Raw genomic sequence first — 72,089 nt, forward strand, 5'->3', positions numbered from 1 at the left:
GAATAAGAAATATAAAACTAGAATACATAGGAAGAGAAAGAAGAACTTTGAAGTAAGAAATTATAGATTCTTCAAAGTTTTTGTGTGGAAAAGATGGCTAAAGTAAGGTGTGGGGTATTTATAGGAGTAGAATAGATAGTACTTAATTTTCAAAATTAAAGAGTTTGTAACCTTCACCATAAATTAGGAGATTAAACCAAGATTTGTAACCTTCATCATAAATTTGGAAAAAAAAACTCCCCCATTTACTTCACAATCCCGTCAAAAATAATGGCCTAAAAAAAAAATTTTTTTTTTTTTTTTTTTTTTTTTGGTTTTTTGAATAATTTTGACTAGGATTTAAAACCAAAAGTTTAACAAATCCAATTTTGGCGCCATATTCCCGCCAAAATAATTTAAAACCAATAAATATACTAAAATATCCTTTGCTTAAAATATTTATTTTAGAACATAAATATAAAATATATATTTATTTATTTAAATAAATACTAAAAATACGGGGTATTACATAGTGTGTGTGAGAGTAGAGAGAAAGTCGAGAAAATGAAAGAGTGAACGGAAAAAAATACCCGTGTTTTTTTTAGATATGGACAAACATATTGTTTCGGTTTCTGGCAAGAACCGCAGCAATATATTAATATAATATTTTAAACTACAGTAATATGTTTGGTCAAATAGTCAAACTTCTCAAAAAATATCCGTAGAAACCATATTGTTGCGGTTTTTAGCCGAAATCGCAGCAATATGTTTATTTTCATATTTTTCCTTTTCTTTTTACGTGATATATTGTTATATATGGGTAAAACCGCAACAATAAGCAATTATTCTACTAGAGTATTGTTCATGTAATATTATATAACAGAACTTGTAGAGATTCACATAAACATTAGTACCTTTTTTATTCCTGCTGCAATTGTAGCATCTTGGTCACTGAATATAGTTATTGGAGATTTACCTCTCTTTCACTTTTTTAATGTTTGAAAAACTCATTCAAATGATGGTTTTATCTCATCTGCAAGAAACGCACGTGCAAACATTGTGTTTTTCCAATGGTTATTAATTCCTACAAATGGTGCACAAAAGAAATTATACTTGTTTTTCCTATATATAGTATCAAAAACCATAACATCTCCAAAGATTGTGTAGTCCTCAAGCATCATGGAGTCTCTCACAAACAAGTAGCAAACCTTTCCCTCATCATTCAACCTTACTCTAAAGAACAAGTTATTATATATGTTTGCATCTGCTCATGAAGGTTATCAATAATATTTTCTGAGTCCTTACCCTCAATTGGTTTTATTTTGAGTCTATAGCAGCAGGTGAAGCGATCCTTTATGGAATACCCCAATATGTCTTCACCATCGACTTTTGTACTCATGTATCTGAATGAATCTATTGGTCTCAATTCACACTCTTGCATAGCTTGTATAGTTTGTTGTATTAGATCACTTTTTTGATGCTCATATCTATGAAGGTAATTTATTGGCTCTCTTGTAACACTAGTGGAAAAAAGGCCATCTGATGCGGTCAAAATCCAGCTTACGGATGCAGTTTTGGTCCGCATCAGATGGGATCGCGGCAGATCTAAATTATTTACTGATGCGGTCCGACCGCATCAGTAAAGCATTTACTCACGCGGTTCTTAAGGATCCGCATCAGTTAATGTAATAAAACTGATGCGGTTTTCTATAATAACCGTATCAGTTTGTTGAGATGTATGTCAAAAAAAAATTCAGTTGTAGACCTGCAGGCCTACAAGTCTGTCGCGTAATAATGTATACCCACTACCAAAAGGTCTCCATAATTGAATAATGTATACCCACTACCAAAACAAACAACTCAATTACTCACTACCAAAACAAAATATCCACACTGCCAATACTTTTTACCCACTCTAATTTAATTAACAAAATACCCATTATGATTGAATGAAAATCCTACCAAATCATATATATTTTCTATCAAAAGTAAGACAAAAGAAAAGAAACAACAACCCTACTTAATTATCTGATTTAGTTAATTATATATTACACATACACATTAATTAAATCAATAAACACATACACAACTAAAAATTCAGTGAAATACATCCACATTAATTCCAAACAAAAAAAAAATACAATCTACATTTAAAAATTGCAAAATTTGGAATTAACGAAAAAAAAAGAAAAAAAACTGAAATGAAAATTAAACAAACCTAGATCTTAAAAATAAATAAGAAGGAAAAAAAATTGAAATCAAAATTAACGAATAAACCTAGATCTAAAAAAACGAAAAAAAAGGGAAAAAGAACTAAAATGAAAATTAACAAAAACAAACCTAGATCTAAAAAAAACTCAAAATTTACTCGTCGCCTGAACCCATGGAAGAGATTAACAAAAGAAAGACTGCTTAACTCGTCGCCTCCTTGAACGATTCTTCCGATTGCATTTGCGAAGGAGGAGATGTATCAATGACTCAAGGAAATGAAGGATCTAAAAATTAGCTTGTCAGCAAAATCTCAAATGGGGACTTAAAATCATGAGGAGTTGGAGAGATTTAGAGGGTTAGGAGAAAAAAAAGGGCGAGTGAGAGGGTGAGAAATGAAGGATTAGTTTTGGGTTAGGGTTTTGTGGGTTAGGGGCGAGTGTGTTAGGGTTAGAGAGAGGCATGAAACGGAGATGAAGGAGGGAAATGGGCAAGTTTTAGTTTGGGGGATTTTTATATTTGACAAGAAATGGGTTGTGCAATGAAGGGAAATGGGAAAAAATGGTGCTAGAGTCAGCACAAGGAATGGGTTTAAAGCTTATTGTGTAGTGAATTGTGATGGATACCCTTCTTAGGAATTTCTAAGTTCAAAGGGTCAAACAAAATCACAAAACAACTCAAGATATTGTGTATTACTACCATTCCTATTAATAAAAGTGAGGTAGTATTTTGTTGAAGGGGGGAAATGGGCTAGCTGAGGACGCGCATTTTGTTTTAGAAAAAAAAAAAGGAAAAATCTAATGCGATCCTAGAAACCGCATCAGATTTTCAAAAAAAAAATGCATCGTTTTTAATCTGATGCGCTCCACAAGAGGACCGCATCAGATTTTCCTTCCAGCGGCCTTCTCATTTTTTTAAATTGATTTTCTGATGCGGTTTAGTAAAAAGCGCATCTGTTACTAAATGACAGATGAGGTTTTTTGCACTAGTGTAAGTGGATGATTGTGTTTTATAACATGTTGTATCTCATATTGTCCTTCAGGGTTTATCCTTGCTCTAATTTGAGCGGGACATTCAGCTCTTGTGATCATAACTCTTCTTGTCCTTTGCTTTTTTAGGGTTTTGTTGTTTTGAAGTGCTCTCATGTATCATTGTATCTGTGTTATTCTCTCCCTCTTTTTCTTTGTTTCTAGTGTTCCTTTTCCCTTGAGCAGAGCAAACATAGTACTTCTGATGTAGCATGTATTATAGACGACTTAAATCAGAGCATTGAAGCATTCGACGACGAACAACATCACAATTCAATCCAAATTGAACATCAGGATCCAATAGTAATAGATTTCAATAATAAACCAAGTTTTGAAGGTAACATCGAACTCAAGAATTACATCCGTTTGATTAAGCAAAGCAGTAACACTATTATTTTCTGTAGAAAATATAGAGTTATTTCATGATGAGCTCGAAAATCAAGTTGGCGAGCAATATGCTATAGTATCAACTGATGAATCTAATTCAGTTGTCATTCCAGGTAAGTTTAAAAAACACAATATATCATTCATATGTTATCCATATCATACAAAATATTTCACAGAAACACATTATATGCCACACAAAAATACTATATTACAAATACATACACTATATGCCACACAAAACACTATATTTTATCACATCCACACTATATCAGACGGAAACACACTATAGCATATAAAAAATATTACTTACACTATACAACATATATCATAAATGAATACACTATATGATAAATGAATACACTATATCATAAATAGATACACTATATCACACAGAAAGACACTATAGAATATAAAAAATATATTACGTACACTATATTACACAAAAATGGACTATAATACACAAATAAACTATATCACAAATCCAAACACTATATCTTAAATAAATACACTATATCATACAGAAGTACATTATAGCATATATAGAAAACATTACGTACAAAATGCACTATAGTACACAAATACATATACTATATCACACATACATTCACTGTCATAAATAGATACACTATTGCAAAAGTGACAAAAATGATCTTAATCTTTTACAACCTGTTCAACCGAACACTCATTGAATAAATATGAAGTTGGAGGAGTTTTACTTGGTCAAGTAAGACCAACATTCCAGACATTTTCACCTAAAAAAGAAATCGCAAACATTTTGAACCGATCATCAACTCAACAAACTCAATAATAAATGAAAAATTAAAAATCAATCTTATTTTGGCCCTTTGCGATGTAGTACACGAGTAAAATGAAAATTTGAGGTAAGTAATACATATTTGGTTACAAAACCAAATTACTCATGAAAACTAAAGATTACAACAAAACTAAAAATTAAAGAAGAGAGAGATTATAAGACTACGGTGGTGTACCGAGAGGCCGACTCATCAATGTTGTGTTAATTTTGGAACTTTAGTTATAAATGCCTTTGAATTATAAAGTAAAAGGAGTTTGAAAATACAAGGAGAATACTAGAGGATAAAAAATTAATAATAAGATATCTTATAGCTTATAGTTACTTGAAACATTTTTCAAAACTTGATAAAAATGTGTGGCAAATATATAAAATAATTGCATATAATGGGTGAGTCTATCTCAATCTGTATTACTAGTCCTAATTTTAATCAATTTACGTGCAACATATATTATAAAGCTTTATAACTAACTTAATATCCCCTTTTCAAATTTCATAAACAAAATTTGTTGACGACTAGAACTCCATAACTATGTATCCAGTCCGAAAAAAATAAAAAAAGACAATCATGCAATAACATGTGTAGTCGTTTAGACCACTATATGTAAGCGTGTGAAAAGATAATGTATATTATGCTTCAAATGGCGCAACAGAATCATACAAATATCACAAAGTACACGCTTTTACATGAAATGAATAAGTTTTGTGCGCAAAGGTATAGTTAAATGCAATGATACAATTATATGATCAAATGTTTTTAAAAAAAATATCTTTAAACCTTTTAAAAACATGGGGTGAATATTAAACATGGAATAAAACGTTAGAGGTCAATTTATTATAACTGAAATTTATGGGTTTAAATTGCACAATTGGTGATCAAAGTGGGAGAATTGAATTTGCTACATAAACATGACCATGTATTTTGTTGGGTGAAAGTTAATATTAGGCCAAAGAAAAAAAAATGAAAAAGTATATCATATACTTTAAACGTATAATTTCTTTTAAGAGTAAATGCATAGTTAGACAAAGGAACAGTCAATGTCTTTAGTAAATCAATCACTTTATAAATTTACATAACACAAACTAAGAGGAAATAACATCAAATATACGAGTCATTATCTTATAATTTATCAACTTTTGACGCAAACATGAAATATATGCACGTATTCAGTCTGATTGGAATGTAAATATTCTTACAAAATAAAAAATTCCCGTGCATTTTGCACGGGCCAAAAGCTAGTATCACTATAAAAGGACATTTTTGGCATAATGTGAGTTAATAGGCGAATTAGGTTGAGGTGCAAGTGATTTCAGGTCATTTAAGTTAACAGAATCAACATCAATTAATTCTTGAGGGTGTCTGATACATTATATGCAAAATTAAGAGATGCCCGATAAATGTTTTAAACCGCACAAGCATTTCATGAATTTTATAAAACCTCATGGATACTTGGTCCATATTAATAACCTTAAGATACAATAATTGTCCCATAAATGGGTTGACCTATCGTCAACTAACGGATACTGAAGTACTTTTTTTCGTTGTTGTTTCAAGACAGCCTGGAGCATCTGATTGTTGATTATAATTTGCAAGTTCCAAGAAGAATAACCACGAACAAACCAAAAAAACGGATACAGAGTATTATATTCTCTCCCCAAGAAAGTCTCTTTTTGGCAATTACTCATAAGAAAAGAAATTACCCAATTTTTTTTAAATCACATTTTCATCACGGCTCACTAAATCCAAATTAAGAGTACAAGTGTACAACCTTATCGATTTTTATACAGTTGTTTCACTTTAATTTCTATACTATTTGTATTACTTATCTTGACCTTATTTTTCTACTATGTAAGACTTGTGATTTTGAAGCTTAAGGTTATGGGATAAGATTCTGACAAATTTTGAGAAGTGAGATTTCCTTAACATCTAATTATAGTAACATACTCCTTCCGTCTCAAAATATAGTTCCCATTTTCTTTTTTTCACGGTAATTTATACAAGTAGAATCTAAGAGGGATAGTAAAGATTTTTTGTTTATTTCAATAAATTGTTGTATGGGAAAAGTAGGGATGGCAATTGGGCAGGGCGGGTGCGGAGGATGGTACCTCCACACCCGCACCCGCACCCGCATAAAATTCTAATCCCCATCCCCGCTCAACCACCTATTGCGGGGGAAAATTTCAGACCCATCCCCGCCCCACCACCCGCATGGGTACCCGCACCTACTTCATATCCGCGTCGTACCCACTTCATCCCCATCCTCACCACCCACATGGGTATCCGCACCCGCTTCGTACCTGCGTCACACCCATATATTTATATTTTGCAAGATAACATAATTAATAATATAAGTATATCAATAGAATTTTGATCATATATATGTGGAGCGGGCGGGGTGGGGATAGCATAAAATCCATACCCGCTCCACCACCCGTTGCGGGTAAAATTTTAATCCCCATTCCCGCCCCGTCCCCACCAAACCTAGACCCATCCCCGCCCCATTTGGGCGGGGATGGGGCGTGTCTCCTACTTGACCCGCCCCACTGCCATGAAAAGATGATTTTAGTAGAGAGAATGGAGAGTAATTGGTGAAAAAACATTAATTGTAACATTTTGGTTGAATAAGCAAAGGAAAAAACAAAATTCAAGAAACAAATAAATGATGGGACACGATTTTTCTAGACAAATTACGGAAAAATGTGGAACTAAATATGAAAATGAGAACTATATTTTGGGACACCCAAAATGGAAATGGGAACTATATTTTGGGACGGAGGGAGTAGTATAAAACTATTTTTAGTACTCTAATCATCGACTAAAATTTATGGTTGAGTTAGTCATTTGATATGGTACCAGAGCCAGCATAACATAAAGGTCACGGGTGTTCAAGTGTGGGAATAATTGTGTGTTACCCTGCTATAGGTTAACCTGGCATTCAATATATATAGTGTTTACATTACAGACCTATGACAATGAAAGTACCATTCTACCCTTTACAATATAATATTGTCCCTTTACATACAATATTATCTAATACATCCCCTCAATCTTTACGGGGTGAAACAACGGATAGATTGATACGATGTTTAGTAAACAAGTCAGTAGATAGGCCTTTAGTAAAAATATCGGCAACCTGAGACTGACACTAGTGGAAAAATGAAGAAGGGCTGCGCTGAAAAAGGCCTGTAGGGCGCAGCCCTTTCAATAGCATCCCTTCACATTTTTAGTAGGGCTGCGCTAGAAAAGTGCAGCCCTTCACTATGAAGGGTTGCGCTTTTTAGGTAAAAGCGCAGCCCTTCCTACCAAAAAAATAAATAAATTTTTTTTTTTTTGACATTTTTTACTCATAATCTCACATTTTCTGAAATTATACAGAAGAGAAGAGAAACGAAACGAAAATAAACCCAAAACAAAAAAAAAAAGAACGAAACGAAAATGAAAAAAAGGAACAAAAACTAATATACAGAAGAGAAGAAATTATAGATCTGAAAATACAAGAACATTAATCAAAACGAATATGAAAATACAAGAACATTAATCAAAACAAAGAGAAGTATACAAGAACATTAAATCAAAACAAAAAGAAGTATACAAGAACATTAATCAAAACAAAAGAGAAGTATACAAGAACATTAATCAAAACAAAGAGAAGTACGTATACAAGAACATTATAGATCTGAAAATACAAGAACTACCTCCAAACATTAACCTAATAATGTTTAAATACATAAAACAAAACCCTAATAAATAATTAAGGAAAAAAATTTTGAAAATACTTAAAATGCCTATTTGGAGGCTTAAACGAACTCATTGGCCCGTTCCGCTTCCGAAAAGGTATCACAATAGGCAATCGGACTCCGTCGACATGATTCGTGCAAATCATTTCAGGCTTTTTGTCGCGTTTGTCGAATTTTCTGGGAGTTTTTGAGAGAGAAGAGAGGATGAGAGAGAAGGAGGAAAGGGAGGAGGGTCGTGAGAGAGGAGAAAGAAGGAGGAAAATGGATGAGGGACGTGAGAGAGGAGAGAGAATGAGGGATAATATATCTGAAGCCCGCTCAATATTTCAAAGCCCGCAATTTTTTTATTACAAATTTTTTAAAAAAGGACTGCGCTTTTCTTCAAAAGCGCAGCCCTTCTGTTATGTAGGGCTGCGCTTTTGTACAAAAGCGCAGCCCTTCACTAGTAGGGCTGCGCTTTTATCAAAAGTGCAGCCCTTCCTTTTTTTTCCCCTAGTGTGAGTTGGAACATGTCGAACAATAAGACCCCCCTTGGCAACCATTTCTCGAACAAAGTGATAGTCAACATCGATATGCTTGCTACGATCATGATGAACTGGATTAGCAATAAGATAAGTAGTAGAGACATTGTCGCAATAGACAATCACAGGTTGATGGAGTAAATGACCAATATCAGCAAGAAGTTGCTTGAGCCAAATAGTTTCTGCAGCTGTGTAGGCAACGACCCTGTATTCAACTTCAGTGGAGGACATAGAGACAGTAGTTTGCTTTTTCGAACGCCAAGAAATTAAATTCTTCCCAAGAAAAACAGCATATCCAGTAGTAGAATGTCGTGTGTCAGGACATCCCGCCCAATCTGCATCAGAATAGGCAATAATAATATAAATACAACCCATAATCCAAAGTGCCATGCAGATATCTAAAAATTCTTTTCACAGCATGAAGGTGAGTAGTACGAGAAGCATGCATAAACTGAGACACCATATTAACAGCATAAGCAATATCAGGACGAGTCATAGTTAAGTACTGCAATGCACCGACCATACTACGATAATCTGTGGGATCAGCAAGAAGTTCTCCATCAAGTAGAGACAATGTTACTCTAGAGACAACAGAGTGGTAACTGGTTTAACCGTATGAAGATGGAATTTACGAAGTAAATTAGAGACATACTTATGTTGAGACAAAAATAAACCAGAGGGAGTACGCACAACCTGCACACCTAAGAAATAATGAAGATCCCCTAAATCCTTCATACCAAATTGAGAAGAAAGAACAGAGATGAATTTGGCAACAAGAGGAGGATACCCAGTAAGGACAATGTCATCAACATATAAGAGAAGAATAATGAGATGACCATGATATTTCAGAGTGAACATAGAAGTGTCACAACTGCTGCACTTGAAACCAATAGATAAAAGAAAATTGCTAAACCTGGAAAACCAAGCCCTAGGAGCTTGTTTCAAACCATAAATGGACTTACGAAGACGACAAATATGAGTAGGCTTAGATGGATGAATAAAACCCGGAGGTTGACGCATATAAACCTCTTCATTGAGAAAACCATGAAGAAACGCATTTTTGACAACTAACTGACGAATAGACCATTTAAGAGAAACATCAATAGTAAGAACCAAGCGAACAGTAGTAGGTTTAACAACAGGACTAAAGGTTTCCAAGTAATCAATAATGTCTGTTGATGATTGCCAAAAATAACAAGTCTGGCCTTGAACCGCTCCACAGAACCATCAGAATGATATTTAATCCTGTAAACCCACTTACAACCAAGCAAATTCTTATCATAGTTGCGAGGTACCAACTCCCATGTGTCATTTTTAATTGAAAGCTTTATATTCATCTAACATAGCTTGACACCAACGTGAGTCTTTAGACGCTTGTTTAAAATTAGTAGGTTCAGACTCAGTTATATCAGTTTTTAAGTTCATTAGAATTTTAGGCTTAGACACACCTACTTTAAGGCGAGAAACCATAGGATGTCGAGGTGGGACAACCATGGGGGACGATGACACACTAGGAGGGGGACTCGGGTTAGCGAGTGCAAGGGAAATGAGAGTGGCGGGGGAGCGGGGGGGGGGGGCGAGGACGCGACAGCAGATGCTGCTGGGCCAGCGATGGCTGGGGAGCCAACAAGCTGGGCAGCAGGGGCTGCTGGGCCAGCGAGAGCTGGGGAGCCAGCAAGTTGGGCAGCAGGGGCTGCTGGGCCAGCGAGTGCTGGGGATCCAGCAAGCTGAGCAGTAGGCCTCGAAGGGGTGCGAGGCAGCCCAGGCGACGAGGGAGTAGAGCTGAGATCAACAGGCGATGCGGGGGAGGTTGGCTAGCCTGCCAGCACATTGCGGGCTAGCCCGACAGCAGGCAACGTGCGTTGCGTAGAGGAAGGAGGCGCTGAACTCGGTGGAGCAAGCGAGGCAAAACGCAACTGAGGAGACACATTTGTGGGGGACCAGTCCGAAGTCAAAGCTAAGGGTGAGGTATAGGGGACAACAGAGACAGGACCAACTAAAGCACGATACGAAAATTTATGTTCATGAAAAAGAACATGACAACTAGTGTAGACTTTCTATGTAGTAGGATCAAAACATAAATACCCTTTATATTCCAATGCATATCCAATAAAAACACAGGTTTTAGATTTAGGTTGCAGTTTGTGATTTGTAGAGTTTAGAAACAAAGGAAAGCATTCACAACCAAATGTTTTAAAAAATTGATAGGAAAGAGGACGATGAAATAATTTTTCAAAAGGAGAAACACCCCCTAAAACTGAGCTGGGTAATCGATTGATAGTATAAGTGGCAGTATATGAGGCATCAACCCAAAATTCTACAGGGAAGTCAGAATAAATAATCATAGTACGAGCCATTTCAATGATATGACGATGTTTGCATTCTGCAACACCGTTTTGAGCTGGATTATGGGGGCAAGATTTTGTTAAAAATAATACCATTGTCAGAAAAATGATGTAGAAAAGGAGAATTGTCAAATTCCCTTCCTCCATTATTTTGAAATATTTTAATTTTGCAATTAAAAAGATTTTCAACCATCATTTGAAACATAAGAAATTTAGAATAAGCTTCCGATTTTCGACGTAAAGGATAAATCCAGGAATAGCGCGAAAAATCATCAACAAACACAACATAATAACGAAATAACTGATTTGACAAAACATGAGATTGCCAGAGATCACTATGAATTTTATATAATGGATATGTAGAAATATGTTCAACTGAATCAAAAGGTAAACGATGTATTTTCCCTAGCTTACAGCCAACACAATCATTATGAAACTTAGAGGTACATGTAATATATTTATTTGAACCTAAGTTTCCTATAATGCTAGAAGATGTATGACCCAGACAAGCATGCCACACGTCACCCGACTTCTTAATGGCTAGGAAAGCAGGAACTGAAGGCTCAGGAGGGACAATGCTGGGTTGAAGAGGGTAGACACCTTGCTTACTGGTTCCCTGAAGCAGAACTTCCCCCGTTATCTGGTCCTTAACATAAACAGAATTTTTATCAAAACTCACAACACAATCATTTTCATGACACAACTTGTTAACTGATAATAAATTATGTTTTAAATTAGGGACAGGACAGACAGATGATAAACGGAGGGGACGACTTGCAGTTTTTAAAGTTAAATTTCCAGTACTTTTAATTGGGAGTAAGGTACCATTACTAACTACAACAGAACTAGATCCAGTATAAGGAGTTTTAATAGAGAACGTACCATCCTGAGGAGTCATGTGAGATGCAGCTCCCGAATCCGGGTACCAGATCGAGTCATTAGCTTCACCACCAACAGACAGTGCAGTTAAGGCTCGAGCGACACTTTCTGAGGAGGAGGGAACAAAGTTGGAATTGAAACGCTGCGGACAATAGGCAGCTTGGTGACCTGGAAACCAACACAAACCACATGTATCGGAAGTAGGGGTAGAGGTAACATTGTTACTATTTGATGATTTACTCCCTGCAGACGACAAATTATTAGTAATATAATCTAGGCAAGCACTAGTAGAAAAAGGATGATTTGCGTCCCCGGATTTGCGTCGCACAGACACGGAAGTGACGCAAATTACCTTTGTGCGTCGCATGACAAAGAGCACTCGACGCAAAACATCAATATTCATATCAGCATACGAGCAATATGCGTCGCACCGTATGTAAGTGCGACGCAAATTACCTTTGTGCGTCGCACCTATTTCCGCGTGCGACGCATACTAAGCTTCTCAGTTTGGGGGATTGAGCCTAATGTACGTCGCACCTAGGCCACCATCCGACGCACATTGGGCCCAAACCCTAAAAACGCGTCCAACCGTTTTTTAATTCCCTCACTTAACCTAATTAGTAATTCACTCCAGCCGTTTCATCTCTCTCTCCCTCCCTCCCTCCCTCCTTCTCTCTCTCTCTCCCTCACTCCAGCCGTTTCATCTCTCTCTCCCTCACTCCAGCCGTTTCATCTCTCTCTCCCTCACTCACTGTAACTCTCAAATCTTCTTCTTCTTGTCATCAACTCTCAGCATCTCTAGATAAACCAACGAGTTCGAAAAAAACACATAATTTCCTTATAATGAAGGAAAACACTACATGTTAGGACTCTTCCATTTGAAATACCTATGAAACAAGAACCCAATTAATACTCCTACACCATATCTAAAGTTTTAGTTTCGATTTTCAATTTTGTTTCAATTTTCGCACTCGATCTTCCTTGTTTGTGATTCCGGCGACGCGACAAGCTTTGAATCATCAACTCTCAGCATCGAAGACCCGACAAGCACTCGATCTTCATCGTTTAATTCCGGCGAGCGAGCGAATCTTCAGCATCCTTTTTTCGCCGACGAGTCCTGGCTACTGTTTTCTCAAATTCAAGAACGAAAATTCAAGAAGAACGAGATCTGAAGAAAGAACGAAAATTCCTCGCTCTGATTTTGGGGATTTAGGTTTTTTTTTTAAATATATTTAGTGCAATTTCATTCTTGTATGTTAGATCTGATTTTTTTTTTAGGTTTATTCTTTTAATTTCGTTTTTTTGTATGTTAGATCTGAATATTTTTTTAATTTCGTTTTCAGATTTAGGATTTTCTTTTAAATTTTCTCTTCTGATTTTGTTTTTTTTAAGTTTATTGTTCTCTAATTAGTTTATAATATTTTTGATAGTAACAGTAAGAAATTATGTGCAGAATTAAAACAATATTGTTGTGGAGTGTAATTTATCTCTTTTTCTTTATTTTCTGCAATTTATTATTACAAATCTACGATTGCGTTTGCACAGAGCCTCATTCTGTTAATAAAATCAATTTTTTTTCCCAAAAAAAAAATAATTTTTTTTAAAAAAAAATTGAAATTTGCGTCGCACGTAGCCCAAGGTGCGACGCAAATCACTTTTCTGCGTCGCACCTCTGGTAATGTGCGACGCACAATACTGCTCTATGTTGGGCAAGGGAGAACCACTTGCGTCGTACCGTATAAAGGTGCGACGCAAATAGCTGAACCACCTGCGTCGTATGCGGCACGACGCACATCGTTTCTGAGTCATTTGCGTCGAGGGCTTTGGCGTCGCACCACAGTCCGACGCAAATAAGCGCCTCACATCCGACGCAAATTGCCTTTTCTGTACTAGTGAAGGCATACCATAGGATGACAAGTTAGAAAATTTACTTATACCATTTGAGCGTCCCCGATTACCAGTGTTGTTGTTGTTTCCTCCAGAGCCACGATTATTATTGTTTCCTCCATTCACACCATTATTACCCCGAGCATTCTGATTATTGTTGTTCCCACGATTATTATTACCACCTCTTGTTGTAGCCTAAAAATCAAGGGCTACCAAGATGACACGTGGCTTCATCCTAGCCTTACATGTGGCGCAAGCTTATGAAGGTAAAGTACATGGGTCAGAAGATTATGTGGGCTAAAGTACACTTTTCTGAGGAAAAAGATGTACTAAAACCACTCTTATGGCCCAAACTTGTACTTAGGCCCAGCTAAAGCATCTTATATTCCTGAATAACGGTGAGGTGTGCTGACCAATCAACACCTGCCATGTGTCACCATTTTATTGCTTAGCCAATCAGATGCTCTCAAATTAGGGTGACATCAAGGTACAGCAGTCATTTCAAACAGTATAAATAGTCCTTGAAATCAGGGGAAATGAACGTTTTTCAGAGCATAGTACTGTTATTCTGCCATAAATTCTCTCTCTCTCTCTACTTTTTTTCTCTAAAAGTTCCTTCATATCCCTGATATCTGACTTAAGCATCAGAGGGGGAAATACCACCCAAACCTCCAGCGTGGTCCCTTTTTTGCAGGTGGCTAGTCGGAGCTCAGTATCGGGATTCGAGTCCAATCATTGTTGCACGAGTCTCCAAATTAAGAACCTGAAGTTGGGAGTTGTTGTATTAAATTACTAGTTTCATACTACGTAACATTTGGCGCCGTCTGTGGGGAGACGCAACAATGACTAATTGTCACTCATCAAACATTGCTAGGAATAGAAGTTTCAGAATTCAAGTAGAGGATACAGTGGATGACGAGAGGCCACCCTGAGGACAGGACAGGCACCCTGCTGCCGTTCATCTTGAGGGAAGAAGTGGGACCCCTTTCATCCAGGAGAATCTTGATCGTCCAGTGACGGCTGGTCATCTGGAGACTGTCTTAAATGACTTTCAGACCAGGATGGCCGCTGTTCTGGAAGAGCAAATTAAGAACAACATGCAGTTCTTTCAGATAAGCCCCGGAAGAGAGGCTGCTGAGCCGCTCAAGGGAAAGTCTCAAGAAGGTCGTCCAGGGACCAGCCGGCCACCACGGCTAGAGCTGTGCAGGCCACCTTCTAAGGGGAAAGCAGCCAGCTGTCAGTGAGCCAAGGAGGAAGATGGACTGGAAGCTGGTGGTCCGTCCAGGAGATAACATTCCTCCCACTGGTCGCATGATGGAGACAGATGCTAGGGAGTATCTGGAGGCCAAGAGGGTTGCCGCGTTTCAGCGTTCAGCCTTAGGTTCTACTCCTTACATCAAGGACCCGTCTTTGAGAGTTCCATCTAAGACAGCAGGAAGAAGTCATGGACCTTCGGCTATTCAGCCAAGGAAAAAAAAAACAGTGGTACAGCTAGAGATGGCAATGGGTAGGATCTGGATAGGGTCCTCTAGGATCCAGATCCAGATCCGTTTTTTGGGCAAGGATCCAGATCCTATCCGGATCCACAGGGTAATAAAAATGAAGATCCAGATCCAGATCCGTATGGATCCTACGGATCCGGGTCCTAAACGGATCCAAAACGGATCCTTGCCTATTATTTTCAAACTACCTTAATTTTCACAATAATTAAAGATTTTAAATAATAAAGTCATTTAATATCAACCAAAAAATACATTTAATTTTTTAAAAATAACCATTGCAACTACTTACAACTATTCAATTATCCAAACAGTAGATAGTTATCGACCTAATTTTCGAACTTAATTATCTAGTAAATTCACACAAAAATCATACATTGATTAGAACAATAATCCGAAATTCAAGCGAAAATTCGTTTTACCTGTAACAACTAATATCATAATAATATAATATTATAAAAACGGGTAAACGGATCTGGATCTGGGTAATAATTTAGGACCCGGTCCAGATCCTTTTTTGCCAAAGAGGATCCAGATCCTACCCGGACCCATAGGGTCCAAAATTTGAGGATCCAGATCCGTCAAAAATGGATCTGGATCCACGGATCCGTGTAGGGTCCATTACCCATTGCCATCTCTAGGTACAACCTATGGTGTACAGGCGTCAGGCCGTCGCCAATACCTCTTCAAACCCAGTATTGAATGAGTATCGCCTGGAGAACATACCCACTGAGGGACATGTGGGGGCACTCCAGATTGATTGGCCGACCCCCTTTTCGATCATGGAGTCTCCTCCTTTCCCAAAGGTTAAGCTCCCGACGATCGAGCCTTTTGATGGTACAACAGATCCAGACGATCATTTGTCAGCATACAAACACCAGATGTATGTCTATGGTGTTGATGACGCTACATGGTGTAAGAACTTTCCGGCCACATTGAAGGGAGTGGCACAGAAGTGGTTCAACAATTTACCTCCTAACTCGGTGAACGATTTCACTAAGCTTAGTATGTTGTTCACCAGCCATTTTGTGGCAAACCGTCAAGAACACAAGACAAGTATGCATTTAGGAAAGGTAGTTCAAGGGCCTAAAGAAGCCTTAAGGAGTTATGTGAAGCGGTTCAATTTGGAAGCATTGCAGATCCAGGATCTGAATGTTGGAGTGGCGTTTGACGCCTTCATCCGAGGTCTAAGACCTGGCAGCTTTAAGTTTGATTTAGTGAAGAAGAAGATAACAACCTTAACAGAGGCTCTAAAGGAAGCCGAAACATTCATCCATGCCACGGAAGTTTGTGTGGAAGCCAAACAGTCGGAGGCGAAGAAAACTGAAGAGGCAATTCAGCCAAAAAAGAGTCTCCCCAAGAAAGCTGAAACTTGGGCGATGACTACAATGACCACCTCGTCCAAAAGGAGCAGGAGATCTGAGCCGATGACCTCAGTTGTGCCCATAGAGTTCATACAAGATCAATATTCCATTCTCATGGAAATCAAAGATCAGCATGAATTGAAGGCGCCGGCAGAGATGAAAACACCCTACAGAAATAGGGACAAAAGTAAGTACTGCCATTTCCACAAAGATTGTGGTCATGAGATGAATGAGAGCAAGCATCTCAAGAGAGCATTGGAGGATTTGGCCCGAAAGGGAAAAATGAACTCTTATATACCCTCGTCAGGAAGGAAATTCCAGAAAAAAGATAATCGTCAAGGAAGAAGGAAAGATGACGAAAGTAGTGATGAAGACGTGGTAATGGTAATTTCGGGGGGATTCGTAGCCGGAGGTCCTACAACTCACGGCCATAAAAATTATCTAAGGGAACTCAGCCAGGTGATGCTCACCAATCAGGCTGAGGCTGATCCTTTCCCCAAGATAGTGGTCAGTGAGCAGGATCGAGGAAAAATAAGAATACCTCATGACGACCCGTTGGTGGTAGAGATGAAGATTGCTAATCTCAGGGTAAGACGGATCCTGATTAATACAGGAAGTTCTACCGACATCATCCGTGCGGATTGTCTTTCAAGATTAAAGTTTGATGAAAATGATTTGGTTCCTGTTAATCATCCTATCATTGGTTTCGGCGGAGGGGTAATTCATCCTATGGGGACGGTTACCCTACCCGTAAGAGTTGGAGACAAAGAAGCTGCAAGAACACTCTTCGTGAAGTTCCTGGTAGTACGAGATCTGACAGCATATAATGTCATCCTCGGACGACCTACCTTAAATCATATCAAAGCCGTCATTGTGACTCATCTGATGCTCATGAAATTTGAGTGTGATAGTGGGAAAATTGGGTCGTTGTATGGAGACCAGCAGGCGGCAAGAGAATGCTATCTTACTACTTTGAGACCATCATCATAGAAGGAGAGATGAGAGCGGCCAAAGGCCATGGAGGATGAGCCGACCGAGAAACTGAAAGGCTATATAAGTGAGTTGAAGCAGGAGGTAGAGAAGGCACAGGCAAAGCCCCTCCAAGAGGGCAAGCCGTCCATGCTCTTACCTAGCAAGAAAAGGAGATGCTTAGCTATCAAAGAAGAGAAGAATTCATCCGATGAAGTTATGGCTATTATGAGCTTCCGGAGCCAGTAGAGAGCCAGGTTAAAATCTGTTTAAACCCAGAGCGTCCGGAGAGGACATTGAAGATTGGGTCCGTCCTAGGTTCTTAAACTAGGGACGCCTTGGTTGCGTTGCTGCGAGAGTTTGAAGATGTTTTTGCTTATACTGTGGAAGAAATGCCGGGAATAGATCCCGAAGTGGAAGTACATAAGTTAAACATTGAGCCGGGGCAGAAGCCAGTTCGGCAAAAGAAAAGGCATCTGGGGCCGGCCAGAAACCAAGCAGTTGATAAGGAGGTTCAGAAGTTGCTCCAATCCAAATTCATCAGCGAAACCTATTACCTGGATTGGGTGGCCAATGTAGTAATGGTTCCCAAGCCGAATGGTACTTGGAGGATGTGTGTTGATTACACAGATTTGAACAAGTCTTGTCCTAAGGACAGCTTCCCGCTGCCCAAGATTGACCGGCTGGTTGATTCCACAGCAGGGCATGCACTGCTTAGTTTCATGGACGCCTACTCAGGCTTTCACCAAATTCCTATGTGGCCGGATGATTAGGATAAAACCTCTTTCATTACTGAAAAAGGGCTATATGGCTGGCTTCGGATGCCCTTCGGCCTGAGGAATGCGCCAACCACATTTCAAAGGCTCATCAATACTGTCTTCCAGCCGCAGCTAGGGAAAAATATGGAGGCTTATATTGACGATATGATCGTCAAAAGCCGAGAGGAGAAGGATCACTTGGAAGATTTAAGAGAAACCTTCATCACCTTGAGAAAGTACAACTTAAAGCTCAATCCGCAGAAATGCGTATTCGGCGTGGTAGCCGGGAAGTTTCTAGAGTTTTTGGTCGATCAACGAGGGATTGAGGCCAACCCTGACAAAATTCAAGCAATTCTGAATATGACCTCTCCGTCCAAGATCAAGGAGGTCCAGCGTTTGACGGGATGTCTGGCCGCTCTTGGACGATTTTTATCAAAGTCGGGCGATAAGTGTCATCACTTCTTTGCAACAATAAAAAAGAATGCAAAGTTTGAATGGACAAAGGAAGCTGAGAAAGCGCTTCAGCAGGTTAAAGACCATCTTCGGCAATTACCTAGGTTAATCATCCCGCCCGAAGGAGAAAAGCTGTATGTTTACCTGGTCGTGTCCCCATTTGCGGTAAGTGTTGTTCTCCTAGCAGAGAGAGATTCAGTACAAATACCCGTTTATTTTGTTAGCCATATGCTCAAGGACGCAGAAGGCAGGTATTCGTCAATAGAGAAGTTCGGCCTAGCGCTGCTAATGGCCAGCCGAAAGTTGAGACCCTATTTTCTTGCTCACAATATTCTAGTCTACACTGACCAGCCGTTAAGGCAAGTGTTGCGTAAGATGGACGCATCCGGACGAATGTTGAAGTGGGTCGTAGAGCTCAATATGTTTGATCTGACGTTCCAGCCCAGAAAAGCAGTTAAGAGGCAAGCTTTGGCGGACTTTATTGTAGAGCTCACTCGGCCTACAATAGAGAACGTCTAGGACCCAGCAGAGGGAAAGAGGCATTGGACCCTAATGGTGGACGGATCATCCGCTGCTAATGGATGTGGAGCCGGGATCATCTTTTAGTCACTAGAAGGGGACAAGTTTGAGTATGCTATGAAGTTCCAATTCCAAGCTTCAAACAATGAAGCAGACAATGAAGCTCTCTTAGTCGGCATCAGAATGTGCAAAGCGGCAGGAGCTCGAGAAATTGAAGCAAAAATTGATTCCCTGCTGATGGTCAGCCAAGTGAATGGAGACTTTGAATGCAAGGAGGCGTCTATGAGTAAGTATGTGAGCCTGATAAAAGAGGAGGTTAAGTCTTTGAAACGATTCGTCCTTGATCAAGTACCAAGGTCTGAAAATCATCAAGCTGATGCTCTCTCCAAACTAGCCAGTTCGGCTGAGGGAGATGTGCCTAGAACAGTGTTCTGGGAGGTCAAGGCGGCCAAGAGCATTGATGCCAAGGAAGTCCTGTTTCTTAGCCGAGAAGATAAATGGATTAGCCCCATTATTGAGTATAAGAAAACAGGTCGGCTGCCCCTTGATCCTCTAGAAGCTAAGTATGTGAAGGCTAGAGACAAGTGGTTCGAGTTATGGAATGAAACTTTGTACAAGAAATCCTTCAACCGGCCTCTTCTTAAGTGCATCAGTAGGAAGGACGGATTGGACGTTTTGAAAGAATTGCATGAAGGAGCCTGTGCTTCCCACATTAGGGGGAGGGCGTTAGGAGAAAAAGCTTTAAGGACAGGCTATTTTTGGCCGACCTTGAAGGAGGACGCCTTGCTTTGCGCGAAAAAATGTGATAGTTGTCAAAAGCATGGCAACATCTATCAGAAGCCGTCCAATTATTTAACTCCAATTCTTTTTCCTCTTCCCTTTGCTAAATGGGGAATGGACATTCTTGGCCCTTTTCCTATTGCTGCCGGTCAGAAGAAGTTCGTAATCGTAGCCGTCGACTACTTCACCAAATGGGTGGAGGCTGAAGCACTAAGAGGCATTACCACCAACGACGTCAAAGGGTTCATCTGGAAGAATCTCATCACAAGGTTTGGTATGCCCCAGTCCATTGTCTTTGACAACGGACCGCAATTTGAAACACCCAAGCTTCGTCAATGGCTGGCCGATCAAGGAATCAAGGCTCACTTTGCTGCAGTAGCTCATCCACAGGCTAATCGGCAGGTCGAAGCTTTTAATAAGATCTTGTCGGCCGTAATAAAAAAGAAGCTAGATAATGCAAGGGGATTATGGGTTGAAGAGTTACAATTGGTCTTGTGGTCCATAAGAACAACGGCCAAAAACTCAACGGGTGAAACTCCATTCATGCTCGTCTATGGATCAGAGGTTGTTCTCCCTATTGAGGTTGAGGAACCAACTCTGCGAGTGATGATGTACTCAGAAGATGCCAATTAGGCTGCTCTTCGGACGGTCTTGGATCTGGTTCCTGAAGTCAAGCGCAATGCGCTGCTAAGGATGCAACTCTATAAGTTAAGAATGGCTAGAGAATTTAACAAAAGAGTAGCAAGGTGGCCACTGAAGCAGGGAGATCTCGTCCTGAGGAAGATGGAAGCAGTAGGCCGAGCTAAGGAGCTAGGAAAGCTCACTCCAAATTGGGAAGGCCCCTACAAGAAGTTCAGAATGGCACCTTTCGTCTGGAAGGCATGGACGGTCGTTCTATTCCTAGGACGTGGAACTCTGATACTTTGAAAAAATACTTTGTTTAAGATATCTCAAGAGAGTGTCATCTTTTCTTAGTAGCCAACAATGAAAAAGTAGAAATGTATACATGTATCTTGGCTTCCAGCCAAGCAAAATTCATATAATACAACTCTACTTCTATCTTATGACTGTCTCTCTGTTTGATTTATTTGCTTTAGCTAAAAATGCATACTATCGTCCAAACTGACTAATAAAACAGAGCAGCAAGTAAAAACACCTTCTATTAGGAGATCGGCCAACATGTTATCATCCTTATAAGGATAAGTACATGGGATCGGCCAGCAGTTTGTTTACTTAAAGAGTTAAACATCTCCTAAACAAGGTCGGCTGGAATTAGGACGCCTTAGTAAAGGTATCCTACTTTCCGTCCAAAAGCCATACCTAGAAATAACAAACTTAGTAAAGGAACTAGTTATTTCACAATTTAACAAAGATTGACGGGTTACAATAACCTTCATAAAACGTCCAAGTTACTTAGCAAATTATGGTCGTTCTCCTTCTTGAAACAAAGAAAGGTCACTAAGACCTCTTCGTCCAAGAAGGGGGGCATATAAGGACCTAAATTATTGCAAATAACTAAGTCTTTGTCCAATGACGAATGATAGCCAAAATTCAGACCGAACAAGTTATTAACTTGATGTTTTTTAAAACTTAAGTATTAAACTTAGCCGTCTGATAAACGTCTTGAAATATATTTTGAACTATGCGGCCAATGAGAGCCATTGGATCAGATTAAATGTGTTAGGATGAGTTGCTTTCGTACTTAGGCATAAATATTTGATCAACAACAAGGCGTCCATTGCATAAAAGTATAAAGCATTGGAAATGGGAAAAGATAACTCTTTTATAGATAAAAGAAAAATTACAAACTAATCTAAAAATTACAAAAAAAAGGTAAGAAATTGAAAAAACTACAAAATACAATTGGCCTGCGGCCAAGATTGGGGAAGGAGAATAGCAAGGAAATTAAGTTCCTGGAGTTTCATCGTCGGCCTGGGCTTCAGGGTCAACCTCCTCCTCTTCCTCGTCATCAGAGGATTCTTGGAAGACAGGAAGTTCTTCCCCAGCCACGGTAGCTTTATGAAGGCTCTCTTGAAAGTTAAGCCATCTGACGTATCTGGGAGTATCATCCTCCTCGGCCAGCATTTCGAAAGCCTTCACTGCCCAGTCCTTGGTCGTGTCAATTACTCCGTTTAGAGCCTCTTTGGCCGACTTAAAAGTTGTCGTGACCTCTTCCTTTAGCACGCTGTTCTTAGCTCGAAGATAACGATTCTCTCTTCGAAGCTCTGCGGCAGCAAGAAGGGTCATATCTCTTTCGGCCTTCAGTGAGCTTTCCAAAGCGGCTCGCTCGTCCAGAAGCTCCGTCAGCTGGAGCAGGTAGGTCTGGTTTCGGGCCTCCATTTCGGCCGATCTTTTTTCCCAGGCCTCCTTGCACTGACGGTGCAGCACTTCCTCTTCAGCCATTGAATACTGAGCCAGGTCAGCCGCCTTTGTAGCCTCCTGGACGAGTTGCTTGTTCTCTTTCGTAAGCAATCTTGCCTAGTCCTTGGTCATCATGCTGCGAGCAAAGAGCTGGAAAAAGAAAGACGAAGATATGTTAGGACGGTTGTATAAACAAATGAAAATCTAACAAGTATAAAACATAAGCGTCCAAAGAAGAAGAAGGGTATACCTCGGCAGCAAGTTGAGACATGTAGCCTACATGCCCTGACGATGCCCCCCTCAACCCTTTGATGTAAGGTTCAGGGAAGCACATGAAAAGCTCCAGCTTGAGCTTCTCACGATCAGCCGATGTCATCTTCGCAAAGGCAGCAGAAGATTCATCGTCTGAAAAGATGGGAGAGCCGTCAGGAGCCTGCCATTTTCCTTTATCTGAAAGAGGAGACTCATCAATATTTCGGACAAGGATAACCACGGCTTGTTTGTTTGACGGACTCATCGGACGCCCGCCAACCCGCAGTGTTCTAACTATATTTGAGTAATAAGACTCACCAGAAGAACGGGAGGCCGTCCTATAAGCCTCCGGCATCTGGCCAACCAGTTTGGCGACTGGTCCAGTGTAGGCTGACCCGTCCAAAGCCGTGTCCGGCTGAGCAGGCTTATCCTCTGACATGTCCACTTGAGCAACTGCTTCTGGTTGCTCAGATTGGTCGATGGGGTCGGCATAAGGAATCATGGCCCTCTCCTCTGTAGCCAGAGACTCATCCTCAACCGGGATAGAAATCACCACCTTAGGTGCCGGCCGGAAGGGTTTCTTCTTCTTGGTCATAAAGCCTTTGGATTTCTTGGGTGGTGGTGCCTCACCAGTTGTCGCCGGTCTTTTCTTGGAGGCCGCCTTCTCCGCCAACGCCTTGGACGTTGGGGCATTTTTCTGAAAAAGTTAGAAAAATATTAGAGGAAAAGCAAAAATAGGAGAAAAAGGAAGGCGTCCAAATCAACCCTGGACGTCCTGTCCTTCGAATGAAGAAGGAAGGCGTCCAAATCAACCCTGGACGTTCTGTCCTTCAAAGAAGGAAGTCGTCCGGAAAAAGCTATGGACGCTCTGTCCTTCAACGAAGGAGCTCGTCCAGCATAATCCTGGACGCTCTGCCTGCCGGAAGGATGAAACCGTTCAAAATCAGCTCTGGACGTGCTGCTCCAGAAAGAGGGAGCCCGTCCAGCTGTTTCCGGACATATTGCTCTTCTAAGAGGGAGCCCGTCCAGCTGTTTCCGGACATATTGCTCTTCGAAGAGGGAGCCCGTCCAGCTGTTTCCGGACATATTGCTCTTCGAAGAGGGAGCCCGTCCAGCTATTTTCGGACGTATTGCTCTTCGAAGAAGGAGTCCGTCCATACATATGTTTGGATGATCTGCCCCCTGAAGAAGGAGCTCGTTAAAAAAAAAAGAATTTTTTTTTTTGAAGTATACCAGTGTATCCGTCCTCTTTTCAGCACCGGATTTGCTGAACTCCTTCCAAAGGGAGTCTGAGAATCTGGACGAGCTCATGTCTCCTATCCAAGACTTCTTCAGTTTAACTCTGGCCGAATCTGCAAAAAATAAGGAAGGAAGAGGCTAAGTTAGACGAATGATAATTAGGACGAAAGTTCCACTTGGAAAAAATAAGTATATTATACCTCTGTCCTCGGCCAGCAGCAACCAGGAAGTTATCATGGTAGAACATTTCTTTAAAAGGGATCCAATTGGACGGACCCTTAAAAGAAATATTATCGATGGAATACTCCGAAATTCTTAAGTATTCCATCATCTCTTCAGCCGAGTTACTCTCTAGCTCTAAGTAGGAAGCCATCCGTCCAGTGTTGGTGGTGCTTCGGCTGAAATAGCGAAGTCGTCTAGCAACCACTTCATTAGGCGCCTGGACGAATAGGAATTCAGCCTTCCAGGAGTGCATCTTGGACGTTTTATCCCAAGACGTCAGGAAGCCCTGACGGTTGCACACGCTGAACCAGCTTCCTTCAACCGTTTTAGGAACTTTGGAAACATAGTGGATTCGAGAGAAGGCGGCCAAAGAGGGATCCACCCCCTTTAGCTCGCAAACGGCCAAGAAAGTCAGGATGTTTTGCCATGAGTTTGGGGCAAGCTGATTGTGCCCTATGTTGTAATAATGGAGGAGTTGGCTGATAAAAGGATGAAGAGGAAAGCGCAAGCTGGCATCTAAGGCAAGCCGATAAACGGCGAAATGGCCTGAAGGGGCACTAAGTATGGTATCCTCTCGGCCAGGGAGGACGAAACGGTAACCCGGCATAGGCATGGCCGCAAAAAAAGGCCTAAGGTCGGAACCTACTCGTCCTAGCCAAGTGTTATCGGCCAGGATGAATCTAGGGTCAAAAAGAGGTCCTAGCCGGCGCCTTATTTCGGATGAAGTTGTAGACGGCTCTTCTGAGTCGCTAGCCGGATTAGAAGAATCAGCCTCATTCGACTCATCTGAAGCCGACCTTGGTTTGGACGGGCTGGGGTCTAGAGAGCCTCGAACATTAGATTCCTCCTGGACGATTTCAGGAGAAGGATGTGGGTTTGCAGGACGAGCGCTCTGGACTTCTCGCTCTCCATCAGCAGGAATCCGTCCGGTTGATGCCTCCATTTCCGAACTGGAGGCCGGCAGGTTAACTCCTCGTCTGATACGAGCCGTTTGCTTGACTCGTGCCAGATTACTCTGCACGGGTAAAGACTGGGTCGTCTGACTTTGCCGTCTATGACTAAAGAAAAGGAATGCATGTCCAGCCGAGATAGGTCCAACTCTAGAAGATGCGGAGGAAGACAGGCCCTCTGTTCTAGGGTTAGTACCAACCCTTGAGCGGCCGGGATTGTTCGATGAAGAGGACAAATCCATTTTCTTAAAATATGCGTGAAAATACAAGGAAAATAAATGAAGAAATACCTGTAGAGAAAGTTCGGACGAATGTCAAGGACGAATTGGAACCTCGGACGAACGAAGGAGCAGTTTGCAAGAGCTTGGACGGGAGTAATTTCTCTCTCTAAAAAAGCTCAGTAAAAATTGCAGAGTCTCTCTCTCTAGAAAATTTCTCAGCGATATTTATAGAGGGGTGAAAGTAAACCCCTCATCCGATAAAAGTAATCGTTGCTCTTTAGCGTTGACCTGTGGAGACCGGCAAAATGGCGCCTCTTTCTTGAAAAAGAGAAGGACAGTTCCTGGTCGGTTAAAAGAGGAAATCAACCGTCTTGGCGCCAAAATGGTAACTTCCTCTTTTAAGGGGCAAATGTTGTAGCCTAAAATCAAGGGCTACAAGATGACACGTGGCTTCATCCTAGCCTTACATGTGGCGCAAGCTTATGAAGGTAAAGTAATGGGTCAGAAGATTATGTGGGCTAAAGTACACTTTTCTGAGGAAAAAGATGTACTAAAACCACTCTTATGGCCCAAACCTGTACTTAGGCCCAGCTAAAGCATCTTATATTCCTGCATAAAGGTGAGGTGTGCTGACCAATCAACACCTGCCACGTGTCACCATTTTATTGCTTAGTCAATCAGATGCTCTCAAATTAGGGTGACATCAAGGTACAACAATCATTTCAAACAGTATAAATAGTCCTTGAAATCAGGGAAAAGAGACGTTTTTCAGAGCATAGTACTGTTATTCTGCCATAAATTCTCTCTCTCTACTTTCTCTCTCTAAAAATTCCTTCATATCCCTGATATCTGACTTAAGCATCGGAGGGGGAAATACCACCCAAACCTCAAGCGTGGTCCCTTTTTTGCAGGTGGCTAGTCGGAGCTCAGTATCGGGATTCGAGTCCAATCATTGTTGCACGAGTCTCCAAATTAAGAACCTGAAGTTGGGAGTTATTGTATTAAATTACTAGTTTCATACTACGTAACACCTCTGTTTCTGTTATTCCTTCCCCGATTTCTCCCTCCAGAATTAGTCTGGGAGGAGGAACTTGAACCAGTACCAGTAGATCTAACGGCAAGTAAGGCATGGTGGGATGAGGGATCAGATGCATCCTTAGAATTTATCAATCTTTGTTCATGCAGTAACAACTTGGGAGGTAAATCATCAAAACTAATTGGGAATGGATAATGCAGGAGGGTAGTAACGATATGATCGTACTCAAAATCACGATCTAGACCAACGAGAGTATACTGCACTAAATCCTGGTTCGACACAGGACACTGAATAGCAGCAAGGGAATCCGCAGTCACCTTAATTTCCCGTAAATACCCATCCATAGTTTGGGAAGCAGTCTTTTTAATACGAGTTAATCGTCCCTTTAATTCCATTGATCTGGCCATACTAGCATGCATAAATCTAGATTGTAATCTAGTCCAAATTTCCAGAGAGGTAGATAAGTTATGAACATCTACAAAAACATCCCTAGATAAGGTGGCAGAAATCCATGATTAACTTGTTGATCCAAACGTAAATATTCATAAAAGTGAGGATTAGGAACAGTCATGCCATGATCATCAATAACAGTAGCAGGAGGAATAGAGATAGTGCCTTCAACCATACCAAGTAATTGATGCAAAAGAAGCAAAAAAGTAATCTAGGTTTTCCACAACAAATAATCTTCAGGAGAAGAGAGAGTAACTGTTACCAAATTGCTTAGATTAGGGGCAGATATTTGCGGGAGAGCAAATAAAGAGGACGAGTGCGCCGGGGAATACATCGGAGGTACGCTGGAAAACAGAGGCGTGACGCCGGCAGGTGGTGTGCTAGTGGCGGCAGAGAATGGCGGAATATGCGGCGAGGTGTGCGATGTTGATGGCGAGTGGGTGCCGCTGAAAAAGGTTGCGAGTAGAGAGTCGTTGGGAAGGTCGCCGGTAGGGAGGCGACAACGGGCTGCTGGACAGCGGTGGGGCGCACCGGCGTGAGGGGTGGAGCAGCGGTGGATCCGGCCGGAGGAGGCTAGACGTTAGCAGCAGCAGACGCGGAAGCGGAGGCCAAGGGATCCATGAAAAAAATAATTTTGTACGTAATGAAGGGAAAAAAAATCACGTAAAAAATTTTAGGCTCTTGATACCATGTTCAAGTGTGGGAATAATTGTGTGTTAACCTGTTGTAGTTTAACCTGGCATTCAATATATATAGTGTTTACATTACAGACCTATGACAATGAAAGTACCATTTTACCCTTTACAATATAATATCATCCCTTTACATATAATATTATCTAATAACGGGTTCAAATATAACCCACCCTCGCGTGAAAGGGCATGATAGACCAATTTTTTTTTAAATTATTAACCGATAATAAAGTTATTAGTCGTCAATATCATGAATTGGCAAATAGGAATTTGAAGATAGAAGACCTAATTAGGATCCATTTGTTTCGATTTATCCAAACTTATCTGATATCATATCTTCCTTTTACTTATTTTGATTGAACTGCTCGTTAGACCTTGTCCGATTACTTGCATATTTTTTCTTATAAAAATTGAGAATAAAATGAAAAGAACATATATTTGAAAAAAAATTCCCATGACATATAAACAACAAAATATAATTGAACAAAACAATTATACACAATAATGACACGAAGAAGAGAATCTCTGTTCATTTGGTGGGTTTATTTACCACAATGCCGGGTTGCTGGGAGTATAATTACTAGAGGTTACTATCTTTCTTGCTCTTTCTTCACTCATTTGGCTTCATCTACTGCTCTGCTACTCCTTTGTTGTGCTTCCAACTTGCTGTATTAGGGAGCCCCACTTCTCATTAATTTACAGCCCTTAGTTACAGGTAAGGAAAGTTCCATGTACAAGCACTAAACAAGCATCATCCTGACTTTTGAGGTCACTCAGAATCTTTCTAAAGATTACATCTTTTTGGTTCCTCAATTATTTCCTAGCTAAATTCCAAGAACTCAATCTCATTTTTTTCAGTTTAGATTTGAAATTACAACAGCTTTCCAAAGATTTAGTTAGTTGGAATTTCAGTATTCTCCTTGTCAAGTTCTGATATATTCTACTTATATTCTTTATGGGTTTTTTTTTCATGGGCAGGTGGTGTTTGATGATTTGCTTCTTAATCCGACACAGAAATTTGATTATTTTTGGTTTATCTTATGAAATGCATTGCTTCAAAGTGTAAATATAAGAAACTTTTGAAATGGGTATAGGTTATTTGAGTTTGTACTTGATTATTTCCATGTTATGGAGCTTTTGCATATTGGGTACCCATCAATTGCAATCTTCACAAACTGAAGTGCTTCTTCAGTTGAGAAAACATTTAGAGTACCCAGTTGAACTGGAAGTGTGGAACAATGATAAAGATAATATATGCTTTATATCTTCTTCTACCAAAATGAATTCAGTTACTTGTGAGGCAGATGTTGTTACTGAGCTAAAGATTATGGGTGGTAAACCTTCCAAAAGTGGCATGTTTTCTGGGTATGCAATTCCAAATTTAACTTTATCAGAGAGTTTTTCTATGGATTCCTTTGTTGCAACTCTGGCAAGGCTAACAAGCTTAAAAGCTCTTACATTGGTGTCTTTGGGTATTTGGGGCCCACTTCCTGATAAGATAAACAGGCTATCTTCCCTGGAGTTTCTTGACCTAAGTTCAAATTTTTTTTATGGTTCTGTTCCACCAAAACTTGCAACAATGGTGAAGCTCCAATCACTTAGACTTGATGACAACTTCTTCAATGGAAGCGTGCCGGATTGGTTCAGCTCCCTATCCAACCTTTCAATCTTAAGTATATCAAATAATCACTTGAAGGGTCCATTTCCTTCTTCAATTGGGAAAATCAGCAAACTCAATACTCTTGCACTGTCAAATAACAAGATTTCTGGGGACTTGCCTGATTTGAGTAACTTAAGTGGTCTCAAGGTGTTGGATTTGAGTTGGAATGAATTCGACTCTAAACTTCCCAAATTTCCTGATGGTTTGTTCATAACATTGCTGAATAATAACTCCTTCACCGGTGAGATACCAGAAGAAGTCAAGAAACTGAACCATTTGCAGCACCTCGATTTATCATTAAACCACCTTCATGGAAGATTGCCCACCATTCTTTTCTCCCTACCAAAGATTGGATATCTGAATCTGGCATCAAATGAGTTGAGTGGATCTCTACCCCATCAATTGGCATGTGGCAAAAAGCTCGAGTTTGCCGACTTATCTAATAACAGATTAACTGGCGAGATTCCCAGGTGCCTAAGAAAGATCACTGCCCAATTTGATGGGAACTGCTTGACAGCTGCTGGTGTACAAAACCAGCATTCACACTCATATTGTGCTAAAATGCACCAAAAGGAAAAGAATACCTCAGCTAAAAGTATACTAATTCTAGTTGGTTTGATAGGAGGAACTGTTATATTAATGGGACTTCTAGCATTTGGATTTGTATTGATATTTAGAAGATATTTCCGGAGGGGTTGTCAAGAGAAGAGTTTGTTGCAGAAGCAAGTTGTGGAAAACAATCTGACTGGGGTCACTTCTGAAATACTGGCAAACGCGAGTATGTTCATTTTTGAGTCTCGTTTTAGTTTATAAGTATTTGAATATCCTGTTTTGTTCATTGTTTCTCCCTCTGTGTTCAGGATATGTATCTGAAGCAGCAAAATCTGGTGCACGAGGAATGCCAGCATGTCGAAGATTTTCCATGGAAGAGCTGAAAGAAGTTACTAACAACTTTGATAAATCTGCTCTGATGGGGGAAGGTTCTAGAGGAAAGGTAATTTGTACAGTTACCACTTTACACCTTTTTTCAAAACATTGCACTCAGTTCCCATCATATCTAGTTGTGAAATGATCTAATATAGAATAGAAGTTCTCTTTTGACGTAGCAAGAAAAAGAAAAATTATAATCATTGTGTAATCTTGAGCAACGTAAGAACTCTTGACATGAAACTTCGACGGATATTTCCAGATGTATCAAGGAACATTACAGAATGGAACCTTAGTTGCGATAAGGTGTTTATCTCTCCCAAATAAATACACCACTCGTAATCTTAAGCTTCGGCTGGATCTTTTGGCAAAACTTCGCCACCAAAATTTGGTTTGCCTTATGGGACATTGCATAGACACTGGGGTGAAGCCTGATTCTGGTGGTAACAAGGTCTATCTTATTTATGAATATGTGCCTAACGGAAATTTACGCTCCCATCTCTCTGGTTAGTCTCAAACCAAAAGCAACTTCCTACAGAAATTTATGTGAGAGTTTGCATTGCAATTAACCATTGTAGCAAATGTAATAATTTCAGATTTTGGTAAGGTACGAGCACTCAAATGGTCCGAGAGATTGGTAATTCTCATTGATATTGCGAAAGCTGTGCAGTTCCTTCACACAGGAATCATTCCTGGTTTCTTCAACAACCGATTGAAAACCAGTAACATCTTGCTTGATGAGCATCGAAGAGCAAAGCTAAGTGATTATGGACTGTCAATCATCTATGACGATGATGAATTCGGGGTAGATTACTTTGATAGTGCATGTTAATTTTTAGAATTCGCTTTTCAATTTATAATGCTTGACAATGATACTATGTCCTTTTATTTCCAGGAAAAAGGAGCTAATGCCAAATCATGGTAAGAAAGAACTACATCAATATTAGCCAAGTGTTTCCTTCAGTGTACAACAGTACAAGTCTGTAGCTATTTCTGTTCTATTTATTGCAGGCAAATGAAACTTCTTGAAGACGACATTTACTGCTTCGGATTTATACTACTAGAGTCCCTCATTGGTCCCTCGGTGTCCGCCAAGAAGAAGGCAGTTCTGCTTAAGGAAATGGTAAATGTTACGTTTTCTGCAGCAGTTTGTATTAGAATCAGTTTCATTTGGTTCGAATGACTAAGCATAAAGCTCAAATTTAGGGGTTCAATTTCAGCAGCAGTTTTAAGCAACTCTCAATATATTTTTGGGTGTGCTGGTATATCCTAAAAAAATAGGGGTGGTGAACACTTCTTGAACTGAGTTTTTTACTTGACAGGCATCATTTGCAAGTGAAGAAGGTCAGAGAAGAATCTTGGACCCTATTGTATTGTCAACTTCCACAAAAGAATCGTTGTTGACAGTCATCTCAATAACCAACAAATGCGTTTCTTCCGAGTCATCAACACGTCCTTCATTCGAGGATGTGCTGTGGAATCTACAGTATGCAGCTCAGGTCCAAGCAACGGCAGATGGTGACCAAAAGTTTGGCTCTCCGGCACATTCATGATTCATGAGTTTCTTCCGAGTCATCAACACGATCCTTCATTCGAGGATGTGCTGTGGAATCTACAGTATGCAGCTCAGGTCCAAGCAACGGCAGATGGTGACCAAAAGTTTGGCTCTCCGGCACATTCATGATTCATAAGTGTCGTCTTGTATGCTTGTGTAAACTTCAGTAACTCATGTTTCGACATCAACTACACAAATCTAAAGCAGAACAAAGAATATATTGTTGTTTATTCTATCTAAATGTGTGGGATATTGAGATGTAAGACTGCAACAATTATTCTCTGTAAATGTGTCGAAAATCAGACACTTTTTCACACTCTAGAGGGCTTCGTCGAGGTGATCCAATGTCCCCTTTTCTCTTCAACATTTGCCTAGAGTATCTCACTAGCCTTATTAATCATGCCTCGAGAAATCTTGAACCCCCTTCTTGGTGGGGAAAAACAAGGTGCCTATATCGCATCTCCTCTTTGCTGATGACCTACTTATCTTTGGTCGAGTCGATGAAAACACAAACTTCAAGCTGAGAGAGATCTTAGATAACTGTTCTGAGATTTTAGATCAGAAAATCAATGAGGGGAACAGCCGCCTAACCTTCTCCCCTAACACTTTTGAAGAGCACAAAAGTTTATTTCAAGAAACGATAAATGTGAGAGAAAGTGAGAATCTTGGTCTTTACTTAGGAATGCCCCTGGGCCATAAACACCCCAAAAAGAACGATCTGAAATTTGTGATGAATAAGGTTCGGGAAAAAATTGTCCTTGTGGAAAACCAAATTGCTCTCGAGAGCCAGAAGGTTTACCCTAATCAAATCAACCATGAAAACTATTGCATCCTACTATATGCAAGCTTCTCATTTGCCCAAATCAACTCTTCAAGATCTCGATAAAATATGCAATAACTTTCTTTGGGGTGAGAGTGAGGGAAAGAATAAGCTTCACTTAGTAGGCCAACATCATACCTTCTCCCAAAATCTTATGGTGGTCTAGGTATTCGGAGTCATGTGGACTTAAATTACGCCCTAATGACAAAACTGGGATGGAAATTATTATTTGGTGAGTCCAACTCAGCCAAAGAATGTGTTACTTCCAAGTACATGGGTCAAAACTATATTACCTCTCACAAAAAAAGGCTACCATTTATAAAAGATGTAGGGAAGAGCTACCCTCTCCTCCATAAGAGTCTAGCTTGGAAACGAGGCCACGGGGATAGGATAAAATTTTACGATGATAACTGGTTGCGAATTGGTACCATTCGAAATATTATCCTTGGCCCCTTCAACTTGGATGAAGAGTCCCTCACTGTCAATCAACTCATCGTTAACAATCAATGGAACTTAAGCCAAATTTCAATCCTTCTCCTAACATTCATCCTTGATAGAATTCTTTCCATGACTATACCTTTCCACCATATGCACGACCGCACATTCTCCACTTATAGCCATTCAAGGAAAATTCTCCCTCTCCCTTGCATATAACAACATCATTGTCAACCGCCCTTCAAACTCGGATAGTGAGTGGATATGAAAACTAAATGCCCTGTCGAAACTCAAATTCTTCATCTGGCTCATTTGGTGGGACCGCATCCCACAAAGGAGTCTCCTTTTTAAGCGTCGGATTATCGATAATCCTACATGCCTAATTTGTCAAAACCAACCCAAAACTTTGATACACTACTGTGACCAAGCCCAACAGGTGTGGGCCTTCAGTAATCCTGCCTAGACCTTTCTGGAATGCTTTTTCTCCCGTGAGTGGCTCCAAAATCTTAGGAGTAATACCAACCCGGTTCAAGGCCTCGACTGGAACTTCCTCCCTTTGTATGTTTTGAAATATGGAAAGAAAGATATAAATTTGTTTTAAAAAACAAGCCTTATACTCCGGCTCACACCACCTTCAATCGTGCTTTTACTCTTGCTTGGGAATTGTACGCTTCCCTTCCCCAGTATTCGAAACTCCATACCCTCCCTCCAAGTAGGCCACACTATCCTTCTCACTTTGTCCATGTGAATGTTAATGCATCCTTTTTTAACATTGAAATCAAGGCATGTATTGCAAGAGTATTTAGAAACACTCGTGGGCAGTGGATCATGGACTTCCTAGCCATGTGTTATGCTCTTGATGCATACCATGCAGAGCTTCTTGCTATTCGCAACTCCAAGATGCCCGAATGAAAGACATATCATGGTTGGTTCTTCTTTTGGATTGTCAAAAAACGGTGAACAACATAAACATGGATGTAAATTTTGAGAATATGTATAGTGACATCATTATTGACTGCAGGGAGCTTGAGCTTTATTTTCTATTGGCGAGGATAACACACACTAAAAGAGATGACAATCAAGTAGCGGACAAGTTGGCTAAGGATTGTGTTTGTGCATAAACTTTTACTATAATTAGGCATCTTCCTCATCCCCCTAATTATTGTACGGATTTGCTAAACACGGATTGTAATAGACTTTTTGCCATGACTATTTAATTTATGGCATCCCTTGTTCACCAAAAAAAAATGTGTCAAATGTAAACCTGCAACAATTGTCCAGACTATCCATTGACAATTTTGCTAATTCACATTAGTATGAGCTCAGGTATGTAATATATGAAGACGATTGGAACTGCTTTGAAACCTGTAGATTCAAGCAAATAATGTTGTCATTGAGGTAGTTTTAACACTGCCCATTAAATCCTAATAGTCATAAAGGAAAACAGTATTAAAATTCTATATAGCTCCTTAGCTTTGCAATAGAGCTCCAGATAGGCTTTACTCAAAATCATATTAACAGCAATTGCAGCAGAGCTTAAAATAATGACTATTCAAGGTACTCTGGAACCCATAGTCAGTGTGCGAGATGAATGAACAGCATTGATATGCTGGAGATGTAGGGCAGCTATGAGTCCTTTCCACGTTTCTCCTGGTGCGTTACCTACTTGGAAGTCGATAAGCTTTTTCTGATTCTGGTAGTAGTCCTCTAGAAATTGAATCTGCAGTAAGGAAACATCTGTAAGTATGACTCACAAATTATATAATGCCTCCATAAGTCCCTGTTCACACTGCTCATAACAAATCAACCAAAAGCACAAAGATTTTGCTGGTAAAATCGAGTAAAATCATGCTTGATAGTGCAAAGCACATTTCCCAGCATTTCATATTCAAAGCTACACCAAATTATTGAAGGCTAATTTCTAGACGCGCAAAGAAAATCAAACTTAAACATCACCTGCTCTTTGTAGTATGCAGCCACCTTTGGCTCAGGTTCTTCAGCGGTGTTGTTAAGATTTGAAAAGCTGGATTTGGTTCTGTCACGAGATGCAGTAGAATCAACAGGAGAACCAGCTGCCCGAAAATAATCTTCAGAACATTTAAAATTCACAACTAGGTCAATATCAACCAGTTGGTCAAGGATCTCCTGCAACACATGGATCACATTACATTAGAATGAGGTTGGTAACTATTACTTTGCCCAACTTTGAAATTGACACCCTGCACTCTGCAATACCACATCAAACTTGAGCCTTTCAAAAATGAACGAATGATGCACATCCTTGAAGGAGGGTGGAATTGGCAACCATAAATGAAAAACTAGACACTAGGAATGTCCCACACCATACTAAATTTAAAAAGAGAATAGAGGCCCAAGTTATGTAAAGAGCTACCCGAAATAATCATGCACCAGTCCATAATAAAGTGAAGTTTGGGGATGACAATAGACTTACAGCCTGGAGGCGTGTTCGGGGAATGCCATCCAGAATAAACCCGGTTTCACCTCTGTAATGTCCATTTTCGAGCCTTTTTGACAGCAAGCCAAAAATTATGCTCTCAGGAACAAGCTTCCCACTATTAACTGCCTCAGCAATCTATGGTAACAAGCAAAAGCAAAAGCTGAGAAAGCCTGCATTAAATTGGATAAGAATCATGATTCCAGCATGAAAATATTGAAAGTGGTCTATTATATTCAGGGCTCCCTATGGCTTGGTTAAGTACAGTGCCTTAGAATTGTCAGAGCTTCTGCAATGATTATAATAGAAAAATACAATTGAGTTGGATTGTCTACTAAAATATACTTTTAAGGCTTTGTGCAATACATTTTTGTCCATTCCTATAAGTTTTAGAGTATAAATTACAATATCAGAAGAATGAGTTTTTCTAGTTCTCCCACGACCTAGAAAGAAGATGGTAACTTTAAGGCTATGTTGGTAAAGTTGAAAAAAAAATCTTAGGACTAAACTTGTCTTCACCACAAGGTGAAATTCACTTTTGCTATAAAGAAAAAGGAAATAATATAATTATTGATTATCAACCAAACAAACCAAATTTGTTATTTATGTCAGTTCACCATTAATAGGAAATAGGATTCATGAGAACCATCTTCTTGCGACCAATTAAACACGTAGAAAATTAATCCAAGGCACACAAAATTACAAGAAACCAAAATGCACTTGGCGACTTAAATATTTGTGTGTGGCAGTGTGAGCATGTGCGTACATGTGTGCTTAACACAATAAAACACAGCATAAACTCCAATACCCTAACTTGTTCAAGAAGGAAAGTGGACACTTTATGATAAATTAGCATTACCATGGGAATGGACAATGATATTTTTCACAAATTTACACACAAATTCATTCCCATTACCACCATTTATGACCAACTACCAAACGAGCCATAAGTTGTTTAGCATATTTGACTCCTTTTCCTTCACTTTTCATTCAAACAACAATGCGGATTAGTGTCATTCTTTTTGCTACTAAATGTTTACGATCTTCTCTAGGATAAGATTCATTGAAACATTTATTAGTCTATAAACCAGATTTTAGGTCTGATCCTTTTACCCTATAACCAGCTAGTACACAAATCTTTGGACTTCAATTACTAAGATATAGAGACTTTACAAATGGGCATTTATTGGTTCTTATGAAAATGAGAAACATTGTCTATATATAGCCCATAAACCTCTTTTAAAGATTACAATAAAGAAACATAATGGATTAGCTTCTACTTCGTAGTATCAGATATGATTACATTGATCAATGCCCCCATTCAATATCAATGCCACCGGCTAGTTGGCTTGTGACATTTTCTGACCACGGAAGAACTCTATACGACAATTATGGCACCTATATATTACTTAATAAGCATACAATTAAGTTAATGCATCATCAATCAAGCATATGTAAGAAACTCAAGCACATAGAATCAACATCATTATCAAATTTTCAATATAAGATTAACAAAAACTAATATATACACGGCCTATATTACATTTCGAGTGCAAAAAACTGAGCAGTTTCTTAATTACATACGTATCTAAGTCTTTAATAATCCATTTCTCAATTATCATTCGCAAATAATCCATTTTCTGTCATTTGGCGTTATATATTCAATTAAACGCAGAACTTATTACTTTAAACACAAAAACACGAACCAAGAAATTAGAACATCAACAATCACCGATAATATTAAAACGAAAAAATAATTAAAAAAGCAAAATTCCCTTAATCACATAGAAATATCAATAGCATACTCAACAACAAAAACAAGTAACAAGTCTAAAATGCTTTGGGGTCGGCTAACATGAATTGTCATAAGAAATAGTCTCCGCAACACCAATCGCGGCATACTCACAGTGTATAAGGATTGAATTCGTAAAAAATAAAAAAGAAAAAATAAAAAGAAAAAAGGAGTAGAAGAAAGTGAACCTGCTTGTAGAGTGGAGAATGAGGGTGAAGATCTTGGCGGAGGAGAGTAGAAATGGAGATATGAGGAACTTGAAGAAGCTTCGAGATCATATCGGCATAGATATGTTTCTTAGAGTTGGGATTCCCAATGAACACCCACTGTACACCTCTCAGAGGTCTAGAACTTTCCGTATCAACCGCTGCAGCATCTGTCACAGGCGGAGGATTATTTTTGTAATCATCGTCGAAGTCGAATTGTGGCTGCACAGCTGCGGCGGCGGCGACGGCGATGCCGTAAGGTCGAACGATGGGGAGGTGGTAGAGAGGCCGAGAAAGATGGAGGAGACGGCGAAGTCCGCCGGAAGAGGTGGTGGAGAGGCGGCTGAGGACAGCCATTATTTGATAAGAGGAGTTACAGGGCTGAGAGAGGAGTTAGAATAGATCAGTGTGTGTTTGTATGTGGAATGACTAATGAAACGTGTGGCTGGAATTGGAAAGAGGAGAAGGGGAGAGTTCATGGTACAACCGTACAGCGGAATCAATTAAATGTAGCTATATACAAAACTTTTTTGAAAATTCTAAGATGGTCTTCTTCTAAACAAGATCATGGAAAATGTTGAGCCAATATAAATGTAAGTGTTAGTCATTCATCTAAGGTTTTTTTTTACCTTTTCTTTTTTATTTTAAAATGATATTAGATGTTAGTCTTGGACGAACACTTAAGCAACTACAAGAGGGGGGTGAATTGTAATTTGAGAGATTTTCAAACTTTTTGCGGAAATAAAAGAAGAGAACGTATTGTGTCGGACTCGTCCGACCATAATCTTTGGTCGGACGACTTTCAGGTGGTTTCAATTTTTTTCAGTTAGTCTTAATTTTTTTCAGTTAGTCTTAATTTTTTTTCAGTTAGTCTTCATTTTTTTCAGTTAGTCTTAATTTGTTTTCAGTTAGTCTTCATTTTTTTCAGTTAGTCTAAATGAAAGTAAGTTACCTCTAAATAAAAGTAACTTAGGTCTAACTGAAAGTAACTTAGGTCTAACTGAAAAAAACTTAGGTCTAAATGAAAGTAAGTTAGTTCTAAATGAAAGTAAGTTAGGTCTAACTGAAAGTAAGTTATCTCTAACTGAAAGTAACTTAGGTCTAACTGAAAGTAACTTAGGACTAAATGAAAGTAAGTTAGGTCTAAATGAAAGTAATTTAGGTCTAAATGAAAGTAACTTGGGATTCTTAGTTTTATTATTCTTTCATTTAAAAACTAACTAATATTAAAAAAAAAAAACACTAACCTCTGCTTTTCTCTCACTTTCTCCTTCTTCTTCATTCCTCTTAGCTGATTTCTTTCTTCTTTGCTTCCATTATTAACCCCTCTTCTCCTTTTGAATGCATTCTCTATACATCTATTGTCGACATATAAGAATCTTGAAAATAGAATTATTTGTGTGCAAATAACAGAGTGCTAAGAGCCAAAGACATTGAGCACAAAAATCCCAAGGTAAGCCAAAAGGTGCGAATTTGTGACCCATCTGGTTGAGTGCAGTGTGTCGCCATGTTTGACACCCCATAAGAATTAAGATAGACGCCTGCCGGATTTCTAAAACAAGTTGCGGACCCGATCTCCAGTCTCCGACCAATAATTCATAGGTAGTTGACATTTTGAAATTTCATCAGAGTTGACGTTATTATCTTTGTAGAAAGACCGCTACCTAGCATCCTAACTTTGGGCTCAGCCCGTCCGACCAAATACATTGGGTCAGACGGTCTGACCTAATAGTTTCACTTAAAAGAATGATTGAATAAGAAAGAAATAATTGCATGAAATAAGAAAGAACTAGGAACATGAGATTTTTACAAGGAAAACTTCCTAGACCCAATAGGAAGAAAAATCTTGACCACGAGGGATTTTGACTCAATTCTCTTTAATAACTTTTAGGCCAAAAGACTCTCTTTTGTACAACCTAAACTTGGACCAACTCTGTTCCTCTAAGAACTGGTTCCCTGTCAGCCTGTTCCCCCTGAATAGTTGACTTCTCCCTTGACTTCACTCAAAGTCTTTTCTCTTTTTCTTTCTCTTTTTCTCTCAAAATAATTACAAACTTAGATTCACTCAACACAATCTATAATACATCAATTTCAAAGAAGAAGAAAACTGAATGTACTTTCACTAAGAATATTACATAAAATTCTGAAAGTATGTTTTATGAGATCATTACAAAACTCTATTTGTAGGGACCTTTCTTCTCGAGTTCCTCTCCACGATCTTGTCCAAGATCTTCTCCATTATCCCACGTAGCTTCAGCCACTTCTCCACAATGTATCCGTTGTGATAATTCCGTTGGCAGTTGGGCTTTCTTAAGCGTAGCCACTTCTCCACGTTCACACGCCTTATAAATAGAGTAGTTGTTGTGGTTCCTAAAATGTAGGAACTACTTCAACGATCTATTTTTAAGCGCATAATACTTTGGTTAGTTATTGGCGGCTCCTAGATTGTAGGAGAATCAAAGATGCTGCACACACTAACTAAACAAAATATTATGGAACCTTAATATATTAAATTTGTTACATCCATAATATTAACCGGATATCACAAATAACTTATAAACAACTTAATCTTGATTAAACACCTAATCAATTCTTCATAAGTTATTTAACATGTTATTTGTGAAATCTAAAAGTTAACTAAACTAATTAAAACTAAAAGAATAAATCTGACAAAATAAAATAAACAAAACAAGAAAAATAAATCTAAGACATATAAAATTACTTCTAACATAATAAACTAAAAACCAGATTTAATAAACTAAAATCACGTAAACTTTAATTATATGTCATTATCAAAATAGTGAAATGACAATATTCCCCCTTTTTTATTATGACAAATAATTAAGAAATTTTTTTAAGTTTTTATGTTTTTGAAAAAAAATCTAAAAAGACTAAGAAAATAAACTACACAAACTATCCACAATCTAACCTAGTTAAAACTCTACTGAGACTGGGAACAGGATCAGACTTGACTGGGAACAGGGATGAGAAAAATATACATAGGAACTAAGATAAAAAAAAATTGACACTCATATCTCTTCCCCCTTTGTCATTATCAAAACCAAGGATTGTACATGCAGCACTAGAGAGTCAACAGTCTAGGCAACAAGCAAGTTGCTCAAACATACATCTCATAATATTAGTCATCCAAACACAAAAAAAAAAAAGGCATGCAGAAAGCAACATTATAGACAGCAATAATCAGTCAATATGTAGAGTAAGGCAAAAGAAAGTGAAGAAAGTAAAGAGAAATTAAAAGTACTTCATGTGTCTCAGAAGAACACAAGAAGAGAAATCCAAAAGATTGTTTAATAATTACAGCAAAAAAAAAACTTGTTCAATTTGTCCAAAGTTAAGAGAAGTTAGGGTTTGGTTCTTTTGAAGAGAGAGGAGACCACATAATCTATCTTGAAGAGCACACCATCCACCTTGTTCCTGATCCCAGTATCAGCATTCTTGATGGCAAGCATTTGTTGTTGCTGCTGAGAGTCTAGAACATTGACAGTAGCTTCAATGGCATTGATCCTGGTGTGCAGAAGGGTCAAGGAGTCCTGAATTTCCCGGAGTAGCTTGTTAAGCCCAGTTGTAGAAAGTAATGGAAAATCCATAGCAGTAGAAGGGACAGGATCAGAATCTAGGTGAATAAATAATGTGTCACCTTGATCCTGCTCGTTCTGGAACTTGGACCCAGCCAACCTTTGGCTCTTCCTGACAGACCCACTGGGAACCCCTTCTTCATCCAACTTTCTCTTACTACCCACTTCAACCTTTATCGGAGTTTCTTCTCTCTCAAAATTTATCTTCCCATTTACCAACCTCAAGCTCAGCCTAGTCAGAGTTTCTTTTGTTAGATAATTTTATGGCTGAAGAGAAAAGGAGGGACTATGAGGCAGTTTAACTTTGAGGAAAGAAGATTTCCATAACCCACTTTGGTGTTATGGGTAATGCAGTGAGAGAGATGTGAAATTATCAAGGAGGGAAGGTTGATTTTTATGTTTTCAGCAAGGCAATACATAATGGAAAGATCTATTAGACTTGCCTGGGTTCTTTTGGAGGAACGGGGTAAAATGAAACGCCAAACCAATTGAAATAGCAGCTTATGAAATGGAGACAATTTTTTTGATCTAAAGATAAAGCATTAGAATTGTCGTTAAAGAAAGCAAGAATTTAAGCATTGGTAACTCCATTTATGTTCAACTTAGCCCCACCCTTAATGTAGTCCTTGTAACCCTCATGCGGAACATCAAACCATTCCCCCAGTTTCTTCTCAGTGATGGTAACTACAGACCCATTGACAATTGACACACACACACCCTCAGTTATGGTAAATCCAGAACAAAAAGCTTTCATCTCTTTTTCATAAAGACCCTCATCTATGCTAACAATTTTTAACCAATTCTGAAATTTCAAAATTTTCAATAACTCATTCCACTTAGACTTTTTGCACCATGCAATATCTAAACAAAAGCCCACAAGAAATTGTGAAGATTTTGTTTTCTTACCTCGTTTTGTAGGTACAGTATTCTCTTGTTCTTGATCGCTTTCAATCTCGTTTTCACCTTCTTCCTTTTTCGGAGAGAGAGAAACAGGTGCAGAGGATGCCGATTTTGACCCGGTAGAATCTGCGTCGTTCTTGGATGATTCTTGAGCACTTAATTCATCATGGGATGGTGTTTTCTCTTTTGGGAAATTTTCATGATCACCAGAATTTTGAGTTTTGGAAGACATGGTGACAGAGTTTTGGTGTAAGGTTGAAGATGAGGAAGAGGAGAGAGAGAGAGAGAGACTTGTGAGTTGATGTGAGAGGGAAATTATGAGGGGTCAGTGATTTGATGTGTTGGGTTTATAAAGTAATCATGACTCCGTGTGAAAAATAAATGGAGAGTTAGGTTTAATGAAACGGTTTATGGGTTTTTTGGAAGGCAATTAATGAAGTTTCTTCATTTAACAATAGATTAATTGAACGTGTAATTTTGGCCATAATTCAGATTAATGTTTTTAATTTTTGGATGGAAAGGTGTGAAAAGAAAAAGAAACAAGGAAATTTGGAGGTAAATTAGAAAAATGGAAAGAACAAAAATTTACTCTTGCATATGATAAAAATGTGTCCATAATATACAAACTACGTACATACCAAATATGTGCAAGCACTACTAGAATCCGGCCTTTTACCGACCACTTCTACCGACCGTCCAAAAATACGGTTGGTGATTATTTAAAAACCGACCGTTATCAAAGTGGACATTAAATACCGACCGTTATTATAAATCACCGACCGCTACAGTAATCTGTAGGTGATTACCGACCGTTTTAATTAAACACCGACTGCATAACTTAACCGTAGGTAATTACCGACCGACTTTCAAATATCACCGACCACTTTGCCGTCGGTGAATTACTACTGGTAGTTTCGGAATTTTTAACTCCCACGTTTCCCCTTTTCACTCTATCATAGTAATCAGTAACTAAAAATAACCCTAACATTGCCTTGGAGAAACTGACGCCTCCCTCTCCCTTCAGCATCATCGTCGCCGGTATTCCTTAATCTCCACAGTGTTCTCGTCGCCAGTTTCAGGTAATTTCACCGTCCTTGCTGAATTCGCGACATCTTCATCTTTTTTTAAAAATTCTGATTTCAATTGTAATTCTGAAGTTCTCTTGTGCACCTGCCGCATCACCATCGCTACGGGTCAACTGCACGTCTGCACAACCACTCACCATCGCTTCTTGGTTTGTTTCGCCAACCTACAACAGGTTTTTTCTTCTTCCCTCTTTCTTGGTCTAATATGAATTTATTCTCTTCTTTCTTAGTTTCTTGCAACCTTCATTCTAGTTTCATTGAAAATTCATGGATTTCATCTTAGCTAGTTGAGTGAATTATATTTAATTTCATGGTCTGTTATATTATTTTGTCATGAATATGTGAAAGAAATGTTCAAAGTGGCAGACACATAGAGGATGACAAAGTATTTTATTAGGAATAAAGCACTCTTAAGAATTCTTGGAGGTTATGCTCTGTTTGTAGAATGTGCGAATTTCACTGTTTGATTTATGAACTGCTATCTTAGAGTTGCTCAATTTTTTTTTTATTTCAGTTGCATGTCGTGATTGTGAAAAGATTAGTCATTAAATTTCTTTATGATTGTTACTGTGATTGTTATTTGGTTAGTTTTTTTGTTTGTTGTTTATTGTTTGATTAATTACTAAATACTATATAAATGGAGATTGCTGATTATCTGAATATTAAAACAAAGGAGATGAAAACAACTAGAACTATGAAAACTCAAATATTAAAACAAAGGAAATGAAAACTCAAATCTTCATCTAAAGTTGGCTAACAAAAATTAAAACAAATGAAGAAATACCTTTGAATTTCGGACCTTGCATTGTAATGTAAAATACCTATTTATAATTTATAATATATAATATATAATTTATAATTGCCTTGGAGTAAAAGATGTTTTGTACTTGCATAATAGTTGAGCCGATGAAGTAAACTGTTTAAGTATATTTGTGCTCAATGTTTTTTTTTTAATTTTAAACAACAGGAATCTATTTACTTCGCTTCCAACTTACATGAAACTTATAGGTACTATTATTTTGGATATATGTGATTTGATAACTTAAATGTAGTAGATAAAATAATTAAACACATTTCAGAAAAGCAAATTAAAAAAAGATTATGCATATTGTAAAGTATTATTATTTTAAATTGGTTAATGGGATAGACAAATTATCAAAAATGGGTGATCATATTGAAAAGAATTACAAATACGACATTACATAATTAGGTGAAAGCATATCTCAGAGTTATAATAACTGCATTATTAAAATTGATCTGTAGTTTTATAATTGGTGAGAACGAAAAACAAAGTGCGACAAGAATGAGGAAATGGAGTAAAATGAAAATGTTGTAACCAATAAGTATCACATGTGTTATAACATATTAACAAATTCGAACGCATAGTGTGTATATAAAGCTAATTTTGCTTTTTTTTAGCGCTTAGGTTCAAGTTTGAATATTTGTTGGGTGTTGGATTGAATACCTAGAAGCTTATAATCTATACTAGGCAAAAGAATTTGGACACAATTTGTTATTTCGAGGTTCGTGTCGAATCATGTAATTTGAATTTTTGGGGGATGGGGTCCATATGCATTCATGTGTATATGTCCCTATATCATTAATTTTATGTTTGACATATTAATATATTATAAGTATATAAGTAAAATTTCATCTTTTTTCTCTAAATCTTTGTAAGTATAGACTAATGGTGGTATATATAAAAATTGATATCCTGCATCGAATGATGATATTGTCACCACAGAGGAGCAGGGTGAAGGCGCGCGTTCTGCAAGCAATTAGTTGGACCCTACTACGCTATAGTAGAAAATAATTTTGACCCTTTATTTTTCCTACTATAATTTTTATTATTCATCTTAGTGCATGCTAATTATTTCTTAGTGTTTATAATATTCATTATCTTAAGCAATTGCATACACACGTATTCTCTCTTAAATGAAAGCAAGTCCTTGGTAGGTCTATTAGTACTGAATAGTGAACAAATGCAAATGCATACATATCCGACGTAATTCAAAATTTAACTTCATTACTGACTTTTCTCTTATTTGATATAACCTTTGCCATTATATGTAAATATCTATCCTTTTTATGTAATAAGAAATCGTTCTCATAAACATGTTACTCATATTAGCGTTTATAATATTCATCTTAGTGTTTATATTATTCATAATCTTAGTACATGCTAATTCTTTCTTAGTGTTATTAGCTTTTAATTGTAATTATATTACAAATTTTGTGTTGTATTGTAATTGTGTTTTTTTTCTCTCTAAAGTTTGACAATAACAAAGTCACTCGATCTATTACGGATTGATTCATGGCTTAGTTACAAGTGGTGATCTTCTTTACAAAAAATCATCAACCCGCACTAGTAGCTCTTCTAGTGTCTACACGCCTTCTATGCTTTCTCAGCTTTCAACTACCGTGGAGCAATATCAGCAACAATTAGCAGATCAAATAGCTGAATTTCAGAGGCAAAAAAATGAGTGGGAGATACATCGTCTCCAAACGGAAAAAGAAAGGAAAGAAGCAAAAAAAATACATGGAGGAGATGAAGACTACAATGGAAGAGTATTCTCAAATGATGACTCAGTGTGGAGGCACTTTCCCTTTCACCCAACCACGTGACCCACGTGATCCTTCTGGTGGTGGATCGGGATTTCCTTGTAGTACTTAGACTTATAGTCTTTTATATCAGCATATTATATATTTTTAGAAAAATGATGTTTAATTTTGGTTGTTGGAATTACTATTAGATCTATATTGTGGAGAGTATGATGTTTAATATATGTTGTAACAAACCTATTATTTTGATATGAAATGGAGGATTAGTTTATATTGTGGTAAACATAATGTTTTTTTTTATAGAAAATAATAGCAGATTACCGACCGCATAATGGTAGGCTTACCCATCTAAATACGATGTCTAACCTAACAAAAATAGTAGGTAAAATGTATAAAACGGTTGGTAATTACCTACCGTTATCTTTAAATTACCGACCGCCACATATCCGGTAGGTAAATACCAACACATTGCTTGTAGGTGATTACCTACCACATTTACCAACCGCATAGCAGTAGGTAATTACCTACTACCAAAAAACGGTCGGTAATCTCCAAAAGGTGGTAGGTAAAAATTTACCGTCCGACTTTCAGTTGGTGATCTGAAATTACCAACCACCCTTATACCAACTGATCATCAGCGACCGTTTTTACCGACCGTTTTTCATATTTTAGACCGATTTAGGCGGTCGGTAAAAGGCCGGATTCTTTTAGTGAAGGACATTAAGGGTAATATTCAGAGACATATGTGAGTCCTTATACTTGACCCTAGGTGTATGAAATTTAATTCATGAAGGTTGCAGGACATACTTAGTAAGAAAGAATTTGGGGGGAATCAACATCATGTGTACTTTTAAACAATTTTTATCATTCCTAGTTCCAAGCGTATCTTTTCAAACCTGTCCCTAGATAGAGGTTTAGTCAATATGTCAGCTATTTGATTTTCAGTAGGACAAAAATCAACTTTGACTATTCCCTTCTCTACATTGTCTTTTAGGAAATGATGTCTAATGTGAATATGCTTGACTCTAGAGTGATGAACTGGATCCTTGGAAATGCAAATAGCACTAGTATTATCACAGAATATAGTAACACACTTGAATTTTATGACAAAGCCACGTACCTGTTGCTTGATCCATAATATCTGAGAACAGCATGCAGCAGCTGCCACGTATTCAACTTCTGCTGTGGAAAGAGCAACAATGTTTTGTTTCTTTGAGCTCCAAGAAACCAAGCTTGATCCTAGGAACTGGATAATACCCGATGTACTTTTGCGATTCACCAAGTCTCCAGCATAGTCAGCATCGGAATAGCTTACTAGATCAAAGATGTCACTTCGAGGATAGAACAAACAAAGATCATCACTTCCTTTCAAATATCTAAGATCCTTTTGACAGCTGTCAAATGGGATTCCTTAGGATTTGATTGGAATCTTGCACATAAACCAACACTAAAGGATATATCAGGCCTACTAGCAGTTAGATAAAGTAAGGAACCAATCATACCTCTATAGAGTTTCTGATCTACGGACTTACCACTTTGATCCTCATCTAACCTTGTACCTGTTCCTATAGGAGTATGGTTTGTTTTGCTTGATCCTAGTCCATATTTTTTCAATAACTCCTTTACGTATTTTTGTTGATGGATCATTGTTCCTTTTTCAGTTTGCTTGATTTGCAAACCGAGAAAGAAGTTTAATCTCCCATCATACTCATTTCAAATTCACTACGCATTAACTCAGCAAATTCTTTACAAAGAGATTCGTTAGTTGCACCAAAAATTATATCATCCACATAAATTGAACCACTAGGATGTCTGTTCCTTTGGATCGAAGGAAAGGGTCCTATAACTTTGCCTCGTATAAAAGTCATTAGAAAGTAAGAATTTTGAAAGTCTTTCATACCATGATCTAGGAGCTTGCTTAAGCCCATAAAGAGCTTTATCTAGCTTATAGACATGATTGGAAGATCCGGTTTTCAAAACCAGGAGGTTGTTCCACATAGACGTCTTCAATCAAATATCCATTTAAAAAGGCACATTTGACGTCCATTGGTACAACCTAAAATCCATGAATGATGCAAAGGCAATCAAAATTCTTATTGCTTCTATTCTAGCTACAGGAGCAAAGTTTCATCAAAGTCAATACCTTCTTGTTGATTGTACCCTTTGGCTACGAGTCTGGCTTTGTTCCTTATGACTGTTCCATGTTCGTCTAGCTTGTTCCTGAAGACCCATTTTAGTCCAATCACCTTTTGGTTTTTAGGCTTGGTCTCAAGATGCCAGACCTTGTTCCTCTGGAACTCATTCAGTTCCTCTTGCATGGCGTTTATCCAGTCAGACTCCAGTAGGGCATCATTGTGATCTCGTGGTTCTGTCATAGACAAAAAGGCATGGAAAGCACATAAATTTTTCAGTTGGGATCTCGTTTGAGTTCCCTTTTCAATATCACTTACTATTAAATCCAATGGATGGGATTTCAAGTGTTTCCAGGTCTTGGTTCAAATCTTCTTGTCTCTGCTCCTCCATTTGAGGAGCTTCATTCGTCTTGTCTACTGGATGAATTTCTGGTGCCTGTTCCTCCTGTATAACAGGATCAGGAACAGCTATCTCTTCTTCAGAAATATGCTTTTTGTCGGTTCCTGCAGGTGTTAGTTCCTCATCAATGTTTACTGACTCCTCAATACGAGTCAGTCCTATTTCAAAGTCATTTTCATGACTTGGTTCCTGCAGAGAGTTAGTTTCATCAAAAATAACATGGACACTTTCCTCAACACACATTGTTCGTTTGTTGTAAACTCTATATGCACTACTTAAAGCATATCCAATAAAAACAGCCTCATCGCTTCTAGCATCAAACTTTCCTAAATTGTCTTTACCATTGTTATGTACAAAGCATTTACAAGCCAAAGATTCTAAAGTAGAGATATTGGGTTTTCTTCCTTTGAAGCTCATAAGGGGTCTTCAAGACAATAGGTCTTAGCATGACTCTATTGATTATGTAGCATGCCGATTCACTGCTTCAGCCCAGAAATTCTTCGGAAGATTGCTTGCTATGATCATTGTTCTTGCCATGTCCTCCAAAGTGCGATTCTTCCGTTCTACCACGCCATTTTGTTGTGGAGTTCTAGGAGCTGAGAAGTTGTGATCAAGACCTTCATTTCTGCAAAACTCATCAAATTTGGAGTTTTCAAACTCCTTACCATGATCAGAACGCAAGTGCTTAATTTTAAAACCACTTATTCTTTGAGTTCTTTTTGCAAAGTTAACAAATTCATCAAATGTTCATCTTTGCTATGAGAAAAATAACCCAAGTGTATCTTGAAAAATCATCAACTATTACAAGCACATATCTCTTACCAGATCGACTTTGGATTCGAACAGGGCCACACAAGTCCATATGAATCAATTCAAGGGACTTTGTGTGCTTACCATTTTCTTTGATTTGAACGAGGATCTAACTTGTTTACCTTTTGCACAGGTCCACAAACTTCATGGTTTGAGACTTTGATAGTTGGTAATCCAACACCAAGTCCTTACCACTTAGCTTCTGGAGTAATGCCATACTTGCTGACCACATCTTTTATGCCAAAGAAGTGGTTCATTGTCGACGGCACTTAAACAGTTAGATTGTTCCTAGGAACAAGGTTGAGATCAACAACGTAGGTGTTCCCTTTCCTTGTTCCTTCTAGAATTTTGGTACCTGTTCCTGCATTACTTACTACACAACATTCATCAGTAAAATTTACACTGTTCCCTTTGTCGCAAAATTGAGAAATACTAAGCAGATTATGTTTTAAACCCTCGACCAAAAATACATTGTCTATGGAATGTGACTTAGACTTTCCTACCTTCCCTATTGCAACTATTTGCCGGTAAGATTGTCTCCGAAGGTCACAGTTCCTCCATCATAGGCTGAAAGCGAGAGAAATTTCTCTTATCTCCTGTCATGTGTTTAGAACAACCGCTATCGAGGTACCACAGGTTGTTCCCCCTCACTTTAGCCTGTATCAAAGCAATCAGTCAGTGGTAGGAACCCAGTTTGACTTGGGTTCCTCTGTCGGGCTGTATTTCTCTTAACTTTCCAAACTTGTTTACAAAGTGGGTGTTCATTTCAATATGTTCTTCTCTGGAGGAATAGTCAGACACTAAGTGTCCACTGTTCCCACAGTAAGAGCATATTCGGCTGCTTGGAAGATCAACATATTTTTCATTTTGTTTTTCTTCTTGTGATTGAAACCTAACCCACTTCTTCCTTCATTTTATATTTTTGTATCCACTTACTGGATCAGGAAGAGTCGTTCTTGAAGATTCCATTTTCTCTTTAAGTACCAGATATTTACTCAAAACTTTTTCATGTTCGAATTTTAACTTTTCGAACTCGGATCTGGTATTTATAGAGGAACTGGTTCCTTCAGGAACGAATAGTTTCAATTCAGCCATTTCCATATTCAAGAAATAATTTTCATTTTTAGCATTTTCAAAAGCTTCTCGAATACGTCGGTTTTCATCAAAGACTTCAAAGAATCTTTCCTCAATGTTTGCATTCACTTTTTAAACCAATTTGAATGCCTTTGGTGACTTCTAAGGCTTTTTCTAAATTTTCTTCTCTAACACAAATGGCCTTGTAGTCATCCAAAGTTTCCAAAAGTAGTTTTATTAATTGATTCTTTGAAAGTTCTTTTAACTCTTCTTCAATAACATTTATGCGTACCTTGTTGTTTGGCAAGTCTTCTTCCTTGGTCTGTTTTTGCCATGAGACAAAATGAGCTGTCTCCTCTTCTGGTTGTTCCTGCTCCTCGTCTGAATCGATTCTCCCCGGCAGCTACCATGCCCTTCTCATATCAACTTTTGAGAAAGGTTTTTGCTGTTCATTTCCCTTCTCCTTGTACTTTCTTTTGCTCTTTTCATTTTCCAAGAAAGGGCATTCCTTTATGAAGTGATCCAGACTTCCCCGCTTGTGACAGCTTAACTTTCCTGGCTTTTTCAAGTTCTTCCCTTTGTAGTTCTTATTGAAGAACTTTTTGAATCTTTTCACGATCAGTGCTGCCTCTTCATCATCAGTTTCTGAATCCTCTAAGTCATCGGACTTGAGAGCCAATGCCTTAGGCCTATTAGAGTCAACTTCATGAGTTCCTAGATGGATTTCATGAGTAACAAGGAACCGGAAAGTTGTCTCGATATTGAATGTGGTGAAATCTTTTGTTTAAGCAGGGAGTACCTTTGCCATCCATTTTTCATCCTGAGGAAGACTTCGTAGAACTTTTCGTACTTGTTCCTCGGAGTGATGACTTTCCTAGAGATTCAAGTTCATTAATGATGTTGGAGAATCTTGTGAGCATCTCTTGAACAGACTCCTTAGGCTTCATTTGAAATAGCTCATATTTGTGCATGAGCATGTCAATCTTTGATCTCTTGACTTCGTTTGTTCCTTCGTGAGTAACTTGAAGAAGTTCCCACATTTGCTTGGCTGATTTGCATCCCATGATTCGATTGTGTTCATGGGGACCAAGACCACAGTGGAGAATCTTTTGGCCAAGTTATTCATCTCCATCTTGTCGAAGTCATCTTTATCATATTTGGAGAGGGCTTGGGATTCTTCACCTTTTTCATTTTTCTCTGTGACTTCGAAGTCACCAATCTCTATTACTCTCCAAACTTGATAATTTTCGGCCTTGATAAAATTTCCATATGATTCTTCTAGTATGGATAATACTTGCCAATAAACATTGGAGGACGCTGAGTTGAGTAACCTTCTTCCAATCTTTCTCCTGATGTGTTCATCATTTCCAGGATCTAGCTCCTCAGTGTTAACTGATTTTGGAGGAACTAGGCTCTGATACCAATTGTTAGTATTGGACGAACACTTAAGCAACTACAAGAGGGGGGGTGAATTGTAGTTGGAGAGATTTTCAAACTTTTTGTGGAAATAAAAGAATGATTGAATAAGAAAGAAATAATTGCATGAAATAAGAAAGAACTAGGAACACGAGATTTTTACAAGGAAAACTTCCTAGGCCCAAAAGGAAGAAAAACCTTGAGCACGAGGGATTTTGACTCAATTCTCTTTAATAACTTTTAGGCCAAAAGACTCTCTTTTGTACAACCTAAACTTGGATCAACTCTGTTCCTCTAGGAACTGGTTCCCTGTCAGCTTGTTCCCCCTGAATAGTTGACTTCTCCCTTGACTTCACTCAAAGTCTTTTCTCTTTCTCTCTTCTTTCTCTTTCTCTTTTTCTCTCAAATGATTACAGACTTAGATTCACTCAACCCAATCTATAATACATCAATTTCTAAGAAGAAGAAAACCGAATGTACTTTCACTAAGAATATTACACAAAATAACCTAATCACAAATAATATTATAAACAACTAACTTAATTACATAATATTAACCGGATATCATAAATAACTTATAAACAACTTAATCTTGATTAAACACCTAATCAATTCTTCATAAGTTATTTAACATGTTATTTGTGAAATCTAAAAGTTAACTAAACTAATTAAAACTAAAAGAATAAATCTAACAAAATAAAATAAACAAAACAAGAAAAATAAATCTAAGACATATAAAATTACTTCTAACATAATAAACTAAAAACTGGATTTAATAAACTAAAATCACGTAAACTTTAATTATATGTCATTATCAAAATAGTGAAATAACAATATTCCCCCTTTTTGATTATGACAAATAATTAAGAAATTTTTTTAAGTTTTTATGTTTTTGAAAAAAAATCTAAAAAGACTAAGAAAATAAACTACACAAACTATCCACAATCTAACCTAGTTAAAACTCTACTGAGACTGGGAACAGGATCAGTCTTGACTGGGAACAGGGATGAGAAAAATATACATAGGAACTAAGATAAAAAAAATTTTGACACTCATATCTCTTCCCCCTTTGCCATTATCAAAACCAAGGATTGTACCTGCAGCACTAGAGAGTCAACAGTCTAGGCAACAAGCAAGTTGCTCAAACATACATCTCATAATATTAGCCATCCAAACACACAAAAAAATAGGCATGCAGAAAGCAACATTATAGACAGCAATAATCAGTCAATATGCAGAGTAAGGCAAAAGAAAGTGAAGAAAGTAAAGAGAAATTAAAAGTACTTCATGTGTCTCAGAAGGACACAAGAACAGACAATTTAGCTAATTACTAAATAGGGTTCCAGTAATACCAAAACGTGACAGAAACTAAGAGAAGGCTCAAAACCTCCAATTCTAAAGTGTATTGAAAAATAAAAAAATTGAACTAGATAACACTAAGTACAAATTAATCAATATGATATACAAGTGTTAATCCAAAAAAGCCAAATAGAATTATAAAGTCCCAACATGTAGAGATAACAGTGTCTTAATACATTTGGTAATGTTCAGAGCATGTTGATAGTTACCTTATTAAAGCATATGATTGGGGTTAATATGGGCTTTTTAGTACAAAGAGGGACAATGGGGGACCAAAACTCAACTTCAAGGGATTTGGTGAGGTATTGGGCCTAATGGACCCACTGAAATGATTGTCCAATCCATGTAAGATGGCTTTGATGAATAGTGGATATGGATTGTAATTGGATAGGTTTGCTAATGCTCAAACCTTGCTTGGTAATGCTCAAAACTTGTTTGATAATGCTCGAACCTTATTTGGTATTACCTAAAATCATATGATTTGGGGTTAATTTGAGCTTTTTAGTACAATGATGGGTAATTGGGGCCCAAAACTCAAATTCGCGGGGTTTGGTGAGCTATTAGGACTAATGGACCCAATGGCATGATTGTCCAAGCCCATAGGATGACTTTGATGAGTAATTGGTATAGATTATAATGCTGTAGGTTTGGTAATTACCTAAATACATATGATCTGAGGTTAATTTGATCTTTTTAGTACAAGGAGGGACAATGGAGGACCATGTAATCCCCCATAATTTTAGAAGATTTTATAAATATATTTTAGCATTTATATATTTATATTTAAACATAATTTAGTTTTAAATGATTTGATTATTTAAAGAAGGTTGACTATTTTAAAAGTCAAATGAAATTATTTTGAGGATTTTAGAAAGTTAAAAATATTTTAATTAAGCATGCTTTGATAAAAGTTTTAAATACTAATTTATATTGAAAAAGAAGTCTAAGTGGACTTGAGGAACCCAATTTAAGTAGATTAGGAAAAAGGAGAGTTATATTGATGTTAGGAGTTCTAATTTATCTATCATATTCATCATCAATTTTAATTGAGCCCAATCTCCTTTTCCTAAGCCCAAAAGGAAGCCTCCTTATGAATATCTTAATACCCAATTATTTTACCCCACACAAAGATTATTTCTCTGTCCTCACACTCAAAGTTTTCGGCCAGCAGTTGTTCTTCTCTCTCCTCGCTATTTTTCCTCTTTCTCTCTCAAATCTTTTCTTCTTCTTCAAGTAACGATTCTTCTTCAACAAGAAACGTTAGAAAGCCTTCAAATCCTCACGTGGAGCGTCGTTGCTGCTGCTGTGTGGCCTGTTTTTCGGCGCCTTCTTTCATTCTTTTCTTTGATTCTTTGGTTTGTTGGTTAATTTCGTTTCTTCTTCCTCAAGTTTTCATTAAAGACTATATTTTTATGCTTTTTTTAATGCTAATCATGATTATTGAGTTTAATCTACTGTTTTAATAAATAATCTTGATTCATATATATTATATATTATAAGAATAAAAATTCAAATTTGTTTATTATTGTTAAATTGAAGTTTTAATCATTAAAGCATGGATTTTTAGGGTGTTAATTATTAGAAAACCATAGTAGCATGTTGTATACTATGAGATTGGTTTGGATCATGAATTTAAACATGTTTACACATGTTTAAAGAGAATTTTATGATTTTATAAGTTGCTGGAATTTCAGAAAAGATTTGATTTATGGAGTTTTAAGAATTTTAATTAGTAGTATGGTAGTACTATGCTATGAATTAAAAGTAATTGAAGTTTTGAAAGTAAAATCAACTTTTTGAATATGTTTAAAGGGGATTTTAAATATTTTAAAGTTGCTGAATTTTTATTTAAGAGTATTGATTTGAGTTTAAATTGATTTCTAGGCAGAGAATATTATGTAGGAGACTTTTAAAGAGTTAAAAGTGGTCTGCCGACTAGTTTACACAAGGTACGTACATACCTATGTGCTAGGTAATTAGTATCATGATTTAAGGAGAAAGAAATTTTAGTATCATGTATAGGAACTTTATACGTCCATACGTGTTTTCTAGTATGAATGATTTCTACATTTTTTATGCCTGTGTGCAAGCATGTTAATTATGAGATTTATTATGAGTAAAGATTTGTCATGTTTGTATGGATTTATTGATGCAAGCATGTGGATGGAAACTTTATTTATTAATTCACATGGGGGGATTAATATGTTATTATAAGATTGAATAATATTATTCATGTCTTCCCTTACAAGTATTATTTTCACTACCTTATGAGCATTGTGGGCCTTATTTGGTAAGTTGATAAGTTATGCCTTTTTTAATGTAAGTTTGATTGTTGGCTAGGTTCAACAAATAAGAAAGTTTGATATTAAAAGAAAGTATGTCCTGGGTTGTAAATTGTGATCACTTATTAAATCCTAAGATAAAAGAAGTTCGGTTGTGCATGTTTGCTTGGTACTTCTGTGTTTTATATGTGTGTCATAACAAGTAATAACTTGTAAAGAATGTAAAGTGTAACGAGGATAATTATAGACTTTAGACTGGTGCACGTCTAGAGTTGGACATTAGGAGTTGGGGTACATGGTGGTAGCCCATGGCTTTTCACGAGAGATGGATTGATCACCATCCCCATTACAAGTTAGCAAAGGTTCCTCGATATCGCAGGTCCTTTCTGGAATGCGTGGTAACTCCCGTATTTCGTCTTCCTAGTGAAGGCATTAGTAGATAAGACAACTCAGGTCTAATAACTATTCCATTTGAGCAATAATAAGATGTTTAGAGTTTAGTTCAGTAAAAGTTGTTTGCAGAATGTTATATGATTATATTATTATTTATCCCTGCATGTTATTTATTTAGTATCATGTTAGGAATGCTTATGTATTAGTATGTAGTACCCAGCTTTGCTGATTACGTGCTTTGTTTGTGATTGTTGATCATGGCTTTGCCTTATTGATCTTGTTATGACCCAATTTTGGTGAGCAGATTCTTTAGAGCATTGACATTTACAGGTTTGCAGATGTTGCATCATTGGGAATCTGGGAATGGAGAGAATATGTAAACTAGTAAATCATATTTTCTGCACTAGTAGGAACGTACTTTATTAAGTTTATTTGAGTAGACTTATTTAGAATGTTTGATTTCAATGTACTTATTTATAATAAAAGGTTAAAGTTTAGTTATATGTTTTCCTCTGCAAAATTCTGAATAAGACGATACGTTATCATACGGGTGGTAATGCTTTGGTAATAATTCTCTAAATTTATATTAAAATGTATTTCTGAAAGAAGAGAATTATCAGGGTGTTAGAGACCAAAACTCACGTCAATTGGATTTGGTGAAGTTTTTTGGGCCTAATGGACCCAATGGCATGATTATCCAATCCTCATAATTGTGATTGGATGGAATTGGTAATACTCAAACTTTGTTTGGTAATTACCTAAAAGCATATGATATGAGGTCAATTTGGACTTTTTAGTACAATGAGAGACAATGGAGGCCCAAAACTCAAGTCTATGGGACTTGTGAGGTATTGGGGCTAATGGACTCAGTGCCATGATTGTCCAATCCCCATAGCATGGCTTTGATGAGTAATGGGTATGGATTATGATTGGTAAGGTTGGGTAATGCTCAACTTTGTTTGGTAATTACCTAAAAGCATATATGTTCTGGGTTAATTTGGGTTTTTAGTACAAGAGGGGACAATGGGGGTCCAAAACTTAGGTCAATGGGGTTTAGTGAGATTTTTGGGCCTAATGGACCAAGTGACATGATTGTTCAATCCCCATAGGATGGTTTTAAGAGTAATAAGTATGGATTGTGATCGGATGGATTTGGTAATGCCCAAACCTTGTTTGGTAATTACCTAAAATCATATGATCTGGGGTTAATTTGAGTTTTTTAGTATAAGAAGGGACAATGGGAGCCCAAAACTCGGGTGCATGGGGTTTGGTCAGGTATCGGCCTAATGGATCCAGTGACATAATTGTTCAATCCCCATATGATGGTTTGATGAGTAATAAGTATGGATTGTGATTGGATGGGTTTTGTAATGTCCAAACCTTGTTTGATAATTACATAAAAGCATATGATCTAGGGTCAATTTGGATTTTTTTAGTACAAGCTAAGAAGGGACAATGGAGGCCTAAAACTCAAGTCTAGGGGGTTCGGTGAGGTAATGGGCTTAATAGACCTAGTGGCATAATTATCTAATCCCATAGGATGACTTTGATGAGTAATTGATAGGATTGTGATTGGGTAGGTTTGGTAATGTACAAACCTTGTTTAGTAATTACCTAAAAGCATATAATCTGGGGTTAATTTGGGCTTTTTAGTATTAGGGACACTGGGGGACAAAAACTCTGATCAATGGGGTTCGGTTAGGTTCTGGGCCTTATGGATCCAGTAACATGATTGTCCAATCCTCATAGGATTGCTTTGATGAGTAATGATAAAGGATTTTGATTTGGAGAACATCCTCTACTTAGTGGGTTTGGTAATCCCATAACATGTTCAGTAGTTACCTTAAAGCATATGATTAAGGTTAATTTGGGTTTTTTAGTACAAGGAGGAACAATGGGGCCCAAAACTCAACTTCATGGGGTTTGGTGAGGTACTAGGCCTAATGGACCCAGTCACATGATTGTCCAATCTCCATAGGATGACTTTGATGAGTAATGAGAACATCCTCCACTTAGTAGTTTTTGTGATGCCCAAAATGGGTTTGGTAATTATCAAACGTATCATGATCTGGCGGTAAAAACGAAAATTTCAAATTTCAAAAAGGATGGTTTGGTAAAATTTGAAGCTCAAAATTTTGGCTTCCCTCTATAATATGTCTGTCTTTAATCTTAATATCATATCATTTCCATTCTATCTATCCATGTCACATTATTTTCTCTCTCTAAATGTTCTAGCTATTAGCTTCTAGTTAATTTTCGACGTTTTGAGAAAATCTATATCATTGTGGAGTTGGAGCTGAGAAAAATTTGAAAATTGACTAAGGTGAATATTTCGCATATGCAATTTTTCTTTAATTGGATTTTATTTTCTTTTATAAATTATATGTTATTGCATGAAGGTTGTTAATTTTTTTTATGGTTCTTCCGTGTACAAGTATGTCAAGAGAAATATCCTCGTCTGTGAACTGTGAAGAAATATTTTGCGATTGCGGTTTTCCAGTTGCAAAATTGGAGTCTTGGACTCATGAGAATCCTGGAAGGAGATTTATGGCTTGTAATTATTGGAACCGTGACACCAATGCAAGGGGGTGTGAATTTTTTAGATGGATTGATAAAGAAATTCTAGATTGGCAAAGGGATGTGGAAAACCAACTTCTATTTGAGAAAACACAATTGGAAATCGAAGTTAATTTGATGAAGAATGAGAATAAGAAGCTCGTTGGTTAATTAAAAAAGATGAAGCAGAGGATGAGAAAGAAGAAGGTTCATCCCAGGGAAGGATTCGGTGGAATTATGTGTCTCTGTTTAGTTGTTTCTGTAATAGTGTGTATTTTGATAGTGAAGATTTCTGGCTAGAAGTTGTTAAATTTTATATACTATGTAAATGGAACATGAATGGAGCTTATAAAAGTATTATAAATGTAACAGCCCGTTTTCCCGAGCTGCTAAATAAATACACTAAAGATCAACTAATCACAATCAATGCTTAATAAGCCTCGAAATAAACATTTACTCGCAGCGGAAACATAACCTTACAAATCGATCCTGCACCTGTGGGTTATTTGGCCCACAGGAAGAGCTAGGAGAATGATTCTTGAATAAAGTGAAACTTATCCTATTGCCCACTCCGCCCTCTCTTTGACCACTACTCAAAGATTAGCTGGGATTCTTGCCTCTTAGCTCTCCAAATATTATATACAAAGGAACAATAAATAACTGTTCTCTAATCAACTAACTAGAATACAAACTCAATCCTTTACATAACGTAATCCTATTTTTGCTCCACTTCCATTCCCGAGCCTTTGATACCAAACCTGCAAATTCAGGGAAGAAATACAAAACAAACAAAATTCCAAAATGAGTGGAAAACTCGTAACCTTTTCTTCAGCCCGTCATAAACATTTTATTTCTCAAATCATTTTCATTTCGTAATAACGCTGGCATAGCTCACTCTCTTAAACAAATCAGTTGCAAGTACAAGCTTTGGACAAAAGGACAAATGCTACCTCCAAGCTGCACTATGGAGTCCAGCAACACTACCCCCAAAGTTCGCAATGGGGCGTAGCCGACCTGTACCAGGTCAAAAGAGTACCCATCCTCCACCCATACCTTGCCCACTTACTATTTTCAGTTCATAAACTAAGCCAGCAAAACATTTGCATATTCATATTCATCAAATAACATTTCCAGAATCAACTCACAACATCACATTCATAACTATGGCCATAGTACGAACTTATTTATAGAAAACAGAACACTGAGATTCACACACACAAGGGCATGAGTAAATGATTTTACTGGACATAAAAGTTACCTGAATCGCAATCCAATTCCTTAATCTCCGAAAAATATTCCACTCCATAATCATCCTCCAAAAATCACCTCACAATGACAACAATAATCAATGGGATCCTCACTAAATAAGAACTAATTTAAACTGAATCTCCCAAATAGAGACCAACTAATCCTGTATAACTTCTAAACTTATCTTCAAATGTATCAACTTTAATCAAACATATTACTAGTAGTAACAATCACTAACGAATTATACTAAACTTACATAAGAATTTATATAACCCATAACTCTTTCCCAAAAATAATAAAACACTAACTAAACTTAGCTCATTGCAACTGAAAAGAAATAGCATTCATATATATACTAATCCTAAACTAACTTCCAAAACAATGATTCTAAACTAAAACTAATTCAACAGCACAACAACAACACAAACAACAACAACCACAAAACCAACCACCACCACACGATTTATTAACCGCATTAAAAATAAACCACCAAAAATCCCTCCAACTAAACTAATGTTCCATAATCAATTTGCTAATCAAATTCAAATCTTCAAAACAAAAATCCAATTCTAAGCAAACTTACTAAAATCTGATTTTCATTTTACAAATCAAAAAAGGTTTGTATAACAAAATCAATTTTAGGCCTAACTTAATTAATCAAAACGAATAATCACAATCTCATAATTAGAAAACAAAAGTGAATTGTTTAAGGAGAGAAGTATTGTACCTCTGCTCAAATTAAGTAGGGACGAACAACAAGAGGGGAGCCAAGCTTTGGCAGCGGCAACAACCAAAACAACGACAAACAACAGCAACAACAAAAGGATGGGGATGAGACACATGAGCAACAATAACAGTCCCAACAGCGGTGGCACCACCACCACGAACAGAGTTGAAGATTGTGCAGCAGCACCGCTAAAACAACAACATCAACAACGACGACAACATCGCACCCCTAAAACAACAAGACCATCAACGGCGACGGCAGCACCGCGACAGCACAAGCGTGCAAGCAGCTGCCACGAAACAACAGCTTAGCGGTGGAACGCAAGCAACCGCACACACAACAATGAAGAGAAAGAGAAGAAAGGAGCGGCTGCAATGATAGGAATCTCCAGCGAATAGGGGAAGCCGGCGAGAAGACAGGCAAACGGAGGAGAGAGAGGAATCGCAGGGGGTCAAGGGTTTCGTGGGTTTTCTCACGGGGTTGGGGTTTGTTTTCACGGGAATGAGAAAATGACTTGGGTGGGTTTTTGTTTCACACTAAACCGACAAAGGGGAAAAGAATAGAAGGAAAAATTGACTTTGACTTCCTATTTGACCAAATACCGCACAATTTAGTCGCACATAAGACCCAAAATAATTTTAATAATAATAATTTATAAACTTGAGTAAATATATTACAAACACAACAAATACAATTCATACTCCATAACTTAAATAAAATGAGAATTTTCGAAACAAAATTAACTTAATAAATATAATTAATATCTAAATAAAGGTACTTAAAAACAGGACTATTACAATAAAGCTTTCTTTATTGTTGTCATTGCTTAAGTTATGAGTGTTTCTTACCTGGATCGGAGTTTTAAACTTAGAATTTTCATTGTTATTAAAAGTACTATTGAAATCTTTGAAAATTAAATGAATTTTGAACGTTTACTTTGGTCTGATATTGTTTGGTAATCACCAAAATTGTTTTAGTGATTACCTAAACCTTTTCATGACATAAACTAGTTCAACTGACATAGTTTGGTAATTACCAGAAATGTTTTAATAATTGCCTAACACTCTTCATAATACAAGTACATAAGGTAATATCTAAAACTTTTCATTTTGGGGGTAAAATACGAAAATTGAATTGTTTCAAATAATTTCTAAAACCAAAATACTAAGGGCATTATTGTACTTTGTCGACCTATATTTCAAAGAACCGCCAACTTCTCCCTCCCTCAATTTCTCTATCCTAAAACTTCCCTCATTCTCTCTCCTAAACCTTCCATAATTCTCAACTTCCCTCACATTCTCTCTCATCAACCACCACTTTCTTCTCCCAAAAAAAAAACACAGCGGTTCTCTGACAAACGCATGACGTTTTATCGCATCAAATCCGACAACACTTTCGGTATTATTTATTGAAGGTGAGTTTCAATCTAGGGTTTAATATTTGAGGGCAATTTCGAAGTTTTGAATAGTGGTACCATACAACTCTATTCATGATTTGAATTATGAAATATATGATTTAAGTAATTGAATAGTGAAAGTTTTTTTAAAAAAGAATTGAATAGTGAAAGTTAATGTTTTGTTTTGTGGCAATTTGTATTTTTAATTTGTTGGAATTATGATATTTAATTATTTGTCATTAGCACTTGATTATGTTGTTATGAATTGATTAAAGGACTTATTTTGATATTTTCGGGGGGGAAGAGGAAGGATTGTGTTTGAATCATATGAGTTATGCGAGTCTAACGCATCAATTTGGTGCTTATCAAAATTCTGAAACATATGATTTAAGGATATGAATATTGAAATTTGGGGTTTAGATTTGTGGCGATTTTCAATTTTTTTGGAATAGTGATATTAAATTATTTGTTGTGGTTGATTGCAAGTATTTAAAGAGTGAAAGTTAGGGTTTTGTTGTAAGTTTTGTTAGAAATTGACAATAGAAGCAATGTGTAAGAATGTAATTATCATGTTAGTTTTAGAAAAGATCGAAGCTTGGACCATGGTTTCATTGATGAATTACAAAGATGTTGTGGTGATGTTTTAACTTTGTGGTGATGTTATGAATTGTGTGTTTTCTTGTATTCTATGCTTATATTATTTAGTTCATGAATATTAAATGGTATATACAATAAGGCTAGGGTTATACTTGTCCTACCTTTTTCAATTCCCTTAATTGTGTTTGGTAATCTATGCTTGTATTTTGTCACCTATTTTTAGTAATTACCTGAATATGTTTGGTGATTACCAAAACTTGATAGAAATTGTGGTGATGTTATGAATTGTAAGTTTTTATGTAACTATGCTAGTATGGTTTTATTCATGAATATATATCTATAATAAGGTTGGGTTTATACTTGACCTATCTTTGGCAACTGCCTTAAATGTGTTTGGTTATTCATCATAGTGTTGCCTCACCTATGTTTGGTTATAACCTAATGTATGTTTGGTGATTACCAATACTTAACAGAAATTGTGGTGTTGTTATGAATTGTGAATTGTCATGCATCTATGCTAATATTGTTTGGTTCATGAATAGTAAATGGTATCTATAATAAGTATAGGTTTATACTTATCCTAGCGTTTTCAATTCCCTTAACCGTGTTTGGTAGTGATTACCAAAACTTGATAGAAATTGTGGTGATGTTATGAATTGTATGTTTTTATGTAACTATGCTAGTATGGTTTTATTCATGAATATATATCTATAATAAGGTTGGGTTTATACTTGACCTGTCTTTGGCAACTGCCTTAAATGTGTTTGGTTATTCATGCTAGTGTTGCCTCACCTATGTTTGGTAATAACCTAATGTATGTTTGGTGATTACCAATACTTAACAGAAATTGTAGTGCTGTTATGAATTGTGAATTGTCATGCATCTATGCTAATATTGTTTGGTTCATGAACAGTAAATGGTATCTATAATAAGTATAGGTTTATAATTATCCTAGCGTTTTCAATTCCCTTAACCGTGTTTGGTAATCCGTGCTAGTATTACCTCACCTGTATTTGGTAATTACCTAAATATCTTTGGTGATTACCTAAACTTTATAGAAATTGTGGTGATGTATGTTTGGTGATTACCAAAGTATTCCAGAAATTGTGCTTCTCTGTTATAACCTTGTTTGGTAATTACCAAAACCATGTATGGTTATTGCCTAACCTGTCAATATGTGTAATATGCTTATAATATACTCCCTCCGTCCCAGAATACTCTTAATACTTATCAAGGCACATAATTATAGATAATAAGTTGTTATTTGGTTATCAATTGTTATTTTATTGAAAAGTAGATGTGATAGGAGTTAGTAGTTAATAAAAGTAGTATTATTTTATTTTAAGGAAAGTGAATGTGGGCCATGGTTAGAGTTGGTAGGTAATAAGGGTGGTAATATTTTATTTGGAAGAGAGAGAGAGTAGGGGTCAATCGTTCAAAGGTAAAATGATTAAAATAATAGTGGGTCATATCTAAAAATAGAAGTGTAAGAGTATTCTGGGACAGATAGAAAATAAAAGTGTAAAAGGTATTTTTGGGACGGAGGGAGAAATTTTTTTGGACAGTGAGATGGCAAGGATAAAGCGTACAGCTATGAGGCCTACGAGAAAGAATATGGAGCAGAATGCTAGCGATGATTCGGATTATGTGGACTCCCACGAAGGCGAAGAATCCCCACCTCCTTCCCCATCTCGTTCATATAGAAAAAGACAAGTTACAAAAAAGCAAGAGGCATATGCTTCTCAGAGTTCAAAAAAAGGAAACGTGTCTAAGGGTGTTGATCCTATCATTCTCGAAATTGTTGTTCCTAAAAACACAAGTTTCACACCCCATACCATGCTCAACGTCAAAAAAAAAATTTGGTACACATTAGGTGCACTCAAGTAGGACAGTGCGTGGAGTTTGGGTCTTTGTCAAGTAACAGTGCAAAATTCCTTTTTCATTGGTTTTCATACCAACAATGGCATAGACTACTGGAGACTAAGTTACCTTGATATCCTGAACTTGTGAAAATATTCTACACCCATCTTGAAGTCGATGACACTGATGATGGCAGAGGAACATCTTGGGTGAAAGGTGTCGAAATCTCGTTCGATGATGTAGAACTTGGAGGAATTCTTGGTATGCCTGTTGAGGGTGAGTGGGATTACCTTAGTAACAAACCTAGTGAACACATTGATTTTAATCTTCAAAAGTGCAACAAGTTGTTGTTGATGGATCATGAAGACGACAGGACCCGTGAGCCTCAAGTTGATGAGCTTCCTCTCGAGACTCGTTTCCTCCTCCTTTTCAGCAGTCCTTCAATGCTTGGATAGGGGGGAAATAAGCATTAACGTGGGCTGACATGTTCGTTATGTATTTTGTCATTTCAAAGAAAACAATGAACATGCCATGTTTCATGGTCGAGATAATGTCCCATATAAGCGGATTAGAAGGTCGTAAGTCTAGTTTACCCTACAGCATGTGGTTGACAAAGGTTTTTACCAAATTTGGAGTGAATTTGAAAGATGGGGTTGTAAATGAGAGGGATCATGATCCATTTGACTACCGAACCATCACTCATGCTTTAGGCTTCACTTTTGACGAAGCGGTTGATAAAAAGGTGAAGGTGAAAAAGAGGGGTGGACTTGTAGCTGACAAAGGGCAGAGGAAAAGGGGGCCATGGGCCAAGTGGAGAAGAGGTTTATGGAGTTATTCCATCGATTGGGAGAAAAGTTGATGAGACGTTGAGTAATCCACATGTCCTTGTGGAGGCCGGAATGGTACAAGAAATTATCAAAGGTGCATATTTGGAACTTTTTCCCGATGATTTCATGCATGACCTTAGGAAGAGGATGCATTTGGAGGTGATGGAAGGGACCGCTCCAACAGGGTTCGACAGGCAGAAGAGGAAACTGTAGATAGCGGAGATGAAAATTATGGTAATAATTATTAAATTGGTTATTAAATTCATACTTTTTCTTTTATTAGGTCATTACAGAATGTGGAATAAGGTAATCTGATATTGTTTGGTAATGACATAAATATGTCTAGGCATTACTAAAACTTAAAAAGTTGGTGGTAGGTAATCTGCCATCATTTAGTAATCACCAAAAGAGTTTCAATCATTACCTAAGACTGATAAATTTAAGATTATGTAATCTGAAATAGTTTTAGTGATGTCTTGAACATATTTAGATATTACCTAATGTTAAAAGGATTAGGGTATGTATTATTGTGCTTTTTTTAGGTAATGAGATAGGTAGAAGAGGAATAAGGTAATATGATATTGTTTGGTAATGACATAAACATTGTTAGGCATTTCCTAAAACTTAAAAAGTTGGTGATAGGTCTTCTGACATAGTTTTGGTAATGACTTGAACATGATTAGGCATTACTAAACGTTAATTTTTTTTAAGTAGGTACTATGCTTATTTTAGATAATGATTTTTCATCGTTACCAAGTTTTATTAATGTCAATATATTTGATTGAATTAGTTATTATTCCACAGGTTTTGATCATGCTGATGGTAATGGTGATGGAGAGAAGAGGAAGATGATGGAGAAGTAAACAAGACTTATGCCTATGACCCTAAGACTTAAATTGATGTGTAATATCTGGTGCTTGAATTAGATATTTATAATATGGTTTTATAATTAGGATTTATAAATGCTATTTGATTTTCAATGATAATGTTTGTTTAGGTAGTTGGTACTATAGCTTTTTTGTGGACATACTTACTATTACGCTTGTAATGTTGTCTTTCCATTAGGATATATGGATTGTATTTGGTTTTGAAGCATAATGTTTTCTTTGCTTATTGGTAGTATAACTTATAATTATATTTTGTGATTTCATGTTTGCAGGTCTAGTTATTAACTAAACTTGTTTGGTAATCACCAAACAGGAACGAGCTATACAAATTCATTTATCAGAAATTGCGATTAATCTGTGAATATTCATTTATCTGGTGATTTGCTTAGTCAACTTGACCAGATTACGAATAATAGGCTTATCAGTTTGATTACCAACTATGTCAGACCAACTTTTGTAATTGTTTTTGAAGAGTTTTAGGTGATAACTAAAGTAATTTTGGTGATTACCAAATAGTTTTAGACCATTTGATACATTTGTGGAGAGGTTTAGGTAATGACTAAAACTCTTTTGGTTATTACCAAACAGGTTTAGACCATTTGTGGAGAGGTTTAGGTAACTATTAAAATTCTTTTGGTGATTACCAAACAGGTTTAGACCAACAAGTACATTTGTAGAGAGGTTTAGGTAACTACTAAAATTGTTTTAGTGATTATTAAATAATGTCAGACACTAGGTGAAAATGTATATTGAGATTGCTTTGTATAGCTTTTCAAAAGACAAAAAAAAAATCATGATCCAAAAAGAGATACGAAAAAATCATGATTTCCAAAATGATTGTCGGCACCAACCAATAACTAGCAATTATCACTACCAAAATGGTTGGGTGCCCCAATCAAAAACTAGAGGATTGTATTTGGTTTTGAAGCACAATGTTTTCTTTGCTTATTGGTAGTATAACTTATAATTATATTTTGTGATTTCATGTTTGCAGGTCTAGTTATTAACTAAACTTGTTTGGTAATCACCAAACAGGAACGAACTATACAAATTCATTTATCAAAAATTGCGATTAATGTGTGAATATTCATTTATCTGGTGATTTGCTTAGTCAACTTGACGAGATTATGAATAATAGGCTTATCAGTTTGATGATGTTTTGATTACCAACTATGTCAGACCAACTTTTGTAATTGTTTTCTGAAGAGTTTTAGGTAATGACTAAAGTAATTTTGGTGATTACCAAACAATTTTAGACCATTTAATACATTTGTGGAGAGGTTAGGTTATGATTAAAACTCTTTTGGTTATTACCAAACAGGTTTAGACCATTTGTGGAGAGGTTTAGGTAACTATTAAAATTCTTTTGGTGATTACCAAACAGGTTTAGACCAACAAATACATTTGTTGAGAGGTTTAAGTAATTACTAAAATTATTTTAGTGATTACTAAATAATGTCATACACTAGGTGAAAATGTATATTGAGATTGCTTTGTATAGCTTTTCAAAAGATAAAAAAAATCATGATCCAAAAAGAGAGACGAAAAAATCATGATTTCCAAAATGATTGTCGGCACCAACCAATAACTAGCAATTATAACTACCAAAATGGTCGGGGGCCCCAATCAAAAACTAGTGGATCCTTCTGAAAGTGAGCAACCTCATAGCACGAAATACACTCTGCTGCTTCCCCAGGTATAAATGTTATAGGCATATGATTCTTTAGGATGTCGCTAAGTTTGGGGGAGTTGCTTGCCTCAGGTTTTTTGTGCGGGTGATAAGTGCGTTTCAAACGTACTTTATGGACTTCTTTTAACTCGTTTTGATCCTCTTTCTCCCCTTTCTTTCCTCTTTCTTCTCCCTTTCCCCTTCTATTTCATTCACTTGATTATACTTGATCATAGTGACATTTTGCTAGATTTTTTATCATTTTTGACCGAATTTCTAGTACATTTGCTTTCACCTTGTTTTGTCATGTTCTTGATATAGGTGAAACTACTAAGATGGCTATGATTTATAGAGTTGGAAAAGTAGCAATGAAAACAAAGCACACATTGAGAAATGATGCGCTTGCACCATTCTCCATGTCCGCTCGCACAAAGGAGCACATTGCACAATAGAATCTTGAACAGAGAATTTCAAATGGACATAACTTTTAAACAACAAATCGGATGAAGGTAATTCCATGTGGATATGAAAGCTCGTTTCGATATCTTTCCAACGACTGGTCATAAGCTTGATTTGGATATAAACCGAAGAAGTTATGCTCGTTTTAAGTTGAACAGTCCAAGTTTGAGGCAGACGAGTTAGGTGCTCCCGCACCTCATCATGGTGCGCCCGCACCCTTCGTTTCCGGAAAATGAAGCTCGTGGCTTCATTAAACAATGATTTTGTTTTTAGAAGAACCTACGTTCTATTCTAGTTTCTACAGAATATTTTAGGGTTTTGTATTAGAGAAAAAACACTTTAGTTTGATAGAGAATTAGATCATCGATCCTAGTTTGTGATTCCATTAACATCCAAGGTACTTTTTATTGAATTTCAATTCAAAGTTCAATTTTTAATTCATTCTCTTAGTGTTTGTTCTTGTTTTTAGATTATTTTAGATCTTCATTCTCTTAGTTTCATAATTGTGATTTCCATTAGTTTAGTCATTTATTAATCATGTTTAGCCTTAGATTAGTCATAGATTTTATGTTTAATTGATTAAATTCCATGATTAGTGAGTAGTTTCATATCTAGGGTTAGGGTGAAAGTATGAATTAGGGTTTTAAATGTGTTGTTGATGTGATTGTGATGTTTAAAGAAGTTTATGCATTGATCTTAGTGTTTTGAAACCTTAGGATAGATATTGATCACATTTATACTTTGGTATTTTGATTACCAAACAAGTTTAGTTAATAACTAGACCTGCAAACATGAAATCACAAAATATAATTATAAGTTATACTACCAATAAGCAAAGAAAACATTGTGCTTCAAAACCAAATACAATCCATATATCCTAATGGAAAGACAACATTACAAACGTATAGTAAGTATGTCCACAAAAAAGCTATAGTACCGGCACTACCTTAGGATCATTTAAACCTACGAAAACCCTTGGAGTTAAGTTTTGGTCATTTATTTCTGGTGGAGCAGACAATTGAAGTTTGAAGAAAGCATTCTTCAGCTTTTGTGATGACTTGTTCATTTTGGAATATGCCCTATAAAAGTTTTTTTTCTTCCAATGTGAGGTACGTAAACCATCCAAGTATCGCTGCATCGTTATCGCTCTTGAATTGGTCTGGGGCCTCGCTTGGATTAGAGATTATCTTTGCATGTCTTGTCCATCGACGAAGAATATTTCCCACCGAAATCTGATCAAAATAAGCAGACTTCATGACAACAAACATGTGGCGACATGGGAAACCAACCGATTCAAACTTCATACAACAACAATGCATTGTCTTAATCCTTTTATAATAAGCAACAATGTATAGTGCATCTTTGCGCTCAGCTTGTGATAGCCAATAACATGTAACTGGACCATCGGGGTGGAAATGTCCAACTTGAGTATCAATGACGACGTGCATTCTTTCATAGTCAAGTTCTTTGCACATCAGGTTATAAGCCCCCCGCGTATATATAGTTGATGCATGTTGTTTGACATTCTTACTCCTTTGATTACCGGAGATGTGTGTTCAGTGATGTAATCATCTGCTGTCTCAGTAAATCTGATTCTTTTTAGTGTTATGGCGTGTAATGCAACAAATTTATACAACTTTATTTTTGGTTCGAAGAACAGTCTTCAAAGTGTGGTTCATTGACTCTCATCTTTGTGTGCTTCTCATACCTAATCATTGGTTAAATAAGTGAGAACTTTGTAGAAGAATAATTTAGGTAATTACTTGAACAAGCATAAGTAGTTACTTAACAATGTAGGTACTCACCAAAACTTGTCAGGCAATTACTAAACTCTCGCGGTGATCTTTAGTGTGTACTAAGAAGCTCGCATTCACTTTTTAGTAATCACTAAGACAAGGTATATGGTAATTACCTAAATATCATAAAGATATGCATGAAGGGAATAATTCAGATTTGTTCTTACCGGCAAAAAACTGGCCATGCATAAATGTTTCTCTCCATTTTCCCTTGTTATTGTACAAATCCTTGGCCCATTGTTTTTCTCGCAATTTGTACTTTACAACAAGTTTATGCCACACATCATCAAATTCTTTTCCTGTTCGACATTTGTGAATGCATTTCATGAAGCCATTGTCAAACCGTTTTCTTCCATTTTTTTTAATATTTGTCATCAAATGCCACAAACATAATCTATGATGGGAATTTGGTAGGACAATCTTGATTGCAGCATCCATGGCCTTTTCCCCATCAATTATTACCGTGTGTGGTATATTTCCTTCCCCATATTGGATCACCTGCTCCAAAATCCATTTATAGGTCTCCGTTGTTTCATCTGAAACCAAAGCAACAACGAATGGGACTGCTTTCCCATGGTGATTGATGCCGACGATAACAACTAATGGCTTATTGTAAGCGTGGCACTTGTAAGCCGCGTCAAACGCAATGACATTACCAAATGTTTTGTAATCGCGGCGGAATGTCCCATCACACCAAAACATCTTCTCCAAGCTTTTGTCTTTGTCCCATGTGTATGTTAAGAAAAAGTCTGTGTCATGCGTTCATACACATAGCTTGTATGCCACTACTGCATCTGCATCACCATCGTCAATTTCTTCCTTTTGCAAATAGTGAATAATACATGTCCTTTGCTAGGAAAGAAACTTTATCTGGATCTCCTACTTCTTGAATGAAATTTCGCATAGTTACCCAAGGAGAAACTCCTGAAGTGATCATGACTTTAATACAACTCTTGCCAGCCTCGAAAACGTCACGATGGTGGCTGTAAAAAAAATGATTATCATAACTTTTCAATTTTTTAATTGTCAATGTGAACCACACAATGGCACATTTTATGATATAAATCATGTTTACTGATCATATATCTCCACCTACTGACCATATTTGGTAGTACTCAAAGCAACTCATGTAATCACTGAAACAAATACATGGAGTGATAGGCAATCACCAAACATTTTTTGGTAATTATCAAATGTAATAAAACTAGATACTTCAAACATTTTCATTTTCTGGACAGGTTAGGTCATTACCCAAACAAGTTGTCGTAATTACCTAATAGTGAAGATAATACCTTAAGAAATGAAACTATAAGAAGTAAATGTAATGAATCCATACTGAAAATACCTTAAGAATGGTACCTGGTGTGAGGGAACAAGATCATGATTGTGGACATCGTTGAATTCCTTGATAAAGTATTTTTTCTGAAGTTTATCCCATTTGAACTTAACAATCGCTTCACAAGGGCATCTTGTAAGTGCCCTTTCGGAAGCCTTCCGATCCGGATTTTCCAAATATTGGTTATCACGAAAACCTTGCTTTTTGCACCATATGGTTTTTGAGGTGAAGTGATCACTACTTGCACTCTTAGTTGGGGATATGTGTCGGATCCTAAATCCTTTAACCTTGGCATACAACATATAAAACCCAACATTGTTTTTAAGAGTGTCAAAGTATAATTGCTTCATATCTTCCTCATCGAAATCTTCTAGATCGTTGTCAAATTTCTCCCAATTCTCCATATGAAAGAAAGTATCGGTGTCGTCTATATCCTCATCCATCGGGGCGTTAGATGTATCCCGAGCTTTGTCTTCTTCGTGAAATTTGTGAGTATTCTCCAAGTTATCAATATGTTGAGTATTCTCACCATTTCCGGACCTTGGTGAATGAATAGTTTGGTCTTATATATCATGTTTTTGAGTAATCACCAAGTCATCCAAGCTATCTATATATTTATTGTGTTTCGTTAACGCCATGAGTTTACGTACTGTTCATACGCACTCCAATAACTTTTGAATGCAAAATGCTGAATGTAATTAGAAATTTGCATCATTAACATTTGCTAAAGCCAATGCAGTCATAAAAATTAAGTGTAATCCCAATGCAATCATGTGTTTGATAATTAACGAATTATGTTTGGTGATTACCAAAAAGTTTCAGAAATTATGAATTGGAAGTTTTCAGGTAATCTATGCGTGCTAGTGTTATAGGGTCTATGAATATTTAATGATATCTATAATAAGACTAGGTTTATACTAGTCCTAGCCTTTTCAATTCCCTTCAAATGTCTTTGGTAATCTATGCTAGTGTTGCCTCACTTGTATGTTTTGGTAATTACCTTATATAGGTTCGCTGGATTATCAAAATTTTCTAGAAGTTGTTTTGGTGTTATGAATGGTAAGTTTTCATGTGATTACGCTAGTAAAGATTGGATTATGAATAGTTAATGATGGCTATAATAATGCTAGGTTTATACTTGTCCTATCTTTTTGAATTCTCTTAACTATGTTAGAAAATTCTGCATACTTTTGGTAACTGCCTGAATATGTGTTGGTGATTACTAAACATGTATTGTATAAGGATACATTTATTCCATTATTTATGAAAAAAAAATACCATTGAAAAAGAAAGCTAAGTTTCACCACTTTATTTAAACTTAGAA

The 72,089-nt window shown here is 37.2% G+C and overlaps 3 protein-coding genes and 1 long non-coding RNA gene across 6 annotated transcripts; 2 read left to right on the forward strand and 2 right to left on the reverse strand.

The window, feature by feature from the left end:
- The first annotated feature begins 28,123 nt into the window (after window positions 1–28,123).
- LOC104906274 (probable inactive leucine-rich repeat receptor-like protein kinase At3g03770) lies at window positions 28,124–32,004 on the forward strand. Of its 2 annotated transcripts, XM_010695009.3 has the most exons (8): window positions 28,124–28,263; window positions 28,527–29,986; window positions 30,069–30,202; window positions 30,398–30,641; window positions 30,732–30,940; window positions 31,031–31,056; window positions 31,147–31,258; window positions 31,458–32,004. In XM_010695009.3, exons 2-8 carry the CDS (start codon window positions 28,633–28,635, stop codon window positions 31,686–31,688), a joined length of 2,310 nt encoding a protein of 769 aa, XP_010693311.2. In that variant the 5' UTR covers window positions 28,124–28,263; window positions 28,527–28,632; the 3' UTR covers window positions 31,689–32,004. The 2 variants fall into 2 exon arrangements, with proteins under 2 accessions (XP_010693311.2, XP_048494599.1); XM_048638642.2 differs by lacking the exons at window positions 30,398–30,641; window positions 30,732–30,940 and having other exon boundaries at window positions 28,146–29,986.
- A 2,268-nt stretch (window positions 32,005–34,272) lies between these two features.
- On the reverse strand, window positions 34,273–38,001 carry LOC104906273 (probable adenylate kinase 7, mitochondrial). Of its 2 annotated transcripts, XM_010695008.4 has the most exons (4): window positions 37,381–37,991; window positions 35,398–35,538; window positions 34,902–35,090; window positions 34,273–34,665 (listed from the first exon to the last, which is right to left on the reverse strand). In XM_010695008.4, the coding sequence occupies exons 1-4, from the start codon at window positions 37,753–37,755 to the stop codon at window positions 34,498–34,500; spliced, it is 873 nt and encodes a 290-aa protein (XP_010693310.2). In that variant the 5' UTR covers window positions 37,756–37,991; the 3' UTR covers window positions 34,273–34,497. The 2 variants fall into 2 exon arrangements, with proteins under 2 accessions (XP_010693310.2, XP_048494600.1); XM_048638643.2 differs by lacking the exon at window positions 35,398–35,538 and having other exon boundaries at window positions 37,381–38,001.
- A 4,199-nt stretch (window positions 38,002–42,200) lies between these two features.
- Window positions 42,201–45,794, forward strand: LOC104906272 (uncharacterized). The gene is made up of 3 exons (XR_791878.4): window positions 42,201–42,973; window positions 43,052–43,152; window positions 45,252–45,794. It is a non-coding gene; the product is annotated as an uncharacterized LOC104906272 (long non-coding RNA).
- A 23,758-nt stretch (window positions 45,795–69,552) lies between these two features.
- Window positions 69,553–71,208, reverse strand: LOC125494733 (protein FAR1-RELATED SEQUENCE 7-like). Its single transcript, XM_048638488.1, has 3 exons — window positions 70,789–71,208; window positions 70,681–70,702; window positions 69,553–70,178 (listed from the first exon to the last, which is right to left on the reverse strand). The coding sequence occupies exons 1-3, from the start codon at window positions 71,206–71,208 to the stop codon at window positions 69,553–69,555; spliced, it is 1,068 nt and encodes a 355-aa protein (XP_048494445.1).
- Between the last annotated feature and the right edge of the window lie 881 nt (window positions 71,209–72,089).

Source organism: Beta vulgaris, chromosome 2 (assembly GCF_026745355.1).
Source record: "Beta vulgaris subsp. vulgaris cultivar EL10 chromosome 2, EL10.2, whole genome shotgun sequence".
NCBI lineage: Eukaryota > Viridiplantae > Streptophyta > Magnoliopsida > Caryophyllales > Amaranthaceae > Beta > Beta vulgaris.

Coding starts and splice junctions, on each gene's coding strand:
- LOC125494733 (XM_048638488.1), bottom strand. CDS start 71,208: ATGGATGAGGATATAGACGACACCGATACTTTCTTTCATATGGAGAAT. Junction 70,703..70,788: donor ATCTTGTTCCCTCACACCAG/GTACCATTCTTA, acceptor CTTCACTATTAG/GTAATTACGACAACTTGTTT. Junction 70,179..70,680: donor AATTACGACAACTTGTTTGG/GTAATGACCTAA, acceptor CGCATGACACAG/ACTTTTTCTTAACATACACA.
- LOC104906273 (XM_010695008.4), bottom strand. CDS start 37,755: ATGGCTGTCCTCAGCCGCCTCTCCACCACCTCTTCCGGCGGACTTCGC. Junction 35,539..37,380: donor ATTCTCCACTCTACAAGCAG/GTTCACTTTCTT, acceptor TTGTTACCATAG/ATTGCTGAGGCAGTTAATAG. Junction 35,091..35,397: donor CCCGAACACGCCTCCAGGCT/GTAAGTCTATTG, acceptor CATGTGTTGCAG/GAGATCCTTGACCAACTGGT.
- LOC104906274 (XM_010695009.3), top strand. CDS start 28,633: ATGGGTATAGGTTATTTGAGTTTGTACTTGATTATTTCCATGTTATGG. Junction 30,941..31,030: donor ATGACGATGATGAATTCGGG/GTAGATTACTTT, acceptor TTTTATTTCCAG/GAAAAAGGAGCTAATGCCAA. Junction 31,057..31,146: donor GGAGCTAATGCCAAATCATG/GTAAGAAAGAAC, acceptor TATTTATTGCAG/GCAAATGAAACTTCTTGAAG.